The 65,569-nt window shown below is 37.2% G+C and overlaps 2 protein-coding genes across 3 annotated transcripts; one reads left to right on the plus strand and one right to left on the minus strand.

Moving 5' to 3' along the window:
* Positions 1-20,969: 20,969 nt before the first annotated feature.
* LOC149839643 (Galactose oxidase/kelch repeat superfamily protein) lies at positions 20,970-49,521 on the plus strand. Its single transcript, XM_090004905.1, has 3 exons — positions 20,970-21,017; positions 41,514-42,079; positions 48,215-49,521. Exons 1-3 carry the CDS (start codon positions 21,003-21,005, stop codon positions 48,765-48,767), a joined length of 1,134 nt encoding a protein of 377 aa, XP_089861031.1. The 5' UTR covers positions 20,970-21,002; the 3' UTR covers positions 48,768-49,521.
* Positions 49,522-55,596: 6,075 nt separating this feature from the next.
* Positions 55,597-59,069, minus strand: LOC149839644 (WRKY transcription factor WRKY24-like). Of its 2 annotated transcripts, none has more exons than XM_090002705.1 (5): positions 58,686-59,069; positions 58,179-58,376; positions 57,362-58,032; positions 57,064-57,225; positions 55,597-56,347 (listed from the first exon to the last, which is right to left on the minus strand). In XM_090002705.1, the coding sequence occupies exons 1-5, from the start codon at positions 58,983-58,985 to the stop codon at positions 55,882-55,884; spliced, it is 1,797 nt and encodes a 598-aa protein (XP_089858831.1). In that variant the 5' UTR covers positions 58,986-59,069; the 3' UTR covers positions 55,597-55,881. The 2 variants fall into 2 exon arrangements, with proteins under 2 accessions (XP_089858831.1, XP_089858830.1); XM_090002704.1 differs by having other exon boundaries at positions 57,362-58,035.
* Between the last annotated feature and the right edge of the window lie 6,500 nt (positions 59,070-65,569).

Consider the following 65,569-nt stretch of genomic DNA (forward strand, 5'->3'; position numbering starts at 1 on the left):
GGTTTTGGGGACCATTTGGGTCTTGCAACAAGGTTGAGCCTGTGTTTTAAAAAAAAAAACTGGGTTATCGAGATCATGCTTGGTCTCGTCGAACGAGGATAGGCTAGTTTGAAAACCACTAAGTTATGAGGTCCGTTTGGGTCCTGCTGAATGAGGTTGGGCTAGTGTTTTTTAAGAAAAACTAGGTTGTTGAGATCATTTAACAATCTTGTTGAGCAAAGTCAGTGTCAGTGTTTTTGGAGAAAAACTGGGTTATCGAGACCATTTAGCAGTCTTGCAGAGCGAGATCGTTGCCAGTGCAAGGATAACTAGATTGTTGAGACAATTTGGTAGTCCCATCGAAGGAGGTCAGTGCTAGTGTAAAAAAGGAAGAGATCTGGGATGTTAAGACCGTTATGGGTCTCGTCGAACGAGGTAAAGCCAATTTAAAAATCACTTTATTTATAATAGAGTTAGAGAATGTTGGGCTTCAGGTAAAGGTAGCTAAAGAGGAATGCATCTCTCTTTCATGCCTTCTAGGCCCATTTTTTTATTTATTATGTCTTTGTAATGGTTTTCTTTTTGAGAATTTTGTAGAAATCTCGTGGGGACAAATACTGGGAGTCCTACGCCTTTTGTGGGTTCATGGATAGGGTAGAGTTGCCCTAGTAAGACCTCAAGGCATAAGTGTCCTTCCTAGGATGATCAATTTGGACATGAGACTTCATGTCCTTAGTGAGGGGAGTCAGGCGTACTTTGGTCAAGTGGCACCGAAGAAAAGGATAGAGCTTTTTGTGTACTCCTCAGACTCATGATCCCTATGGCTAGACTCTTTGATGCATGCAATAAACTTTTATGATATGTTATGGAACTCATGCATTTGTAACAGTGCTAGTAGCCTATGACAATTTTGAATGATTGATCATATAAGGTCAAAAGATTTTTGCTCTTTTGTCTTTTTTTCAAAGGTTAGAACCTTCCTAACAAATTGATTCTTGCACTTGAGATTCCTATACTTTAGACTTTCCTCCTCTTAGGTTGGCTTAAGATAGCGACACTCGAGTTCACTCAAAATTTTCTCCCCTAATTTTGTCTCAGTTTCAAGTGACTAGTTATAGGTACATGAGATTAGGTCTCAAGGCATTCTTGTTTTTTATAATTGTCCCCACTATGGCTTAGATTATAAAGGACTAGGGCTTGATGATAACGTATTCAAGTACAGTTCTTGCCTCTAGGTAAGTTTTCTGCAATCTTTTTTTTAGCTCAAAGGGGCTTATTCTTCACTTTTGCCATCCTTTAACCTGAGGTCTGGCAACCATGGGTCTCATGGCTTTCCGGTTCAGGAGGGATGCCCCTAGTTATCCAACCTCTGCCTCTAAAAGCCATATGACTAGAGTTTGTCACCTTACCATAGGTCTAGAGTTAAGTACTCTCTTTCTCCTAGCACACGCCTTTCTATTCTAACCTCTACTCCTAAGGTAGTCTTATGATCGGATTCTGTCACCTTGCCACAGACTCAGAGTAGGTGTTAGCCTAAATGCATAAATGATTATTGTGCCTTTTTTTTATACTTTTCTTTTTTTTTCTCATGCTTTTCAATATTTTTCCTTATCAAGATAAAAGAAAAAGACTCCTCAGGAGTTTTACACTGCAGACATCAACTCAGATAAAAAATGTGTATTTTTTCTAATGGGTTAATAGAGTTTTTTGTAAGAAACATGTTAGAAATATGCACAAGAATGCACAGAAATGCATGGGAATGTAGGAAAATATATTTAAATGCACACTAAAGAGATCCCACCAAGGAGTCAAGCTTGCTCAGAAAATAAGCGCTAACAAAAATTCTAATGTGACGTTAAGAAAACGCTAACAAAAATTCAATCCATTGTTAACAACATATCATGGTTCCCAATTAGCAGTAACAACATTTCTTGACTTTGACTCCCAGAAGGACTATGCCTTTTGTTGTTAACGACAATCAAACTTCTGATAACAATTGATATGGGCTCGGTATGCACCGATCCATGATCCAAGATCCAAATGGATCTCAATACGCATGAAAGCTTTTCACTAAAATGAGTCCAAACAGAACTATGGAAAATAAGGTTTTTGGGACCCGTGCACTCTGTTTCGACAAAGGCGGTCCAAAGGAAAGTTGTGGGTGACTCACATGCCTTTCTAACAAATCTAAAATCACTGGATTCAGATCAGAGGTGTCCATTCCACAGACTCAACATTGAGACTGATAATCAAGCCTATGACAGGCTCTTCGAGTTTGGAAGATAGCCTATTTAAAGAGGTTTTTGACTTCTCAGACGACAGAGTTTGTAAAAACTCCCAACAGATGAACTGAAGGTCATATAGAAAGCTATGGCTCAGAATTTTTGAGCAAACCTACACGCCTCTACTAAATTTTAAACATCCCTGATGAGCTAGTTGTTAACTAGCCTAACCTAATAAATGGGTTCTAGTTGGCCGCGTGAATCACCCCAGATTCGGGCACTCAGATGAAGGTTTTAGAAGAAACCCCAAACTTCACTATTGTGCAGTCAGATGTTAGCTAATCAGACTAACTTTCAAATTTTGATTTCACACCACAAATATCCAGATAATCAGAAATCAAGAAACCATACAAAGAATGCTATAACAGTGAATATTATATTCAGACCTAAGATAAATACACAAAGATAGATTTTTTGGACTACTTTCGGAATGAATGGGTTAAAATAGAAAACATTAAAATTATAGATCTTTGTCGTAGCTTTCTATAGAATCAAACAGATTAGATTTTTATGGAGGGGATCATGAGAAATCTTCAAAATACAGAATATTGTTCATAGCATTCTGGACAGGGCAAGAACTGACAGTCTCTGTCCGACCGACGGTTTGATAGGGAATTTACAAGACCCTTTCGGCCGAATCAGGCTGTGACCTCAACAGTAAAGTTGAAGGTCTGTGTCTTAGATTTCCAGGAAGCCCAAGAACATTGGAATCAAACTTGTATCTTAGCAGATACAGTTGATTCTTTGGAGTTGTCTCTGACAACTCTAGAATCAAAATTCTGATTTGTGACAGAAAAACAAAATGGGTACAACACAAGGCTAAAAAACAAGTTATGACTAAAAATCACATTCAATATCATAAAAGACTTATAAACATTCAGTGCATTAATAGTAAGCAATTTTTTTGGCAGTTTGCAATAGATAAGCAATGATCTTAACAAAGCAACAACTAAAAAAAATGTATAATGAGGAAAAGCCAAACACAATATTCGGTTCGATCAAGAGGTATTGTTGCTGGACAACAGCCATCGTCTCATGCCCTTGTACAGCAGCCCGTTGTTGACCTTCCAACCTCCAGCACCCTTAAGCTAGTGCTGCCACAACCAGCCACTAGCTGAACCATACACTAACAATGGCACTCAACCAAACTTGAGTTTCTTCCCTGAAGAAACTTGCACTTCATTTTTCTTTGCTAAATTTTTTTTCTCAAAAACAAGAAGACCCCCTCCATGGTCGACCACCATGGGCTCTTAAGCTCTGTTGGAGGGTAGAATGGTGATGCCATCCCCCAGCCCCAATCATTCCAAAAGGGGGGTGGGCTTCTCCAAGGTGTCGCCCACTTGCCCAATGCATGGGCTCTTTTTTGAAAAAGTGCATCATTACCCTCCAACAACCCATTTGACCTTCTATGGTCAAACTAGCTTTCAAATGATGGTTATAGAGGTCCAACCAAGGTGGCTCCATCTATGATTTGGGCTAAATTGGATCTTGGATAAGATCCAAATGATGCTTTTGCTCTAAAAAATCCTTTACGATATTGGGTTTCTAAATCGAGAAAAAAAGAAAACTACCTTGAGTACCCCCATACACCCTCTAGTGCCACAAAACAATCCTACAGAGCACTAGAACTATCTGGATTCATAGAATCTGACACTAAAAAAATTAAAAATAAAAGTAAAATAAAATTACATAAAATAAAGGTTGATGGCAAAATATCCAAAAATATGATTTCTTTAAGAACGTAATGGAATCAAGCGAAGGATCAAAGTGAGCATCGACTAAATTGTGGATCCACTAAGACAAGGGATGTCTTGAAATTGAGTGGATCACCTCGGGTAGCGATGCTCGGATTAGGTCTGAAGAGTTGGATTGGGATCCAACTCCGCTTTTGAACTCTAAACCTCTGGATGCTCTGCATCAACAACACTCCATCCACTGCTAATAACAGTCTTAATGTCATTAGCATTTTTCTCAAGACTTTAAATTCTAAGGTCTTTTGTTGTGTTCATAATATAAAAATCTTTGGTTTTGGGCCTTCCTCTATTTTGTGCACGTCTGCAGCTTCCAACCATGGTGATGATAAAGAAAATTGACATTTTTCCTCAATTTGACACTTTAAGCTTGGTGCATGAATACCACAAGCTTCAACAAGGAGATATGGTAAGACTATCTTCCCTTATTTTTATGCTTTCCTTATTTTCCCTAGAAATTTTCCTTGGTATCCTTTTTCATGTTGGAATTCACCTTGTTGATAGAACACAAGGCACTTTGTTCCTTCGGTGTTGTTAATGGGCTACAAAATTTGGTCCTATTCACTGGGCATACTTGATGAAATTTCATCTTAATAGGGCAGCATGACTTTGTGATTTTCATGTGAATGGGAAACTTATGACTGCCATGGCTAAAAGGTGGAATCCTCGTGCCAACATTTTCTAGCTACCAATGGAAGAACTGACAATTACTTTGGATGAGTGCATTTAGATTTTGAGCCTCTATTCTCCTTCAAGAGGTGATTTGGTTCAAAATCAATTCTTCCTTTATTTCAAACCCTATAATAAACATGATTGGTGGGGCTTAGTGGCCATAGGTAACTCATCACAAAATTCCTTGTTTATCCCTAAAGTCTTTGTGGAAAGAGTATCGGGATACCACAAGTGATCCAAATTTGTCAGATCAATACCGGACACGGCTTCGGGGATGTTTCACTGTTTGTGCAGTTGTCTTCATTGTGTTCGGGTATTGATAAGAAATTTTATCAACAAGGTTTGATAATGGTTTTAGAAAGTTTTTTATGTAAACTTGTCTCTGGTTTCAAGTGGTGATGGGATTCACTTGCTTGGTATGAGGCTTAATCATTACTTCCCAAATAGCAAGGGATAACTAAACTAAGGTTGAGATCTTTTACCTAGGAAAGTCCATTATTGAGCGTTCTTGATCCTTCTTAAGTGCACCTGCGATGTAAGCTTGGATGGTGGACCCACCCAAGCAAAACCCTATCCAAGAAAGTATGTTTTCCAATTAGAATGTGTATAAACAACTAAATGTTTCAAGAAAATTATAGAAAATAAGGAAAAAAAAAGGTACAAGAGAGGGAGAGACAAACTTACTCGGGTTTCTTAGAAACCCTAACCCCTTCCTCACAATGATCCAGCATGATGCCAGTGTCTTGAGCTTGTTGGTGATGAAATCCTAGCGGGAAAAGGGGCTTTCCCACATAGGAGTAGGGTTCTTGGAATGAAAATTTAAGAAAAAGAGGTTTCTTGGAAAAAAGAAACCCAAGAAAACCAAAAATCTTGTGAAAAAGAACCCAAGAAAGCAAAGAAATATGATAAAGATTGGAATTTTAATGAGAAGGACAATGAAGGTTGTGTAAGTTGATCTTCAGTTGGCGGCAACTTCTAGGGGAGAGAGAGAGAGAGAGAGAGAGAGAGAGAGAGAGAGAGAGAGAGAGATTTGGGAACCCAGATGATTTTTCCCACCCAAAATCTCAAAGTCCACAATTCCGATGGGATGGCGGCAATACTGTGTATTACAGTCACAGGTTGGTGGCAATACCCATATTGCCGTCAGCCTTGGCTAGCTTGGCCTCTTTCGTGTAGGTATGGTGCTTTAATTGTTTCAGGGAGAGGCGCGCGCTATTTACATATTTTTTTTTCTATTTGCCGGTGCCAAATTAGCACCAGTAAAGGCGTAGCGCGTGCTATTTTACTTTTGCTGGAGCACTAAAGAACTATGCCAGTAACCGTTTTTCACCGGCTTGGCCCTCATTTTGCACCAGTAAAGCCGTGATTTCTTGTAGACCACGGTTGACACACTCCAAATAGTGATGACATTAAGGCTCAAAGAAACTTATCCAATGTTCACATCAAGGCTATCAAGCAGAATTGTTCGAACTATAGTCACAAATATCTACGATATCTTGAAAATGTCAGCAATATTTTTAGAAGCCATTTACTTTTGAAAAATATATAAAATTTTAAAAAGTATGCCCATGTTTAGAATATTGCAAACAATTTCAATAGCGTTATATCTTATTTACTGTTTATATAATTTTACATTTTTAAAATTTCTGTTTGCTGATATTTTCCAAAAAAAAAAATCCTAAAAACAATTTTATTTATTCAAAGATTTTTGCTCGTAGAGCAATTTGAATTGCCAATTTCAACTTTCTAGCCATATCTGCGTCGGGAATCTCCATTCCACACACAACAACCTCTTCTTCTCACAGCTTCTTCTACCATTCAGGATAAATGATCAATAGGAACATGGCCCAAGTGAGTAGACTGGCAGTAGTATCGTGCACTGTGAAGGTCATGCACTCGTTCATGATCTCATCCAGACTCATGCTTAAATCCATTCAATGACCTTGCTTCCTGTCTTGACCTAGTTTTGATGATTCCATCATCATCCCAAGCAAATCATCCTCATAGTCTCCACTCTCCTCTCTCTGGAGATGATTATAGATTTGAGTGTGTTCTTGGTCTTCTTTTCCAGTTCCCACATCTGACGATTGGTCTTTGTGGGCAAATATCTTTGCAACAAAGAAAATTAAGTAGTACAAGAGATGCTTTAAAGTTTATACTCACAAGGGGCATATATAACATTGCAAACACGACAAATCAATGGTTTGCAACTTTTCTTAGTGAAATGGTAGCTTGAAAATCATTTTCTCATTAAGGTTTGGGGAGAACTTGTTGGACTATGGATCCGATCCAACCTAATGTGACCCATATTGACACAGGCACATCAAGGAAGACGTAAGGTTTTTCAATTTTGGAGGTTATCGGACAGTTAGGAGAATATGAAGATGTCACATAACTGTCCATGAATGTAACCATAACCTATATGATCTCCCACTATATAAATCACTACAGTAGTGTGATGAGTGTTACGTGATATAGATTTCTCTCAATCTCTGGGACCCAATTCAAGACTCGAACCCAATACAGGAGTTTCGGATGGACTGGGTCTGAGGTTGAACCGGTGAACCCAGTCGAGGAACCATACCCAGTATGGGGTTTCCAGGTGGACTGGGTCTAAGCCCGAACCAGTGGGACTTAGTCCTGGAGTCAAACCCAATACTTGGGTTCCATATCTGACCCTGACCCGATCCAACACCCAAACCCAATATTGGGGTTCTGGGTGGACCGGGTTTGAGCCCCACCCGAACCCAGTACTAGGGTTCTAGGTGGACCATGTCTATGTCTGACATGCCCGAGCCCCAGACCCGGGACAAGGTAGCAGGTTGGACCGGGTCTTGGTCTGATCCTAGTTTCTAGGTGGACCGGGTCTGGGGTCCATTTTGGCAGACCAGGTCTGGATCCATGGAAGGGTCGGATCGGTATGAAATCAGACCGTGTTAACACTTTAAAAGTGCAGAACCTGTTCAGGGCCTCCAGGACCGAATTATGGCCTCTAGGATCAATTCAAGACCAGTTTAGGGTCTTTTAGGACCCGTTCAAGGTTGTTTTCATGCCAATTCTAGTTATTACCCATAATAGCATGCTTTTGTCATTTCTCTCATACTCTTATATGGTATTTTCATCATTGATGTGTGTAATTAGCATGATATTATGTGCATTTTTTGATTATTTTGAATTGTCCATGATATATATATATATATATATATATAAGCATGAGATTATGACTGAACTCAAAGTATATGTGTTGTGGCATGCTTTGCAATATAAATGTATTTATGGTAATAATTCTTTGTCAACTCACTCTTGCAATCACTAAAGTGATCTGAGTTGTGTTGATTGAAGCTTCTTTAAACTGTGTTGAGATTGAAATTTGGTATTGCGATTGTGTGTGACTTTATGAAGCAATGATTCTACCCAAAGGTAGATTATTGTATTTTAAATTCATACATGGTGTAATAGTAGATGTGTACGCCAGCCCATGAAGCATGTCTGTACAGTGCTTAATTGTCTTTAGTTACATGATCTACTAGTTTAACCAATTGAGTAACAATTTCTTAAGAATTGAAAGGCAAAGCATCTCTGAGTATTATCGTTTTCACCAAAGTGAAACCATAATGACCCTATTATACTTATCTTAGAAAAGGTGAATAATAAAGGGTCTCATGTGTACCTTTTCAATATGAATCTTATATGAGTATTTACTTGGTCTTTTCTTTCGTTCTTGCAATATTAGGTTTCTTGATCGTTGACGGTTCTAGTAATATCCCTATTTTAGAGGGATCAATTTTTTTCAATTGTAAAAAAATTGTGTTGTTCACTTTGGGATACATGGACCTAGATTTAGTTTTAAGGACTGAAGAACCTTACACCCTTATAGAGTAAAGCATAGCCAATCATAATATTGAATATGAGAAGTGAGAGCGCTCAAATAGGCTTAGCCTATTGATTTTTCAATCATGAGTGGCTAAAAATATTTGAGGCATCATCCCTCACTGCAGAACAATGAAGGAATTTCTGAGACATTGAGGCTCAATTCGTCAGTTCTAATAAGGCTAGGGTCAGTACTCTCATGTCCAAGTTGGTATCTATGAAAATTTTTGGAGACAGTTACATTCAATAACATATTTTAGAAATGAAGAATATTGCATCTCAACTGAATAACATGAAGCTTGCCATTTCTGACTCCTTTCTAGTGCATTTGATTCTGACCTTATTGTCTATAAAATATGAATCCTTCAAAATCTCTTATAATATATAATGATGAGTGGTCCTTTAATGACCTTTTAACTAAGTGTATTGAAGAGAAAGAAATATTAAAGGGTGAGAAGGTGCAAAGTACACATATGGCTTCTCATCATACAAAGTATAAGCCTGGGGCAAAGAAAAAGAAGAATAGACATAAGAAGGTGGATTACATAAAACATAAGAAATAGCTCGAGAAGAAAAGTAACAAGTCATTTATTTTTCATGAGTGCAATTTAATCCATGTCCCATTGAATAGTTTATGAATTGATTCTGGTGTCACCGTACACATTGCCAACTCTTTGCAAGCATTTTTGAGTAAAAAAAACCCAACAAAGCATAAAAGAATCATCTTCTCAGGAAACAAGATGCATTCACATGTGAAGACCGTTGGGACATGCAGAGTTGTTTGGGAGTATGGATTCATTTTGGATTTGGTTGAAACGTTTTACATTTCATCTTACAATTGAAACCATATTTCAATTTCAAGACATAATAAGTTTGGTTTTGCTTTTAATTTTGAAAACTCCAAACTTATTATTATTATTAAAAAATCAATTCCTATAGGTTCTTCATATATGTGTAATGGTTTGTATCGTTTGAGAACCAAACTCTATATCTAGGAATCTTACTTCGGTGAGAATATATTGATTGACAATAAATATGGTTTAAATGATGAACAATCCTATTTGCTTTGGCATCGAAGGTTGGGACATATTTCGAAAGAGAGAGTCCAAGGACTTGTGAAAGAAGCGATTTTGGGATCCCTTGATTTCACAGATACAAAACCATGTCTTGAATGTATAAAGGCTAAATAGACCAACACATATAAGAAATGTGTTAAACGCAGTAATGCTAAATTAGAGATTATGCATATGAATGTTTGCAGATCGTTTACCCCGTGTTATACAGGTGAAAAGTATTTTGTCACCTTTATAGATAACTAATCTTAGTACATGTATCTCTACTTGCTATTTGAAAAATTTGAAGTCTTTCGAGTTTTTAAGAACTTTAACAGAGAGGTAGAAATATTGATCGATGATGTTATAAAGTGGTCAGATCTGATAGATGTGGAGAATACTATGGTCGTTTCATTGAGATATGACAAAAGAGAGGGCCATTTATAATACTTGAGAATTTTTTATTAAATAGTTAAAAAAGATATAGTAGAAATTTTGAAGCATATTTTATGATTTTGAGTATATGGTTACGTTCGTATCAAAATTTCTAAAAAAACAGCCCTCATTTTGTTAAAATCAGAGTTAAAATGAGTTCGAAGCACCCCACCAACAAGTTCTAGGGGACATTTCACTAAAAAGGGTTAACCCTCCAAAAGGGAGTAGACCCCTTGCTTGAAAATGACCCCCGAGGGTCGACCCTCTGTAAAAAGAGTTGACCCCTTTGGTGTTTTGGTGTTTTAGGGCATAAGGGACCATGAGGGTCAACTCCCTGCCCAAAAGAGTCGACCCATGCGATGTTGTGTGGGTCGGTTGGACTATGTGGGTTGGAGTAGATTTGATCCATCTCAACCCATTTGAGTCACCTCACCTTCCCATCAACCATACCCTCCTTTTCCCTTAGCTCCTACCTATTACACCACCCTACCCCTGCCACACTCAAACTTGATTTGCATTCACACCACCGTCGCCCCTTTTCTAGTTTAGTTTTTGCCTATAAAAAGGGGCAGTCGCCCCTCTCTTTCTAGACCCACCTCCTCTTTGCAAAACTCTCTCTCTCTCTATTTGCTCTCTTCTCTGTTAGGAATAGGTAGCCAGAGGTTCGCCCTCCCACTTCCTGTTTCTCTCTGTTTAGAGAACGGTCGAAGATCTCGCAACCACCACTTTCATTTCCTAGTAAAGCTCCATCAAACTTGGAGTTGAAAAATGCATATAATCAAGGTAGGTTTACTTTGACTGAACTTGTATGCATGGGTATAGACTGCATGAACCATAGGCTTTTTCATGTTAGAAAGGTTTTTACAAAGTTTGCATACGATGAACTTTTAAAAAAGAATCGGTTTTTACATTATTAATATTCATGTTTTTAAGAAAATTGATATATGTTTGTTATAAACAAATTGTTTTACATTTCCATTAAAATAAACTGGTATTCATTGCTTAATAAGGTTTTAGAACATTTACGCTAACCGTACATCCGATTACATGGAGTTTCGATGCATACAACTTGGCAAAAATCAAGGTTTTGGAAGTTTGTAACATGCAGGAGCCAACCCCTGCAAACCAAGAAGTCGACCCCTACTGTTTATAGTTTTTGAGGCCCGAGAATCGACCCTCAAAACTGAAGAGTCGACCCTTAGCCCTGGCTTTTCCAAAGTGTTCACTCAGCAGAGTCGACACTTTATTTTCAGATTGTCAACCCCCTATAGAGATAGTCAACCATGTGACTCAAAAAAGTCGACCCTTGAAACCAAGAGTCGACCCTTCTAAGAAGTGTTGACTTAGAAGAGTTGACACACGGGAATTGAGAGTCCACCCTTTCGAGATATATTAAACCCTTAACTCAGCAGAGTCGACCCTATGCTTCAAATAGTCGACCTTGCAGGATGGTGAGTCGACCCTATGATATGTATAACCCCTGTGTTAAAGGTCTGAGAGTTGACCCTCTATTTTAGCAAAGTCAACCCTCGTGTTGGAATGGGTACAAGCCTCTGACAACAAAAGAGTCGACCCTTTAAAGGGATAAATCAACTCTTGTTGTGCCAGAAGGCAGAATCCTTTGTTGTTCAGCAGAGTTGACTTTTACAAAATAAGGAGTTAACTCTTATAGAGAGAAGAGTCAACTCTTACAAAATAAGAGTCGACCCTTGGAGATTTTGAGTCGACCCTTGTTAAAAGAGAGTCGACTCCTAGGCACATGAGTTAGGATTTTTGATATTCTGAACCCGGTTAAAGCTATTACGCTTGGGATTAAAATGAATCACCTCAAAAACAAGTTGAGAGACCTCTTTTGGCTGCAACCTCACATGAAATGCATAGGTAAGTGCCTAATGGTCCAATGAGATACTATTGTTACGTTAAAATGAACATGATAATGTTATATATGTTGGTAGAACTGAAAATGTGATGTTTTGTTGCATGATATTGATATATACAATGCATAAGAGTGGTTATATGCTTTGATCAATATCATGTGAATAAATGATATGTAAATACATCATGTGAAATCATGCTTAAGAATGTTGTTGCTTATATTTAAGCCTGATATTATGGTATGTGTGTCATGCACATGGACTCTGCACCGAAAGGAGGCATGGTTCGAGCTCAGGTAGGCACTCTTGACCGTATATATGGTCAACCAGACTACGATTGTGTTAGTACCCCAAAGTAGTGCTTGATACCTTATAACAGTTTGAAATCATAAGTGCTTAAGCCCGATAGAGGTTATTGTATCTATATAAGATCAATTACTATTTAAAGCATGTATGACAAGAGAGTTAACTAAAGAATATGAACAATTAATTCTCTTATAGCTTACAATGAGAGAGTAAGCGGGTACACGAGGCTTCGTAGGGTTTTTAAGCACGAAAGCTTGCTTCCTCAACCACGAAAATAGGGGATATATACCACTTGTGCTGCAAGGTGGCAGTGAGAAAGTTTCAACTAAAAGTGAATTTTGATATATCAGGTTGCAAGTTTTAGGGTTTTCTTTTTCGTTAAAGTGTCTCTCACCCAAGAAAGGAAAGAATGTACAAAGCCAGGATAATAAGATACAAAGTGATTGAATATACTATCCTGGGTCGAGCCTCTAATCTAGTTTGTAATGTACCAGCATAGTATAAAGAAAGAGAAATAAAAGTATGTTAATCATGTACGAAATTTTGACATGCATCATCTAAGAAAGAAATGTAAATGAAAGAATTGTAAGCTACCCATGTCATGATAGATGCTTTAAGTACTCTGGTAAGGTATGCATATATTATAGAATTGTGTATAATTATCTGATAATATGTTATGCACTCTTGATGAAATATTTTTTGAATACATGTACTATGTTGCATATTTTGTCATTGTATTCCTATGGGGGCCTATTGATATTGACCCCCTACAAACTACTGGAAATAGATAGAATACTAAAGCAGTTGCGGGATGTTGGGGTGGTGTCAAAGAGCCAGTTATTTTTTTATCATGGGAACTAGATTTTATAGTTATCATTTTGAAAAACCGCATTGTAATGCTTTTGGATTTGCAGCATCCAGTTTGGGTCTGCAACATTTTGAATGAAATTGATTTCCATGTTACATTCAGTATAATATTGTTTTGAGTGGAATATAACCCACTTGAGGTTTCAAACCCAAGTCAAAAAGGTTTTCACTGGTTGATCTTTAAAGTAAAAAAAAAAAAGTTTTAAAATTTTACGTATTTTCTCAAGGGTTGGATTTCTTAGGGCATTACACCATTGGCATGGTTTCTAAAGGAAGAAGGTATTGTGTCTCAATACACCATGCTTGGTAGTACCTACCAGAATGGTGTAGCGGAAAGGAGAAATCGTGTGCTTAAGGATATGGTTTGAGCATTGTTAAATCACTCAACCCTTCCTTTGACCTTGTAGGGTGAAGCTCTTAGGATAACAATGCACATATTAAGCAAGGTTTCTACAAAGGTTGTCCAAAATACTCTTTATGAGTTATGGATAGATAAAAAATCTTCTTTGTCATATATTCACACATTGGGATGTCCGACTGAAGCTAAATTATATAACCTACATATAAGAAGCTTTGATCCTAAGACAACGAGTAGATTTTTCATTAGTTATCTAGAAAGATCAAAGTGCTTTAGGTTTTCTTGTCTATCTAATACACCACAAATAATGAAAATAGATAAAATGAGATTTTTTTAACAAAATTCTATTAGGGTAAATGCATCTCAAAGTCTTATATTTGAGGGATTACATGATTTTATTTCTTTACCTGCAAAGGAAAAGGTTGCAATTTTCTTGATCATTGTCCTTTTGATTGATGTTAGAAAAAATCCAGTCAATGACAATCAATCCTAAGTAGAACAAGTTGTTGATGAGGATATACAACAATAACAGGATATAGAGGTTCAAATTGAACCATCAATAGCCACTTGTATGAAGGTCCATGAGGACCAAGAAATCTGTTATTCACCCTGATCACGTGGTGTATTTGTAAGAGCCCAATGATTTAATAGATATTGATAATGGTTCCTTAACTTTTGCAAAAGCCATTGAAAGTAATAAATCGATACATTGGATGAATGCCATGAAAGAAGAGTTTGACTCTATAGCAAAAACCAAGTATGCAATTTTGTACTTCAACCTAATGAAGTCAAACCTATTGGTTCTATGTAGGTCTTTAAGACCAAAATAGACTCTAAAGGGCGAGTAAATAGGTACAAGGCTAGGCTCATTGAAAAATGATTACTCAAATAAAGGACATTGATTATAATGAAACATTTTCTCTCGTCTCAACTAAAGAATCGTTGAGAATAATCATGACCCTTTTAGCCTATTTTGATTTAGAGCTGCATCAAATGGATATGAAAATAACCCTCTTAAATGGGGATATGAAAGAGAAAGTATATATGCAACAACCTTCTGGTTTTAGTGTAGATGAATCAAATAATTTAGTTTGCAAATTAAAATAATTAATTTATAGACTTAAACAAGTCTCTCGCCGGTGGTATAAAAAGTTTTACAAGGTGATTTTAATTTTTGAATTCACTGAAAATATTGTTGGTCAGTGCATATACCTTAAGGCTAGTAAGAGTAAGTTCATATTTTTTATTGTGTATATTGATGATATTCTTCTTGCAACTAATTATATGAGTCTACTACATAAGACAAAAGAATTTCTTTAAACTCATTTTGATACGAAGGATATGGGTGAGGCCGCTTATGTCTTTGATATTGATATCTGTCATTATAGAACTAAGGTTGTACTCAACCTCTCTTAGAGATCCTATATTCTTAAAATTCTTAAAAGATATGGGATGAAGAATTGCTCTTCAGGTTCTACACTCATAGTAAAAAGGGATAAATTAAGCTTAAAGAACTGCCATCATGATGATAATGAAAAGGTTCAGATGGCAAGCGTCCTGTATGCTTTGACGGTTGGGAGTTTGCAATATACGCAAACCTGCACATGACCTGACATCACATTTGCTATTGGGATGTTTGGTAGATATAAGTCTAATATCGGCATTGCACACTTGAAGGTTGCGAATAAGGTTATATGCTATTTGCAAGGAATGAAGGACTATATGTTGACCTATAGAAAGGTAGACCACCTAGAGGCCGTTGGATACTCAGATGCAGATTTAGGAAGATGTCTCGACAGTAAGAAGTCTACTATGAGATACACCTTTCTATTAGCATATGGTGTCGTCTTATGAAAAAGTGAAAAACAGTCTACAACTACAACTCACACCATGAAAGCAAAATTTATTGCTCTATAGGAGAGTTTGTCTCGGGCTATATGGATTAAAAACTTTATTTCGGGTATTGGCATTGTGGACTCTATTCAGAGACTACTAAATATCTTTTGTAATGATGAAGTTGTTGTGCCTTTCTCTAATAACAGCAAGAGCTCCACTTCATGTAGACACATGGAGTTAAAGTACTTTGTTGTTAAAGAAAGAATCGAGAATCATTTAGTATGTATTGATACAATCGACATAAAGAAAATGACGGTAGATTCTTTTATTAAAGGGCTAGCACCGAGATTATATTCCAAACATGTAACGAGGATGAGTTTATTTGATTCCCTGTGACGTATGACAGTACATTATAGTTTTATGTGATCACATTTCTGAAACTAAATTGATTTTATATGTTTTATGCATTGTTTAATTCCGTGTAAAGTGTCTCTCATTTGTAGAGAGGGAATAACAAAATAACAATATTAAAATGACCAAAATGAATGAGTTAGAGACCAACCTGATCACAAAAGTACTCTTAACATGTTAAACACCTAAAATGAATGATATTGCAAGACATAAAAATATGACATCTCATATAGAGATGTTCATCTCCATGACTCGTATAATTCATTCTTGTGATTCAGTATAACATGTGACACAATTGATTCTAGCAAACATTAACCCTTTCTAGGCAATGACCAAGAGGATGGCAGCATGCACGGTTTCCATGCTCAATGTTTGGCAACATTAACTCAAAGATTTGGAAGTTCATGGACAGTTAAAAACCCTAACAGTATGGAAGAGTTTGATCCTCAATCCACATTAACAAAGTAGAGACGTGAGGCACAACAAAACTATAAAAGCAACAGACATTTGAAACTTCTTATGCAATATAGAATAGCAACAGGGATACCACCAACAACATATAAATACAGTTTAGAAGTACTTGTGGAGTTTTACACTGCAGTCATCAACTCAGATGCATGTTCAACGTGATGCCTCTCTGCCCACAAGGGAGGCATCTAAGCCATTGCAGTGGTTTCTCCAAACTAAATAAAAAAATTAAGATGGCAGTGAACTTGAGGAACAGCAGCAAGATGGCATTTTAGATGCATTACCATCCAAGGCCATAGGGTTCCCAAAACAAGGAAAGAGTATCAAGTTGGTAAACTCTTGCCATTCTTAGAGCCCATTTGCTTCATAGAGGGTTCATATCAAACGGGTCTGCACTCTGAACTGCATCTTCTAGGTAGGATTCCTTGTGTATAGAATTTTAATGAAACATAACGTTGTAGGGCATTGATAATTTGACAGTCAAATGTCAAAAAAATCAAGCTGCTGTATTCAGTGAATGAGTCGGACACCTGGGATCCTAACGTTATATAGCCAGACACCAGTGTCCGTCTTTATATATAACTGAACATATTAGGCCCACTTTTTCTGGTTCTGCCCTATAGTTTGAAGTGTTTTATGATAGATCTGAACCGTTAGATGTGTTTAGCATGCTCGATTTAGTAGAAATCGAATCTTGGATCATATTTTTTTGACAAAAAAATGTATTTTTATGAGCCAAGAAAAATTGAATCTTTTTATAGCCTTTGATTTTGGATCACCAGAAAAACCTGTATACAGGTCGGATTCTGGTGATCCAAAAGCCCATTCCTACTAAACAAAACCTATAGATCACACCATGGTGTTAGATGTGAGAAAAAAAAACTACGATTTTGAGGGGGTAGAACGGGAAAGAATGAGAAATATGTTGTTCTAGAAGTATTGAAACTAAGTATGGCACCTGCTTTCTCCATAATAAAAACCAGTTTTGTCTTAAATTGAAACTCAGTTTCACAATTACCAGAAACTGAGTTTTGATTATCAAATTTGGCATGCGGCGGCCATGCCAAATTCTGAGTTTTTACAAACACAATTCAAAATGCCCAAGTTTTCTTCGATCATATCAAGCCTTCTTCGATCGTATCGAGCCTGGTCCAAACCGTCCTACTGCACCCACCATGTTTTCAAGTCAAACCGAAGGCAACTCGAACCCACCTTGGTGTCTTAGGATGATCAGGTCAATAGGTCATGAATGAAGTCTAATTTGGTGATTTCACTCAAATATAGCAATTATCGGTGAATTCCTGCTTGTTAGGACTACACGAGCAAGTGGGATGAGGGTTTTGTATGGGCATGGGGATGAGATGCAGGTGGGTGCAGTCATGCATGTGTGTAGAGTAGCTCTCTTGTATATGCATTTTGTTGGTTCCCTGGCAATAACAAGTTAAAAGCAAAAAAAAAAATTACCTCACAACCTTGGGAATCAATGGCAAAGGATTCTGATGATGCAATAGGATGGATCTGGATCTTATCAAAGTGGATCCATATCCCAGTCCAATCAGTATGATGCATGAGCCACATTATATTGGAGCGAGTCTATGTATTAAACATGAATCGAGGAACAAGGATCTGATTCCAAGTGGCTGAGTTATTAACTAAACTCGGCTTGACAAATTTGTATCTGTACCCATTAAATCAATATGGCCTTGATTCTATATATAGAATAATCCATTAGGCACTTTGAAGCCCTTGATTATTGTCGTTTTGGGTAATTTAGGATTAGGTTTGGGAGACGAGATCAACCTGTCGTGGCTCAGCTTGTGAACTCGTGAGATAGGCTTGGCAAGCCGAACATGAACTACCGGTGTTTGGCTCGGGTCAGCCTGTATAAGCGCGTTAATTAATTTAAATATATTATACATATATTTTATATCATAGAGTTTAGATGGTTGAAGAGCTTCACTTGCAAGCAATGAGTTTAGAGTTCAAATCCTATTGCTTTGAAACAATTATTTATTTTCTAAATGAGCCTGTTTGAGCTTGGTTCAGTAAGTTCAGAGTCTAAATTCTGTTATTTTCAACTAAAAAAAAAGACGTAAGTTTTTAACCGAGCTATGTAGAGAGAGAGAGAGAGAGAGAGAGAGAGAGAGAGAGAGAGAGAGAGAGAGAGAGATTTTACTCTTTTAGACCCATCTTTGAATTCAAACATTACAAGGAATATCTGTCCAAACTTTCAAAGTTTGCAATTAGTCTACATTGTTCCTATGAAAATTAATCTTGTACCAACCCTCTGAACTATGGGTAATTGTGTACAGTAATTAGGGATGGCAGTGGACCGGGGGAAAGCGGGGCCCCGCCCCGCCTCACCCCGTTTGGACCGGGGATGAAGGGTATGAAACGGGGATGGAGGCAGGGACGAAGGTTAAAATCCATCCCCGTCCGGGGATGGAGGCGGGGATGGACGTGCACTTTTCCCCGCCCCGCCTCATCCCCGCCCCAACCACTTTTCCCCGCAATATCCCCGACCCGCCCCGCCTCATCCCCATTTGAACCGGGGATGGAGGACATGAAACAGGGATGAAGGCGGGGGTGGAGGATAAAATCCATCCCGGCCGGGGATGGAGGCGGGGGTGGAGGATAAAATCTTGAGGCGGGGCAGGGGTGGAGACCTTGTCCCCCGCCCCGCCCCACTCCACTGCCATCCCTAACAGTAATGATAGTGTTTCTTCGCAATCATAGTCACAAGTCTCTTGGGAAAAGCTCGGGAGGGAAAATCTTGCGATATTTAAAAAAAAAATGAGCTTTTGAAAAAAGATGGCGCGACAAAATGCCTTTTATGAAACGAGTTTTTGAACAAATGGTGCACCACTATGCCTTTTATGACCTTAAGATATAGCCATATGCTCGCTAGGGCCACCATATTTGGGCTCTTTTATGAAGGCCCAAGTTTGTTCGAATTTGAAATGAGAATTCCACATGGTATTCAACTAAATGTTCAGGCTTTTCTTCAAGCACTGAAATCAACTTGCTTAGCCAACTGTTTAGGGGTGCCAAAGCTAGTGGAGATGGAACTAAGGCTCTGTTTAGAAACTGGTAGTCCAAGGGAGTTTATGCATTTGTAAAAGTGGTAGCTGCCAAATCCACACTTTTAGTGTAAATATGAATGGGAGGCAGACCCACTTCCTCTCCCAAATGCATAAATTCACATCCCAACTACCATTTTCCAAACATCCACCACCAAAGTAGTTTGACCATGTATCTACAAGATGCATAAACTCCCATTCTCAGCTGCCAATGTCAGTTTGATTGGGCCTCTACCTTGCTGGAGACCACAACCTCATTTGAACAGCACATAGCTTGGCCTCCCAAACCCTAATCCATGGGACTAAGCCACTAGCCATTATCTTGAGGCAGATTTGGTGGTTTCTACCAAAGCAACAATAAAAATGGGGTGAGATGTGGCCACACACTGTGGAAACCCACTAAAGTTGACTGATTATTAGTCCGGTTACTCAATTGCCCTAAAGAGCCAACACACAAGCAGTAATTTTATGCACTCTGTGTAGAAGGATGCCAATACACTAACAACTTTACAATTTCTGGAGACATTGATGGTAGAAATTAGGCACCAATTTGAAGGGTGACACTCTCGACCAATAAGGTACTGTTTGAAAGCCGGTGGTGGTGGTGGTGGTGGTGGTGGGGGATATAAGAAGGGTGATGTGTAGGAATCTGCATTCATCTCCCTCTCCCATTTTAAATCTGAATGGTGGAAGGACCGTATTGTTGGGCTCACTTTTGACACGCAGGCATCACTCTGGAGCCTATGTCGTGTGTGAAATCATCCATGGGCTTTCCTCTCGCTTCTTGATTCATGCTCTTGATCTCTCTCAGGGAACCGTGTAGAAAGTTGTACGGTGGACCCTTGCTTTGCAAAACGCTTCTGTATTGCCAAGAGAATCTCCAAGCTATGGTGATCCCTATAACAGATGGACCTAGCAGAACGCTTTGCGTGGAGAATGTGAACATTTCTTTGCACAAGAAGAACAGTGTGTCTGGGATGGTTATGTCTAGGAGTGTCAACGGGTCGGGTTTGGTTCTAACCCAGGTGGAACCAGACTTGGATCAGATTTTCGAGAATGGTAGAACCTGAGTTTAATCAGGTCTACTATAAGAAAACCATACTTGGACCCGAAAAAACCTAGATGAACCAAACCCGAATCATACCCAGTAAATTCATATTTTTTATCATTTTACATTGAAAATTTGTGAGTTTTAATCAAAACTCGAGTCAGGTCCGTGTCTGGTATAAAATTTCACAAATTATACCTGGGTCCATGTATTAATCGAACTTTGGAGTCCGAACCCGGGTCTTGCTATTTATCACCATACCTGGACCCTACAGGGTTTGGTTCTGGTAGGGTCCGAGTAAACCAAGCCCGTTGACAATCCCTGCATATCGATGAGAAAGGCTTGGCTGGGGCGACATGCTTACATACGTGCCATGGCCCCACACCAGTTAAAGTGGGAGCCGGCTTTGCTATAAGCAAATACATAACAGGCTTAGGACCAGGTTGAATTTGGTGAACAAGCTTTATGAAGGTGATAGGGATGCAAAAAAGCTCCAATTTGGGTTGGACTAGACCAGGGGCGGAGCCACGTTACGTTACAACACATGGGGGCCGACGTTCCCCAGTTCTCCCCTCACCCGGAGTATGTCCTAATCTCTCTCTCTCTCTCTCTCTCTCTCTGACCCTCCGCCCTCCCTGCGAGGCTGCACTGCGACCCCACCTGTGGTCCCCTCTGCCCTCCCTGCGAGATCGAGACTCCATTCCCTCTGACCAATGCTCTTCACACAGGTCCTCTCTCTCTCTCTCCCCCCTAAAACAATAGCGCTCGTCCACATCACTCCTCTGGGCCTCCGGCCACTCGCCGTCTGGCGACAGCCTCCGGTGAACGCCGTGAAGCATGCACCCTTCCCCCTCTCTGTTTAGGAGGGGTCAGGCCATCAGGCGCGCCACCTACGCCCTGCGTCAGGCCGCCTCTATAACATTGCGGCACACCACTGCATTTCTCTTCTTCTTCTTTCCAAATTTCTTTTTCAAATTATTCCTTGAATAGGGTTCTGATTTTAAGGGTTTTATTTTATTCAATTAGCAGATTATGATGTTTGTTATGATTTAGTTTTTTTATTTAGTCTATTATCTAAATAACATGAATGTTTAATTAGTTTTTTTGTGTATTTTTTTGAATTTGCATTAGGCATGTAATGAATGCCTGATTTTGATTAGAATATTAAGGTTTTTTTTTTTCAATTAGTATAATCTATGAATCTTTTAAGATTTAGGGTATTGATGTAGATTTTTCAAATGACATAAATGTTTAATTAGGGTTTTATTTTTTTTATATTTTTTGTTATCATAATGTATGCTAATAGCATGAACGTTTTGATTCTATAGGTTTTATTTATTTTTCTTCAATTAGTATAATGCATGATGTTTGTTAGGGTTTAGGTTTTTTATTTAGTTTATTTTTTAAATAAAATGAATGTTTAATTAGGGTTTTATGGTTTTTGTGTATTTTTTAAATTAGCATGAGGCAAGTAATGGATGCTTGATTTTGGTTAGACAATTAGTTTTTTTTTTTAATTTGCATAAATTTATGAATGTTTTTAGGAATTAAGGTATTGATTTGGACTTTTCCAAATGACATAAATGTTTAATTAAGGGTTTAACTTTTTTATTGTGTTATTTTTTAGGAATTATCTGATAATAGAATGAATGTTTTGATTTTAGGGGTTTTATTTGCGTTTTTTAGCATAATGTATGATGCTTGTTAGGGTTTTTGTTTTTTTATTTAGTTTATTTTTTTACATAGCATAAATGTTTAATTAGGGTTTTGAAGGTTATATATATATTTTAATTAGCATTAGGCATGTAATAAATGCTTGATTTTAGTTAGAATATTAGTTTTTTTTAATGAACATAAATCCATGAATTTTTTAGATATTAGGGTATTGATTTGCATTTTTCCAAATGATGCCAATGTTTCATTACATTTTTTGAGTTTTTTGTGATATTTTTTATATATCATTAAGCATGATTCCATCAATGAATGCTTGATTTTGGTGATTACTTATCTAACCCCTAAATCTTTGATTTTTGTTAGAATTTAAGTTTTTTATTTGATTTTTAAATGCCATAAATATTTAATTAGGCAATTTTGTCCTTTTTTTTTCAGTCAACATTAAACATGATTCCATGAATGCATTCTTGGATTTGGTTAGAATTTTAGAGGTGTTATGCTTCTTTTTCAATTAACATATCTATGAATCATGCTGTTAGAATTTAGGGTTTTGATTTGTATTTTTCCTATGGATTTGTACCCACACTAGTTTAGATTCTTGGCTCTTCCCTTGCTAGCAGCCTTACATTGACGACATTTGTTATAAATATTTTGACCAATGTTGTGAATAGCGTTGAGGCATAGCGAGATGTAAGACCCGCTCATGAAGCGAGGCATAAGGCATAAGCTTCTCAAAAATATTAAAAAATTGGTTAATTAATTAATTAATTGGTCAAATTTTTAATAAAAAAAATATTACATTAATTAATTGGGCAGACGAAGAAGAAGAAGACAAAAGGAGGAGGAGAGAGAACTAAAGAAGGAGAAGAAGAATAACAAAAGAAGAAGAAAAAGAAGGAGAAGGAGAAGAAGATTGACAGAAGAAGAAGGATAAGGAGAAGGAGAAGAACAAAAGAAGAATATCGGCAGAGAAAGAAGAAGAAGAAGAAGAAGAGGAAAGAGGAGAAGGAGAAAAACAGAAGAAGAGACAAAGGAGGGAGAGAGAGAGAGTGGAGGAGGAGAACAAAAGAAGGAGAAGAAGAAGCAAAGGAAGAAAAAGGAGGAAGAGGAGTTGAATAAGAACACACACACACACACACACACACACAGAGAGAGAGAGAGAGAGAGAGAGAGAGAGAGAGAGAGAGAGAGAGAGAGAGAGAGAGAGAGAGAGAGAGAGAGAGAGAGAGAGAGAGATTCTTCTTCTTGCTCTGCCGAGAGAGAGAGGGAGTCCCTTATCGGGCCTCCTCTTTTTCTTTTAAAGAGGAAAAAATGAGGCGTACGCCTCATGGCCCATGAGGCCCACACCTTATAGTGCCTTGCGCTTTATTAGTGCGCCTTGAGGCACGCTTTTCACTACACTGGTTTTGACTATATAGGTCCTTGTCATTCATCAAAATGCATTCAAGCACATGTTTGCATCGAATGAGTGGAACCCTTTTCAGCTTGCATATAATAGGATTGGGGTTGAGATAGTGGAGACAATCTTCTCTTCAAAATTTTGGCAAGGGACTTTGCCACTTGTAAAAGTGGACCATGATGAGAGACCAGCTATGCTCTATTTGTGTGATGATATAGATGAGGTAAATGAATAAATTAGAGACAACTTTGATGTCAAACACAATATTATGAGCCAATTTGGCTCATTTAAAAGAGATGGACTGACCAACTTCATCAAGATGTTCATGCTATTGCCTATTATTTGAACCCTGCTATCAAATTTTCCCCTACATATATAGAGAATAGAAAAGTGAAAGGCATCCTGAATACCATTGAAGCCCTAAATTCAAATGAAGAGGTACATCAAACTATTCATTTATAGTTAGATGTTTATACTCAAAACCATGGGGATTTATAAAAAATGCAATCCATTTGCATAGCTTGTTATAGCTAAGTATGCATTTGCATCCATTATTATTATATTAAGTTGCACTTTTTGTATTGTAGGCCTCACTCTTATAAATTATAAGCTGGTGTTTTTTTTTTCTTTTTTCTTTTTTGGTTTATATCAATGGTGGAGTAGGTTTAGTAGAAATGATCCCATGTTGTTTACGTTTGCTCAACATATATTATGGTGAATGTATAGACTGATGTGAGAGAAATTATTCTTTTTTTTTAATCACATATACACAAAGAAAAGAAACAGATTGGATGATTGAATGATCTTGCCTTTATCGCCTATAACATGAGATTGAAGCAAAGGTAGCATTAAGGTATATGTTATTAAATTTATAGTTTTTGTATTGATCTATATCACATTATAATTGTATTATTTGAATTTTATAAAAAAATACAAAAAAATTGAGTAGATGCCATAAGAGCTGCTATAACTCGATTAACATTATTAACATTTAATATTGGATAGGTGAAACAAGAGCTAGGTCCTTAACAATGATCCAGATTAGGGGTATCTGGAGGTTGAACATGAGGAGGAAGGAAATGATTCTGCTGGGATTGGACTAAATGAGGAGGAAAGAAATGACTCAGAAGAAGTTTTTTCTTTTGTTGTCATTTTCATCATGATCGACAAATTTACGCAGATTAAAATTTTTCTTCTCTTTTTTAATTTGATTGACTAGTGTAATGTTGAATTATTGATGTATTTAGAGTTTTGACTCTAAATTTTAGACTTGACGATGATTTGATGTGTCTCTCAATAGTAAATAATTTATTTTCTTAGTTGTTACATGTTTAACCTGTTCTAATAGTGCATATCTATGTTTATTTGGTGTTAAACTGTTAATGATTGAATTGTTATCAGATTCCATTATTTTTTCTCAAATTTCCTATTTTTGAAATTTTTTGAATAATTTGTTTTTTTTTTGTTTTTTTTAAATAGAGGTTTAAGTTTTAACCAAATCTCATGATACAATATGATTTGGTATGATACACCCATATCATTGGTCCTTGTAGGTTCCGATGTGCTTTTTACAATATGGGTAAAACTTCATCTTTTATTGCTATGAACAGTTTAATTAGTTGTGTCTTCATATCTTAGCTGAATTAAGGAGGAATGATAGTGAAATTGTAAGGTTAGGAAAGGTAAACATGGAGCACAAATTATTAATGGAATTGAAGAAAAGGCCAATCACCATGTTTGAAAGTTATGTTGTCGCATTTCTCATTTACTATATTGGTGGCAACATAATAAATTAGTTTTCAAGGGGAGGCTTATGCCTTGTTCACATATATAGAGGCTGATGCTTCTTTAGGCTGAAGCCTTCTCAAAGCTTTTCTTTAAGAGTTGTATACTACTAAAAAAAAATATTTGCTTACTTGATGATTAAGGCCTTTGAAAAACTTTGGACACTTATTACATGTTTTCATATTTTTAGACAATGCAATATCTGTGTCACATGGATATTGGTATGGGTGCATTGGCAGAACACCATACGGCTAGTATGCCATGCTTTTCCAATAAAAGGGTGCAAGAATATATATATATATATATATATATATATATATATATATATATATATATATATATATATATATATATATATATATATATATATATATATATATAGAGAGAGAGAGAGAGAGAGAGAGAGAGAGAGAGACTTTTGTGGTTCTAAACCATGATACCACATGATGGCACCCACTCTTGTTCACATATATCTAGCCACCAAATGTTGAATCTATCTGTACAGATATGTTCAACATGATCTGTCCATGTTAGTCAGTTTAATCATCTTCAATACATCATAGGATTCAATTTTCAAGATGATAGAAAATCAATGGCTCACAATTCATGAAAATGAGGATGGTTTATAAATGGCCCAAAACATCATTGTGGAATCAATTTTAACACATGAAAATAGTACATTGATCATGCGGACAAGACCATAAGTTAGAATTTTATTTTAGAGATCAGATCTATGTAAATCAAGAGCATACGACCATAAGTTATGGTGGTTAAATACTACAATGCAAGCACTAATATATATATATATATATAAATATATATAAATATATATATATATATATATAAATATATATATATACACACAAGCCTCATTTCATTTACAACTTTAGTGAGGATGTCTACAAATGGGAGTTGTGAACACACATAATGAACTTTAAATTGTTTGGTCTCAATCTTTTCCCAGATAAAGTGACAGCCCATTTCTGTATGTTTGGTTCTTTCATGATGAGTTGGACCTGATGCTATTTGTATTTCAACTTTGTTATCGTAGAATAGAGGAATAGACACCTTATCCTGTGTATTGGCTTTGAAACTAATGATTTCAGCCACGTGCTAGAACTCTATACTCTGCCTTTGCACTGGATCTAGCTGCTATAGTATGCTTTTTGCTCTTTCATGACACTAGATTCCCTCCAATCAATGCATAATACCCAGAAGTTGACCACCTCTTCTCAATTGCTCCAGCTAGTCTGCATCTACATACAATTTGCATATAAAAGAACCTTTCTTGGACTATGCTTCAAGTATCTCAAAATCGGTACCTAACATTCATATGGGTCAGACTAGGAGCATGCATAAATCTATTTAATACACTCTCAACATATTCTATGTTTGGTAATGGTAAGATATATCAGCTTCCCAACCAATCTTTGATATCTTTCGTTATTCTCCAATTCTTTGTTCTTATTGTGGCCCAATCTATGGTTCACCTCAATGGGAGTGTGTGGATCTTTGTACCCAAATATTCCTGTTTCGTTTAATAGTCCAACACATTCTTTCGGAGAAAAGGATATGTTCTCTTGATCTTAGAACTTCAATACCCAAGAAGTAATTGAAGGACCCAAGGTCTTTGATGTCAAAGACTTCTTAAATATGACTTCATGTCTCTAATTCCTTCATCATCATCCCTTGTAACCACTATATTATCCACATAAACAATCAAGACAGATATTTTATCACCTCCCTTCATGAAGGGTGTATGATCGCTTGTACTTCTATATCTAAATTGAGTGATGCTTGTGCTAAACCTCTCTAACAATGCCCTTGGATACTGTTTGAGCACATATATCTTTTCTTTCACAAACAAATTAAAGCCATGTGGAAAACCATGTATATATCCTCATTTAAATTGCCTTGCAAGAATGCATTCTTTACATTTAATTGGTGCAAATTCAGTTCCTTGTAAAGTACTAATAAGCACTCTTATAGAGGTCAACTTGGCATTTGAATAAAAAGTCTCTGGATAATTGATTCCACAAGATTGGCTATGTCCCTTTGCAACCAATTTAACTTTATAGCTTTTGATAGTCTACCCTAAACTTAAGAGCGTAAACCCACTTGTACCCTGAAGGTTTTTTACCTTTTGGTAAGCTAGTCACCTCCAAGTTTGACTCTTCTCTAATGCAGCCAACTGTTGTGTCATAGCCTCTTTCCACACTAGGTGTGCCAAGGCTTCCTCTGTACTTAGATAGAATTTGACTCAGAGTTGGCTATGAAGGCTTGAAAGGCTTGAGAGGTGGAGATGTAGATGTATTGGATCTATTACCTTTCTTAAGGGCAATCAGCAAGTCGATGTTTACTTGAGTATCCAACGCATTCTCAATGATTTTTTTTATCAGTGGAGCTTGAACCGGATTATGAAGAAGTTCCTCCGGTTGTGGTTGTGAGAAGATCGAGCATTATAACATTTTGTTCGATTCTAATGCAAGTGTTGTCTTCCACAACTTCTTTAACTTCTGGACATTCTTGGTCACTCTCACTATGGATCATAGGATCTAGTTTCAATGCCTACTTCTTGAGTCTCCTCCAAAATCAAATAATAGGGTCTACTCTCAAGTCTCAAAAAATGTCATATCCATTGATATGTATATGTTTTCGTTGACTGAATTATAACATTTATACCCTTTTGAGTAAGAGAATATCCTAGGAAAATACACTTGAAAACCTTGGCGTACAGCTTGGAATTTCTTAATTATACACACCCAAAGATTCTAGAGCAACATGGAATTTCTTAAATATAGGATCTACAATTTCTAGAATTTCTAGAATTTCTAGAAGAGCTTTACCCCCTAGGGCATCACTAGACATCCTATTGATCAAATAAGCAACTGTTAGAGGTGCATCTCCCCAATATTTTTTAGGGATATTTCACCCTAACAGTAAGGTATATGCCACTTCTAATAGATATCCATTCTTTGTTCCTACCACTCCATTCTGTTGAGAGATGTTAGGATGTGTTGTTTGAGGTTCAATACATTATTTCCTTAATTTGTAGGAGGCAAATTCTTCACCATCATCTGAATCTGTGTTGTCAAAAGCACCGAGTAGGCACCTTGTTGACCTAGATGTGGGAAAAACGCATAGGCCTAAGATTTCCTAGGTGGTACCTTAAAAGGTACCAATTTTTCCGACTAGGGATGCCAACCCTGTGACTAAGTTGCTCTCCCCTAGGCACGAGGATAGTTTAGTCCGCCATTTTGTATATATATATTTTAATTTGTACGAAATTCAGTGGAGTGGGTTAAAAGCCCCAGCCCCCTTCTTTTTACCTTTTTACTCTCTCTCTCTCTCCCCTCTTCTTCTCCCTCTTCACTTGCTTCTACTTCTTCTCTCCTCTTCTTCTTCCCCTTTGCGCCCCTCCTCCCTCTTCTTCTTGTTAGTGAGAGAGAGAATATATATGTATATACGTTGCTTTCATTCTATGATTTGTATTTGTAGATATAATTATATAGATTTTTCTTGTGAAAGGCTAAAATCATGCTTAGTTGTATATTTCTGTAAATTCATGAATATATATATATATATATATATATATGCGTGTGTGTGTGTGTGTAAATGTTACTGTGTTTCTGTCACGGCTGAAAGTGTGATCTTTATATATATATATATATATATATAAAATCATTTCACCGATATATTGAAAAGATCACTATATTATCGGCTATTTTAAGGTAGCCGATAATATCGGGAATATATCGTGATATTTTCAATATATTGGCAAATTATATTTCTTGCGGTAATGTTGCAATAAATATCACTATAGAAAGTTAAGGAAGGAGGGAAGGAATGAAATGAAAGAAGGAAAGGAAAAGAAGAAAGGGAAGAAAGGAAGGAAATGAAAGAAGGAAAGGAAAGGAAGGAAGGAAAGGAAAAGAAGGAAGAGAAGAAATGAAGAAGGGAAGGAAAGAAGGAAAGGAATTGAAGAAAGGGAAGAAAGGAAGAGAAGAAAGGTAAGGAAGGGAGGGGAAGAAGGAAAGGAAAGGGAAGGGAAGGAACGAAGGAAGGAAAGGAAAAGAAGAAAGGGAAGGAAAGGAAAGAAGAAAGAGAAGAAAGGAAGGAAGGGAGGGAAGAAAGAAAGGAAAGGAAAAGAAGGAAGGAAGGAAAGGAGAAAAAGAAAGGAAAGGAAGGGAAGAATGACTGTTTCTTTCATTTTTCTATTTTCTATATTTTCACTTATTTTTTGAATTTTTATTCAATTTTTTATATATTGCCGAGATATTCCCGAGATTTATCAACTTTTGAAAATCTCTCCGAAATATTACCTTTAACGATATTGGTTACTACGATATATATATATATATAATTATAATTATATGAATATTCTGGTTATGTATTGCGTGGAAGCATGTGTAATTGTGTACTTACGTAATGAAAACATTTTATTTCTAAAAGAATTAAACATACATATATGTGTGTTAAGACTTTAATTTGTGTTCAAATTATTTAACTTTTATTCATATTGACAGTTGTGTGGTTTGTTTATTCAATTGTTAATTTTTTGGAGTAGGTTATGCAACAATTCATTTTCTTAGTAAGAGAGCTAACAAAAAGAAAAATTATAAGGAAAGAGGGAACTTGAAGAGTTGAGGACAAAGTAAACAAAGAAGTCTTCACACTACTCCTTCCCAATAGAAGGGTAATGGAGTTTTGGGAGAATCGGAAATATAATTAACAAACATAGCTCTTCTTCCCACCATGTGGTCTATGGCTCCTGAGTCAAATCCTTAAGTGAAGAGTTAGGAGATAATGAATTTTGGAAATCTAACTTTGAACCTGCTGATTACTGTATTGGAGTGGGTAGAAGTTCTTCGATTTTGCTTTGCGTGTCTGAATCAAGCAGTGAGTCGTGGCACAAAAAAAAAAGGGAATTCAGATTTTTGTACTCTGGTTTATAATCAGACTTTGTGTGTTTTGTCAAATTCGAAAATCATTCATTTCTTCTATGGTTCTGTCTACGTTTATTTTGGTACGGTAGGCATGTCCATTTAAAATCTGAAATGATCAGTGGGAATTATAATCTGGTTTGGTAAAAAAAAATTTGCCTATATAATCAAGGTGTGTTTGTTTCTGGCCCTGCGTTGATACTCATTGCCATGATCCAAGTTGCTTTGTTTTTTTTTGAATGATGATTAAATTCGTGTTTTGGTTTGTAGTATGATTGATCTATGTGATCTGTTGTGGATATTTTTTGGAACCCTTACGTTTTCTGAACAGATGTAATTTGCTTGGAGACATACGATTTGCATGAATGCTTTGAAAATGATATGTAGAGGGGAATTTGGGATAGGTAACAGTAGGGTTCTTGTTCACTGTTTTCAATTGATATGCATTTGACTAGATTCCTGGCTCTGTTGGTATTTCTCGCCGAAGTTAAAAAAAAAAATTGGTATAATTAATTGTGGTGGACAGTTCGATCTCTGACAAGTAACGAAATAGTTTTGATAGTGCCTGTTATAACTTCAGTCCTGATGAGTAGCTCCGTCTCACTTTGGCCTAAAGTCTAGGAGAAATTATCAGCAAAGCTCACCAAAAATCCAAGAGATGCACACCACGTAGAGAATCCAGTTTTTTTTTTCAGTACAACTTTCAGTAACTGGAAAACTGAGATTTTAAAATCTATGGAAGTACAAAATCTGCAGTTGTAAATTCTGGTTCTGCATCTAATCAACCCTTATTGAACTACTAGTTCCAAGTTCTGCTATACATTCATTAATGATTAACCTGGCATAGTAAGGGAAATATAATTGTTCTGACTAAAAGATCCCATCTAATTGCCTGCAGTTGATTCATGTATGATGTAAAGAGAGACTGTTTACTGAAACTGTTTATTTGCATGAACTCAGATTATAAAAATTTCTTTTCAAGTTGTCATGAATTGGTCCATTGTAGATTCAAGATGAACAATAAAGCGTGATAGTTGTAGGAATCAGTTATTGCACAAGAAGAAATTGTCTGTTTTGACTACTCATTATAGAAAAAAAAACATCTTTATCATGCAACTGGGCTCTTCATTTGTGAAACATATTCAGAGATGAACATGTTTATCTTAGCCATGTTCCGGGCTTAGTCAAGACCATATGCAAGCCAATTCTCCTGTTGTTTTATGTATCATTTTTATTTTCATAGTATAGTGTAAAGTGCTTTGGGAAGGTATCCCGAATATAGGTTTATTATGAAAATCCTTGAATTTGCATATTTGATCTATGCACTAGTTTCTGAAAATTATTCAATTGGGTATAAACTTTTTAACACAAAGGACCGACTCTATGTGCCCTGCTCATATAAGGTATTAGGTCCAGGATTGGTAATAATAAAATGGTGCCTGATAAAAGGGATATCGGTATGAAACCTTATACTCAATCCTTTGTGATTTACTTGGAAAGGTAACTTACCCAAAATTTTCAATTGGAGAACACATAACCGAACTTGCGGGTTGGTTGATGCTGGCACCTAAGTTGCCCAGCTAGGAAATTTGGGGGTTCAACATTGGCACCTTGAGTTTATAAGGTTAATATACAAGTCAATATAAATTTTATATTTTTGTCTGGTTTAAAGGTACCGGGGCATTCGTGCTTGACGGTTTAAAGGTACCGAAGCACTCTGGGTGGGTTTGCATAATTAAATGGATAAAGTTTGGTTAATCTACCTTTTGAAGGTATGAATGGTTTGGGGGCCTACTACTCTGATAGTAAGAATCAAATTTTGAGGAACCCAAGTGTCTTTGAGCGATTGGGTTCGGTTCAGGGAAAACCTGGACACATCGGAAAATATAAATTAATAAGAGGAGCAACCCACTCAGATTCGGGCTTACTTTGGAGAAGGTAGGTGGTACACAACTCCGAGGACATGTGTTTCTTGCTTCGAGTGACAATGGCTTGTTGGTCCCCAGTTCTCTGAGTTAGGGGACCCAGACTACCAATTTTGTCCTAGGTGGTAGCTTCAAGTTAGGGATGCATCCTATTGTCTTGGGCTTTTGGGAGGTTCTCTCGGTCATTCAACCGCTCCCTTAGGATTTCAGTTTCAGTTAGAACATTCAGGTTAATAAAACATCAATGCATAATAAACCCTCGAGTGTTATCTTCTGTTACGGTTGCCTTGACCCGCGTGTACCTGCGGGATAATTCAAGAGAAACATTAAATTGAGTATCTTGTGTATATCAGTTAGACAAAGGATTGTAAGCCTTGCACTTTCACATGTTATTAGTTTTTAGTTAAAAAAGCATGAGTTGAATTATTTAAGCCTGTTATTAGTTATTTGCAACATGTGATTAGTTAATAGAGCATGAATTGAAATTGTTAACTTGTAATTAGATAATTGAGCAGGTAATTAAGTATTTAAACTAATGTTTACCTATCTCATTAGATGTTAATTCATGTTATGTTTTTGTGAGTTAGAATAGTGATATGCAATACATTATTTTCATATTACTTGTTCTTTTTTATGCCATGTTTATTATCATGCTTCACTGTCTATAATTAATCAAACACATTGCATACTTGTTACATAGTACATCTGTAAGATCATAGTATTCTCCTACGCAGACTGGTTGTAGTTTGACACAAATTATTTTATTATTTTTCAACAGAAGAGTAAAAGATCAAGAGCGGTTGCGGGATGGTGTACGGACCTAGATATATGATCTATTGTGTTTTCGAGTTGTTAAAAGTTAATTTGGCTATTTTTAATTATGTCATTCAGCAACTCTGACCTTATGTTTAAACTTTTTATTAGAAATGAATTGAATGGTAATTGCTTTGAGGATTTCTATGATGCGCCTGAAATACTTAGCTTGTTTAAATTTTGAATATTTCTGCTGCCTTAAAAAAAAATTCGGTTGAATTTCGGGGCGTGACTAGACCTTTGCACCAGTGACTCACATGACTACTAAATTTTGAATATTTCTGCAGTCATGGGATGGGACTTGTGGCATATGGATGTCAAAAATGCTTTTTTGAACGGGGACTTGGAGGATGAAGTATATATGGAGTTACCTCAAGGGGTGGTTGATGAAGAGGGTAGAGTATGTAGATTGAAGATGGTTTTGTATGGGCTAAAACATGCCCCAAGGGATTGGTTTGAAAAATTCAATGCAACAGTGGTGAGCTTGAGATTTAGACAAAGTTATCATGAACATGCTTTGTTTGTGACATCTTTTGATAGGGGTCAGTGTCTTATTTTGCTTTATGTAGATGATACGTTTATTGTTGGAGAGGACAGTGCAATGATTGCCAAAGTGAAGGCACAACTAGCCCAAATTTTTGAAATGAAAGACTTGGGAAAGTTGAAATATTTCCTAGGTCTTGAAGTTGCATGCTCCAAGCGAGGATATCTATTGACTCATCATAAATATGCATCAGATTTGATTAGTAAAACAATACTTGCAGATGATTAGAAAAAAGTGGACACTCCTATTGAGGCCAACAACAAATTAAAGCACATTGATGGTGATCTTATGGTTTATAGGCAACTGATTGGGAGTTTGATTTATTTGACTCTCTCTCGACCAGACATTACCTTTGCAGTTCACATGGTAAGTCAGTTCATGAGTGCCCCTAGGCCATGCCACTTGGCAGCAATCCTGAGGATTATCAGATACATTAGGGATACTATGCATTATGTCTTGTTCTTTTCTGCTACATCATCATTGGAGTTGAAAACTTAGTGTGGTGCAGTTTTTTTGTGGAGCTTCTCAGAATAGGCATTTCACCTATGGATTTTGTGTTTTCCTAAGTGAATGTTTGATATCATGGAAAAGCAAGAAACAACAAAGGATTGCCCTATCCACTACTGAAGCATAATACCGTGCTAGGGCTCAAATGATTGCAGATGTTATTTGGTAGAGGTGGCTGTTGCACGATATGGGAGTGAACATAGCAACTGCAACTACCTTGCATGGTGGCAATCAAACTGCTATTCATATTGCCAAAAATCCAGAATTTCATGAGGACTAAGCATAGTGAGATAGATTATCACTTTACGCTTTTGGCATATCAAGATGGGATCATTTCTCTGGCTTATGTTGGGACTCAGAGTCAGATTGCTGATTGTTTTACAAAAACTTGCCTTTTGAATTTTTTCCAACCATTCCTTTTCAAGCTTGGGTTGATTGTGTTTTGGTCACCTCAAGATTGAGGGGGAGTGTTGAGGAAATGCCATAGTTTAGTTATGTGTAATACCCTCCTTTATGTATCACTTTGTACATACAATGCATGTATAAGGGTATTACCGTAAACTGGATTATACCCCACTACACATTTTTAGTTTGTCCAGTAGTGGGCTTTAGGGGGTTGACACTCCCTTTTATTTTTTTGTAGTAACCCTAATAGAATAATATGGCATGCTATCTTCATCTTCCTATTTTCATCTCTTCTTCTTGCAATCTTCCATGAAGTTTTGATCTTTTATATAAAATACAATACATACATTATGTGTTGATTGTTACTTTTAAAATTGTTGTGAGATATATGTTTTATCTTTTATTTAGATTTAACAAGCCTAAACCAAAATGCTCTTCTACAATTCTTGTTAATTTAATAAAATTCAAAATCATGGTGGTGACAACAAAAGCATGCCACTATCAAGATATTTACTATAAAAGGAAAGGTTTAACATGGAAAAGCACACTTACATTGATGCAATGTAGACTATTATCTTTTTGAGAAACATTGCATTGTCAAAATAATACCTTCTCTCTCTCTATATATCTATCTATATATATCGAGAGGGAGAGATGTCATGATAAATGTTTTGAGAAAGTCTTTATTTAGGTACACCTTTTAACCTTTTAAAATGTATGTTTACTACTTGATAACTCGCATGACAAAAAACCAGATAACTCGTGAAACACGCCATAAGAATTAACTGAAAGTAGGTTGTAGAAGGTGTTCTGTTCTGATTGTTCTTTGACTTTTAGTGGGTGTTTGGGTGCACCCACTTACCCAGATAAACGGGATAAGATGGGAAATCACATTGATATCTATAATGGAAGTTCCCACCTTCTCCCATTTATCTGGGTAAGTGGGTGCACCCAAACACCCCCTTATCCCGTGAAACACGCCATAAGAATTAACTGAAAGTAGGTTTTAGAAGGTGTTCTGTTCTGATTGTTCTTTGACTTTTAGTGGGTGTTTGGGTGCACCCACTTACCCAGATAAATGGGATAAGATGGGAAATCACATTGATATCTATAATGGAAGTTCCCACCTTCTCCCATTTATCTGGGTAAGTGGGTGCACCCAAACACCCCCTTAGCTTTTCATGGTATTTTTGTTACAGGAAATCTTTTTAAACCATTTTTACCCTTTATTTTAAATGCTTTGATTTCAATGTATGATGTGTCGTCTGGTGAATATTAGAAGCTTTTGGTAGTTAAAGGCTGACCAATGACATGGAAATCCAAGATATATAGCAAGTTAAATGAGAGATGAGAGTGTAATGAAGTATGCAGAAGAATTCAAGAATGCCAAAGCATTCACAATGTCCAACACGGACAAATGAAACAAGCATAAGAGAGAAAATCCACCAAGAGATATACGAAGGGCCTTATAATAAGGCTACACACATAAAAGAATATTTCTTTTATTGAAGAGGAGCTCTCTAAGAGCCATGCCACATACAAGGGGGGTTCCCCCTATTTATAAGAAAAGGAGACCAAAGGGGCTCCCAATAGAGTCGTTGGGGGCCCCAACGATTCCATTGTGGGGCCCCTTTTGGTATCCCAAAAAGTATTTTAAAAATAACAAAACAAAAATTAAAAAACAGGAAAATAAAAGAAATAAAACAAGTACCCCTATTGGGTACTTGTGAAAAGACCATAATACCCCTATCGGGTATTATGGTAAATACATCTATATTTATATATATATAGATGTATTATTACATATGTCTTAACACCCCCCCTCAAACTTTACGGGGAAATGACCGAAAGTTTGCCAAGAAGGAACAAGAAGCGAGGAGCAGACAGGGCTTTGGTAAAAAAATCTGCAAGTTGATATTCTGAAGTGACATATGGCAGTGTAACTGTCCCACGAAGATATTCATCACGTACATAGTGACAGTCCATTTCAATATGCTTAGTCCTCTCATGAAAGGTGTGGTTGCTGGCAATGTAGATGGCACTTTTGTTGTCGCAACAAAGCTTCGAAGCACCGGTAATTTCGACTCCCATATCTTGAAGAAGACTTTGAAGCCACACAAGCTCCATTGTAGTAGTTGCCATAGCCCTGTATTCTGCTTCAGTAGAAGACAATGAGACTTTCTGCTGTTTCTTGCACCTCAAAGCAATTAGCGAATCTCCTAGGAAAACACAAAAGCCAGTAGTTGAGATTCGATCATTTGGGTTTCCTCCCCAGTCAGCATCAGTATAAGCCAGTAAGTCTAAGGAAGAGAGTGAGGATACGAATAGCCCTTTAGTCAAAGTATTTTTGATGTATCGAATGATCCGGAGCACAACACTCATATGCACAGATGTAGGAGCATGCTGAAATTGGCTTGAAGAGTGCACAACATGAGCAATATCCGGCCTGGTGATAGTCAGATAGGTGAGGGAGCCAATGAGTTGCCTGTAGGGCGTAGGATCATCCAGCAGAACTCCATCCTCCAGTCAAAGTTTAGCATTGATAACCTCGGGAGTCTCCACCTTTTTGTCATCTGAAATCCCAGATTTGGAACATATGTCTGCAGCAAGCTTCATCTGTGACAATATATACCCTCGAGGAGAGTCTGCTACTTCTATACCAAGAAAGTACCTGAGAAAACCCAGATCAGACATATCAAAATTATGTTTTAACATATTTTTAACATTAAGAATACCACTTTCATCATTGCCAGTGATGATCATATCATCAACATAAAACAGAAGGATGATGATACTATTACCTGCACGTTTAACAAAAAGAGCAGTGTCAGTATAACATGAACGAAATCCCAATTTTAACATGATAGCACTAAATCTATCATACCAAGCCTTAGGGGCTTGTTTAAGACCATATAAAGCTTTTAATAACCGAAGAGTTTGACCTTGGTTAACATTAATTCCCGGCGGAGGGTCCATATATACTTCTTCATTCAACTGACCATTAAGAAAGGCATTCTTAACATCTAATTGAAATATAGGCCATTTCTTAGATGATGCTACCGCTATTAGAGTTCTAACGCTTGTCATGCGAGCCACGAGGGCAAAAGTCTCCTCATAATCGATGCCATATTCTTGTGAATATCCCTTAGCAACTAATCTAGCTTTATAACATTCTAGGGAACCATCACTTTTTGTTTTGACTTTGTAGACCCATCGACATCCTATAGCTTTTTTATTTGGAGGAAGGTGAACTATTTCCCAAGTTTTAGCCTTATTTAAAGCATCTAGTTCAACTTTCATTGCTTCAACCCAATGAGGAATATTTTTTGCTTGATTATAGTGGGAAGGTTCATAGTAAGAATGCAAGGCAATTAGACAAGCTCTATATTTAGGTGAGAGAGTTTCATATGAGACAAACCTATTAGGTGGAATTGATTCTCTAGAAGAACGCCTAAGGGAGGTTTCTTCTAGGGGTTCATTAAGCCGCAAGAATTTTTCTAAAGCACTAATAGGTTGTGCTTCCTCACGCCGAGTGTATACTTGGAGATTGTCACCATTAGTTGGTGATACACCATTATCATGAGAATCATGAGTATTTTCTAAAACTTCCGGATGACTCAAAAGGTCATCATTTGAGTCTTCTAAAAGATCATTGATAAACATATAATCAATTTCATTTGGTTTTTCCAAAATTTCAAATCCATTTTCATCTTCTAAAAAGGTCACATCTTTGGAGACAAATAATTTATTGTTCTTATAGTCAAAGCATCTATAGCCCTTTTGATTTTCATCATATCCTAAAAATACGCATTCTATTGCTTCAGGTGACAATTTATCTCTTTTATGTAAAAGAACAAAGCATTTACACCCAAAAATACGAAGACGATTGTAGTCGGGTGTCATATTGAAATTTTTTTCATAAGGAGAGATATTGTTCAATTTTGAAGATGACATCCTATTGATTAAATAGGTGGAGGTTAACACGGCTTCGGCCCAAAAACTTTTAGGAATATTTTTAGAAATGAGTAAGGATCTAGTGGTTTCTAAAATATGTCTATGTTTTCTTTTCGCTAGACCGTTTTGTTGAGGAGTTCTTGGGCAAGATTTTTGATGACAAATGCCATGTTGTTTTAGATATGATTGAAAATCATTTGATAAGTACTCTCCACCCGAATCAGATCTAAGAATGGATATTTGACTTTGAAATTGATTTTGAACTTTTGCATGAAATTCTTTGAAGAAGTTAAAAACTTCCGATTTAAAGTTAAGAAAATAAATCCATACATATCTAGTATAATCATCAATAAAAGTAACATAATACGAATAACCACCTTTGGATAGAACCGGAGATGGTCCCCATACATCGGAATGCACCAATTCAAAAGGTCTTGTTGTCACAAAGGTTCTAATAGGAAAAGGAGTAGACTTCATTTTTCCAAAAATGCAATCTTTGCAATTGATATCTTTTTCTTTACAAAACTTGTTTCCAAAAGGAAAAAGATACATTTTAGAGTAACTTGGATGTCCAAGCCTTTTATGCCAAGTTTCAATATTTTTGTCTTGGACATAAGTACAAAATGAGGTATTTGGAAGTATTAAGTTATCCATAAAATAAAGGTCTCCCTTCCTATGGCCTTGCCCAATCCGCTTCCCGGACCGGAGATCCTGCACAAAGCACCCTTGGGATGAGAAAGATATTTCACATCCATGGTCGGCTATTTGAGAAACGGAAAAGAGGTTGAGATTTAATTTAGGAACTATTCTAACTTTTGGAATAAGAAAATTTTGAACATTTTTAGAATCAAGAGTTCCAATACCATTTATTTTGAGAAAAGTTCCATCGGCCGTAGAGACACAAGATGTTTTTGAATTGGTGTGCACATTGGTTAATGCATTTTCATGAGGAGTCATGTGAAAAGAGGCTCTGGAATCTAAAATCCAAGAGTACGTACCGGGAGGTGATGATGAGGCAATGGCGGCACTGGAGGTGGAAGAAGTGACCTTTAAAATTTGTTGAAGAGCCAAGGAGATTTGCCCAAGAGTATCTTTGAGATCCCCGTTCTTGCCGTCATCTTCTTTGGTGGTGGATTCTTCAACGGAAGCCACCTTTGGCTTGAATGCCCCATTTAGCTTTGGGCAAACGGGTTTAATATGTCCTGGCTCATAACAATGATGACATATAATCATTTTTCTTCCACCACTCCCTTGCTTACCAAAATGAGGTGTTTCGTATGTTTTAACATGATTGCCGGGTTTAGATACGGCAAGAACTTCTATGCTTTTACCCATGCTATGCCTAGTCTCTTCTTGAGTAATCTCGGCAATAGCCTCTTCTAAGGGAGGAAACGTAGATCTATGGAGAAGTGAGGATCTAACTTGTTCAAATTCGGGACGAAGCCCAAATAAAAATTGAAACAATCTATCTTGTTCCATTTGTTTTTGTCTTAGTACCACATCCTCCATAGCCACCCATTTAGGCTCTAAAAGAGCCAATTCATCCCACAAAGGATTTAGAGCACTATAATAATCTTGTATGCTCATGTCACCTTGTTTTGTGGTTCTTACTTTTTCTTGCAAAAAATAAGCTCTTGCAAGATCCTTTTGGGTAAACATACCCTTCATAAAAAACCAAGCTTCATTTGCCCGGCGGAATTTTGCAATATTTGCACATACCTTGAGTTCGACATTATTCATAAACCATGCTAGGATTTTTGCATGGTTGCTCTCCCAATCTTCCATTTGGTGATTATAATCTTCAATGGCCTTGAGACGAGCATCGCCTTCAAGTGCTTTCTCTTGATCTCCTTCCATCTTTGTGAGCTTAAGTTGGGGTTCCGGAACGGTTCCCATTACATAACCCCAAAGCTTCTTGCCTTTGAGATTATTCTCCATTGCGGATGCCCACATCATGTAATTTTTCCATTGAGTTTGAATGATAGATCGATCTTGACTTCCATTGCTAAAAAATGAAGATGTGAGAAAGAAAGGAAGTATAGAGAGACACGATTTTACCTTAGAAGATCGTATGGCTCTGATACCATGTAATGAAGTATGCGGAAGAATTCAAGAATGCCAAAGCATTCACAATGTCCAACACGGACAAATGAAACAAGCATAAGAGAGAAAATCCACCAAGGGATATACGAAGGGCCTTATAATAAGGCTACACGCATAAAAGAATATTTCTTTTATTGAAGAGGAGCTCTCTAAGAGCCATGCCACATACAAGGGGGGTTCCCCCTATTTATAAGAAAAGGAGACCAAAGGGGCTCCCAATAGAGTCGTTGGGAGCCCCCAACGGTCACAATTGTGACCGTTGGGGGCCCCAACGATTCCATTGTGGGGCCCCTTTTGGTATCCCAAAAAGTATTTTAAAAATAAAAAAACAAAAATTAAAAAACAGGAAAATAAAAGAAATAAAACAAATACCCCTATTGGGTACTTGTGAAAAGACCATAATACCCCTATCGGGTATTATGGTAAATACATCTATATTTATATATATATATAGATGTATTATTACATATGTCTTAACAGAGAGTTGTGCTTGGCATTTCATTGTTACAAAAGAAGCGACTGCCTCAAAGTGAGGCATAGACTCGCCCCAAGGCATGCCCTTGTGACTTTGAAGCACATGCCTTTCGGAGGTTTACGCCTCACCCTCGCACCTTGAGGCATGAAGGTTACACCTCGCCTTGAGGTGCACGCTTCACGCCTCAAGGCACACACTTCAACAACATTGGGTTGCATCCTAAGGCTGATGATGGTAAAGATATGATCCTCTCTCTCTACACAAATTTTTTTCTTGTCAATTTAGATCTAAATAATAGGGTGAGCAAGTGTTTACTTTAAACTCTAATGCATGTAGAACATCTTCTGTTTGACAGCAAATGAAACGTAATGCTAGAAATTGTTTCAACATACTTTTTCTATCCGTGAAACTCATAAGTCATAACCTTGCTAGGTTTAGTAACACATGCCCATGTACACATAAGGGTCCCACTTCCTCTCCAGGCTACCATCTACTAAATATTGATTTTGTATTTGAGTGATAAGCCCTACAAGTTTGGTTTGAGTTGATACTACTGCTTTTATCTGCTGTCTTGGTGGTTACTGTAAAAACAAATTGAATGCCAATAATTATTTAAAGGCAATAAATTGAATTAGCCATCATGGCATTTTGTGAGTTTCATGTTTGGTACTTGACTTCCTAAGCCTTTTCTCTGCAGGGTTTTATAGCTATAATTCCTGGATTGCCAGATGATGTTGCTTTGCTATGTCTTGCAATGATACCACATGGGTATCATGGACTGTTGGAAAGTGTCTGCAAGAGATGGAGAGAAGTTGTGGGAAGCTTGGACTATTCTTCCTTGAAAGCTAAAAATGGTTGGTGTGGTGATTGGTTGTTTGTTTTGACTGAAGAACAGACTGCTATCCAATGGAATGCATACGATCCAGAAGCCAATCGATGGCATCCTCTACCTAGGATCCCTACGAATAATCCAGACCTTAACCATTATGGTTTTCAATGCGTTAGCGTGTGCAAGAGATTTCTTGTTATTGGTGGGTATTATGCTTCAAGAGATCCTTCCCACTCAATGAAGTTTTCAGCAACAAAAGATGTTTTACAGTTTGATCCATTTAAGAAGCAATGGAGTAGAGTTGCCAGCATGCAAAAGGCAAGGTCCAATTTTTCATGTGCCGTTATTGATAATAAAGTGTATGTTGCTGGAGGACGCAGTGGGAGCTCTAGTAGCCTTCAACATGCTGAAGTCTATGATCCTTTGGTGGATAGGTTGGTTTTAATTAGTTAATTCTATCATTTCAGTTTTCTCATTTTCGTAGTATGAATAAATGGTCTGGTCAGTGTGAACATACTCAATTCAAAACATGCATAGGATATGGTTATGAGGTAAACCTAAATATTTTACTGCCTACTGTTCTGTTAATAATATAACCTGTTTCTGTATATTTCTTCTTGTGAGAAAAGGAAGTGTCTGAACACTGTTATTTCATGGATTGGACACCCAAAAATGGCTCAATCTATCTTCTTTTAATTTCTTTCTGACACCTTCTCATGCTTGTACTTTTGGATTTCTATCTTAAGAGAACTTTTTGTAAAAAGAAAAACCTGTTTCTACTGCAGTCTATGCTGGAAGCTTCTGTTTGATTTTCTAGCTAACTTTGTTTTCATCATTAGATTACCTGAAATATCCCAAACTGTGATGACAAGTAAGGTGTTCATTTGGTGTCTGGAAGTTGTACCTATGCTAGTATGCTTGAGGGTTCTCTGAGCTGTTCCACTTTAACTTTTCACCATAATACTCACACTCCTATTCAATTTGGGGTTTCATCATAATGCTTCCTGTTCGAAGTTTTCTTTCCCTGCTGGTTGTTTCGTTTGTTGAACATCACTATTGCCAGCAAAAGTGCTCCATTTTGTAGCTATACATTTTAGCATATGTGCAGATTATAGATAGATATATCATAGCAGCTAATGTATTATATGGATGTTGTTTCTGTAAAGTTTACCTCTGCCAAACCATGCCTTGCATTAATAGACAGGAGAGAGGAAGTCTAGGGAATAAGGGAGAAAATAGGTGCAGCAAAGAGATCGTCCTCTATTGAGATTGTGAGGGCACAACCATTATGTATTAGCATAAAAAGAAGTATTTTGACTTGGTCAAAGACTCCTGACCAGTGTTGTTAAAAACGCGCCTCAAGGCGCAAAAAGCGCACCTCGCCTCGAGGCGAGGCCCTTTTCGCCTTGAGGCGCACTTAAAAAGCGCAACAGCCTCAAGGCGTACACCTCATGCGCCTTGAGGCGTACGCCTTGAGGCGAGGCGCGCCTCAAAGTGAGGCGCGCATTAAAAGTCGGATGGCCCGGACCCGAGTTCGACCCGGATCTGGGCCCATATTCTCGAAAGATCGAGAACCTGTGTCTTTAAAAAAGACACAGGCGCTTCGGGGCGAGGAAAAGCCCTCGCCCCTTCTCTCTCCACTCCATCCCCTCTCGTCCACCGCCACTGCTATCGCCGGCCACCACTCGCCGCCGGCCACCACCCGTCGCCGATCATCGCATCTTCCACCTTCTTCTTTCCTCTGATGAGATACCAGATGTCAAGTTCCAGGAGCTGGTCGACGCCATCGCGCCCGAGCTAGGCAGGCAGGACGAGTTGCTCCGACTCTTCAGGGCCTTCGACCAGGACGGCAACGGCTACATCATCGCTGCCGAGCTGGCTCGGTCGATGGCCAAGATGGGCCACGCGCTCACCCTGCGGGAGCTCACCGAGATGATTCGGGAGGCCGACTCCGACGGCGACGGTGTCATCAGCTTCCCCGAGTTCGCGTGCGTGATGACCAAGTCCTCCGCCCTCACCGATTCCCAACCCTGAACTCAAACCGAAAAAAAGATGGATTTTTGTGGGGACCGTTTATCTGGACAGTGAAGATCTACCGATCAATTCAATGGGTCTGATGATCATATCATCGCATGATGATCTGATTGCCTAACAAGAAGAGGGCATTTGATGATCTGAGCTCAGTGCATCAGCACTCATGTCGTCAAAATGAAATGGTTTGGGGGAACTTCCTGTTCTTTTTTGGGCAGTTACATTCTCATTATTTTTGAGTGGTGAAACACTATTAAAACTACATGTCATGACCAACTGCTTAAGCCTTTGTTTGGGAGCCAGATTTGAGAGGGGGAGATGGTGATTCACTGAACCTCCTACTCCCACTGCTCTTTGGGAGCCTGGATTTAGGATGGTCTCCCATCTCTCTGTTTCAATTACATTCTCACGAAGATGTAGTTGTCAACTCAACTTGTATCCCGCGTCTTCATTTCCACTCCAACATGGGCTCCCAAACAAGTTTTGCCTCAGCCATGGCCCCATGGGGTGGGGCTTAATTCCAAGAATATTAGTAATAGAAGAAATTCATGAATCCATATATATGCAGGTGATTGATTATATCGTGCTTATGACCTTGTGCTGTACACTACATTTTCAACTGTCATATTTTCAACTCACTTTTCTTATCATCGTGCATGTGCTGGTCGGTGGCAATTTAAATAAGTTTGAACAATGCATCAATTTTAGAAAATTGCTTCTTAATTACAAAAATCCGACGAAAGATTGATGTTTAAATTATTCCTTGACATCAATAAAGCATTTCTTATTTATTTATAATTTTAGATCATTTTTATAGTTTTTTTTAAGTTAAAAAAAAATTTTTTTTGAGGCTTACGCTTTGCGCCTCGAGGCTTACGCCTCGCCTCAGATTTTGGTGGAGCGCCTCGCTACGCCTCAACGCTTTTCACAACACTGCTCCTGACAATCTAAAAATGATGGCTTTTGAAAGTTCTTTCACTTTGATTTTTATGAAGTGAATCAATCTAATTGGATAAGTCTTTTTGATATTTCATTGGAGAGTTGTGAGACAAACTTTGCATAAGACCTATTTTATCGACAGGTTTTAATTTATCACTACTTGAACTACTTCAATGGCTTGGTTAGTTATCTGGAATTTGCGGTTGTTATATTTCTTGACGGTAGCTATGTGTAATGGTCAAACACGATCATTTTCTTCTCAAGACTTCTGCCCTCTCCTCTTGTAAAGTTAAAAAAAAAAGTATGGGTCTATTCTTAATCAATTGACCATGCTAAGCACATCTATGGTGTCTGATTGATCAATTAGATTGTGTGTGCACACAGTTGTAGCAAATGTATAGGTAAGATTTATGTTAATATAAAAACAAATAAAATTAATAAATATATGAAAATAAATATACATCTAAAATAAAACAATTCTCCTTAAAATAAGGTATATGGAAAATGTTAAAGATAACAACCAACCTTTTATCACTTGTGGTTGAGGAAGAAAGGTCTAAAAGATTAACCAAGCATCTTGTGAACATTTGAAAGGAAGAAAAAGAAAAAGAAAAATTAGGTCAATTTTAGAGCATTTTTATGGCAAAAAATGTAAAAAAAACTGCATACCGTTGATTGTATTAGATATGAGTGAGTTGAGAGGCATATGAGTTGAGCAGAAGATGATATAGATGTTGGTATGGGACTGCAGAATCAATAGTTTTGAGGGGATGAATAGCTTTTCATACCCTCTATTTATGGATTGACCCTGCAAGACCAGCCAACTGCCCTCTAATAATAGCCACTTTATGTCATGCATGAAACGGTTTGGGTTACCAAGAAATGAAATAGTTTTTTTTTTTGAAAAATATACCAAGAAATGAACAGGTAAGCTCTTACGTTTTTCAACATAGTGGCTATGCAAGATTTGGCAATTGATGAGAATATTAGAGAGAGAGAGAGAGATTTTGTGTGTTTTGGGTATTGAAAAGTTATGCTCCCACATTGATGAGAACATTAAGGAGAGAGAGGACGATGTGGGAGAGTAGGGTTACAAGGTAATTAAAGAGTTTTTTAGGAAATTACTATATGCCATACAAGTAACTTTTTTGTATTAGCTACATAAAGAATGACCATTTTTTTTTTAATTACACTATTACATGACATGGCAAACATGTCATTTTAAAAGAAGTAATGAAGCATAAAAAAATTTCCACCTATTGCCCTTCTGCTTTTATAAGATTTAGGATATATATATATATATATATATATATATATATATATATATATATATATATATATAGGTACAATAAACATGGTCTTTCATATTTTGTTTCATGTTTTTGATAAATCTAAACCTTCAGATTCCATCCACATGGTCCATTTACTGGGGATTGGCATTTTGATTGTCGAATTCGGGGTTTGGCCCATAATACAAATTGCTCTGTTTTGTGCCCAAAACATATCAGTACCTGTACCCATGTCATACTGTGTTGACAAGGGTACATGAGCCTCTTAAAAGTGCCCATGTTACATAGGAAATAAGCTGCTAATTTAAATAAAGTTGTGAGATGCTAATCTAGTATTGGGATTTTTTTCCTAATTTGTTTTTGAATATGTAATAACTGCAATCTTCTGAATGAAGTAATAAAAGTGTAAAATAAAATTTATTCTATTGTGAATACTGACAATTTTCACAAATACTAGGTTAGTATTGTAAAAAAATTCATTTTCTAATATTTTTACTATCAAAATACTGGTAAAAATAAATAAATTAAAATAAAAAATAAAAAATAAAAAGAAAAACCATATAAAAATAGAAATTGCCTTTTTTCTCTTAAATAGCAGATATAACATAAACATTGTGATGAATTTGCAATATGTTGGTATACATGTTAATATCACGTCATTTTGAAAATATCATGATATTTGGGCCAATGAAAATGGCAACCAAAATATAACCTTTTTTCACGTGTAAAGAGGCCCTATGTAAATGTGTTTGATATATTATTCAAGGTTGTCAGGCTAAGAAGCAAAAGCAGGCAACAATATGGGAAGTGGAAGCGAGAATGATTTTAAAATTATAGAAAGCGAGAAGCAACAAATCGATTTAAAAGCTAAACAGGAGACAAAAAGAAGGTGATCGAATGGAAAGCAAATAAAAATGACTATTCTTAAATTTTATAATATTTTAGTTTAAGAACTAAATATTTATCAAAACCTAAAAGTGATGGTTACTAATTTAGAGAAAGCACATGGAAAGTGAGTAGGAAATGTGAAAGGAAGCACTTGGAAAACATAATAAGAAGCAAAAGAGAACCTTATAGGAAGCCTGTAGGGAAACATAGAGAAAGCGGATGGGAAGCATAGGAGAAGCTTAGGAGAATTGAGAACTCATCAAGTTACGGAAGCAAGGGGTATCGTGCTTGTGAATCGAGTTACTAGGGAACACGCTTCCCACCTATCTAAGAAGCTTTCAGTAACTTCTGGTATTATTAAATACTCTTAAGTGCATGAACTAGACAAATCTGGTTAATAGTATATGCTTGTCAGGTGTACAAGTGTTGTATTTGTATTTTGTACAAACATTGATAAAATTTAGATTCTGAAAGTACCTTTCCATCTCAAAAAAAATAAAGTACTTTTCCAATTGCTCATGGTTGAAGTTTGAACTTTCCCTTGTTGACTAAGAGTAGATGGGTTGGTTGGTAACTGTATTTCTTTCAGCAAAGTTACGTAGTCATCTGAGCCCTGTTGGATATGCATGCGTGTTATTGAATATATTTTTATAGTATGCATAACACTATCCCTTATCTGTGGTATTCTTATACATTATCATGTGCTATGTTTATATTCATATGGTATTATTTTAAACCTGAAAAATCAGTGTACTTGATAATAGCAATAACTTCCTGTCCTTTCCTTTTATATTCACTTCATCTGTATGTGGCTAAACATGATTAATCTGTATATTCATAATAAATGGGGACCGAAAAGCTATTTTTAGTTGTCAGTTCTATCCAGCCAGTGTATGGGTCAAATCTTGTTCTTTCCTGAGCCAGAGTGCATTTCAGGTCGGAGCGACCTCTGACGGATCTTACAGTAATCCATCAGAGGTCACCCTGATGTCATGGCATCACAAACATCATGATTGAACTCTATGTTTTCAGCTGTTCTTTTGCAAACTTTAGATGCTGTTCATCTAGGGCTTCAACAGCTCTGAAAAAAACGTGGGATCCATCTAAGAGATGCAGAGTTCAATCACGGTATTTTGGATGCCATTCATCACATGGATGGATGGCATGTTAGTGTCCTCTGACAGATTACTGTCTGAGGTCTCTCTGACCTGATATGCACATGCACTCCGAGTCACATTGAACTTGCTTTATGTTTGCTCCTCCTACAGTGTTCTATTTGTTATCTTGTTGTAAATAGAATTGACTAGTGTTAACTATTTTTATTCTTTTTTCAGAAAATGAAAACTCCTCATGTTTGTATCATCCGAGCCTCTAATTTATTTATTATGATCTTATATTGTTTAAAATAAATCTGCAAGACAGGTGGGAGGATTTACCACCATTGTTGACCCCCTATGCAGAGTGTTCTGGCGTATCATTTAATGGCAAGCTTTATGTTGTAGGCCGGACAGAGAATGACCCTGTGCTTGCAACAGAAATTTTTGATCCTATAGACCAGAGCTGGCAGTCCATTGGAAACTTTTGGGTCTGCTCAAAGTTGAATCCATTTCCCATGACTATACTAGAGGGTCACTTGTACTCCTTTGACTACTGGAACAGGAATACCATTAATGTCAGAGATGCCATTCTTGAGCAATGGTCCAGCATAGGCTCTATTCCTCATGTCTCCCTTCCTCATCATTCTCGATCACTTGAGCCATTTGACTTTGGTTTCATTGGGTACCGGAAGGAAATGTATATTGTGGGAGGAAAGGTCCTCAAGTGGCAACCATTGGGTTGCAGGAGATATGATGTAGTGAAGCTAGGGCAAGTCAAAGTGTGTAATCTCACTGTCTTGCCATTGACATGGAGGGAAGTGAGGACAATGAGAGGAACTTGTGGCTCTGTGATTGGATGTGCAGTAATGGAAGAATGAAACTTTGTGGAGATTAATGGCAACTAATTGCATTTCTGTTCAGCAAATGCCAAAGCTATGGATGACCATATGGTGGATTTTTTTTTTATCATTTCCAATGAGTAGGAGTTTCTGCACTACAAAAAAGGAGTTTCTGCATTACAAAAAGCAGGAAATTTCTTGGTTCAATCTGTGTGGGTCTTCCATGTTACTACTGCTGGAAAACAGTTGAAAGTGAAAGTAGTTCATTAGTTATGGATGAAAAGCAAATAAACCGTATCTGGAGAAATGCCTTAAATGGAGAGAAGGTTTTAACAGGTGCTCGTGTACATAGTTGAATCTTCAATGTTTACTTTCTCTAATTGATGCATGCCATAGCTAACAAAATATTGAGTGTAAGTTGCTGTTGATTCAGATGCAGACGGTGAAGGTGAAAATCTAAGTGCATATAACAGATGCATTTTTAAAGAAAGCAGTACAACAACTGGATCTAATTCTCAGGTTTGAGCCAATCCATCTTGCTAGCTGCAAGTTCACCTGCAGCACGATAGTTTACCCATGTAATACTTAGCTTGATGAGTTCCAAAACTTTTGACCAACTGGGGCTCCGCATGTCGGGCAGAAGCAGTTAGTGCACGTCACCTTGTGTTGGGACGTTGCAAGTCCGAACCCCAAATGGTATGGTTTTATAACTGGTAGGGGTCTGCCTAACTCCAGCTTTCTCTGTTGAAAAAAAAGAGTTCCAAAACTTTTGAAGCTCTTTATGCTCTATTTTAATGGTAAATTCTGTTTGTAATGTGACTATTGTCTCAACGTAAGGCCTAAAAGCTTTACTTTTGGTTGGCGTGTTTAGATCTGTATGATACCGATCTTATTGTATGTGTGCTGAATCATTTATAGACTTGAGACTTGGGAATGGTGTTCTATGCGAGGGACCCTTTGTGCTTTTTAGACCGTAATAGACATGCCTAGTACTAGTCCAACGAAAGACATCTGAGAAACTCAGGTCAAGATCGTTTGGTAGTTCAGTCTCGAGGGCTTAAATTCATGCATCCATTTACAAAATATGTCCAGATTTTATTGCCCCTCTCTCTCTCTTTCTCTCCAAGACGTATGAGGATGTCATTGGCACTTATTTTTTCCTTATGGTTAATAATTTGTTAATAATGATGGGAGAAGCATGGGATGAGGTTCTTTTCTTTGAGAATAATAGTGAACGCTAGGAAAAGAATTGTGTGAGGGTGATCGTTCTCTTTTCCATTCTAATTTACCACTTTGTTTGCATTATAAGTTTGATTGTTACATATGAAATAACCGTACTGTCCCTTAAAAAACTTGAAAAAACAGAGGCTATCATAAGAAACACAGCCACTCAAGTCCCAGACAAGATTAACCCTCTCTCTCTGTCTCACACATTGGAAAATGGTCTAACTGTCCTTGCAAAATGGCACACCTTAAATACCTAACAATTTGGCAAAATACCTTGCATATTCAAAATTTTGATTCTCAACTGTTTTAAGATATTTTTACCCTTTCACAAATATAACACAACTTTCACAACTCTTGTGAATGTTCCCAAAATGTGTGAACTTTCTTGAAAACAACTTTAAAAAAATGACTCAAACAAGAGGACATTTACAAATGCAGTATGACCTTCGCAACTCATGACTGTGAATATCCATAAAATGTGGGGACCTCCATTTACTAAATATTCTCACATTTTCATTTATTAAATATTCTCACATTTACAAATATCCTCTTGCATGTGCTCTTTTCATCGCATGAGAAAGTCAAGACATTTGCAAATGTGAGAGCATTTAGTTAAAAGAGGCCGACACATTTTGGGGACTTTCGCAACTCATGGTTATGAATGTCCTCCAAATGTGCAAACTTTCTTTTACTAAAATCACATAAGGGACACAAGCAGGAGGAGAACATTCATAGCGAGGACATTCATGTGTAAATGTCAGGATATTCGCAAATATGAGTGTGTTTAATAAAAGGAGGTTCCTATATTTTAGAGACATTTGCAACCATGAGTTGTAAAGGTCGTACTGTATTTTCAAATATCCTCCTACTTGTGTCATTTTTTTTTTACCAAAGGTTTGTACATTTTGGGGACATTCGCAAGAGTTGCAAAAGTCATGCTATATTTGTGGAGGGGTAAAAATATTCTAAAAAAATCAAAATTTAAGATATGCGAGAGATTTTGTCAAATTGCTAGGTATTTTGAGAAGTGATCCATTTTGTAAGGATAATATGGTTATTTTTTACACACACACACACACACATATATATATATATATATATATATATATATATATATATATATATATATATATATATATATATATATATATATACACAAAAAAAAAAAGACCTAATGTCCTTTTAAAAAATGCTTACCAATTTGTCGAAATTCTTCCCATGCCCAAAATTGTCGATTTTCAACCTTTTTTAGGATAATTTTACCCTTTTCACAAGCAAGTTTGCTGATATTTATGCAATAGATATGTTTGCCATCCAAAGTTCGCAGAATCTTAATAACAAGGAGTCACATAAAAATTTCTTAGACATGATAAAATTCACATAAAAATTTGTGAATAAGGCTAACTTGAATCCCAACACACCTAAAATACGCAGATCTTTTGAGATTCTCAAGTTGAATGTGAACCTTTTAGAATTTAAAAGTTTGAATTCGACAGTTGCAGATGTCTTGACTTTTGCATAAATGACATACAAACTTTTTTTAACTAAAAATCGCTTATAATCAGGATGACCGCAAATGTATGGTGTAACCTTTGTAAATGTATGTTATGAATGTCCTTACCTTGCATATTTTCTTATTCAAGCTCAGCATGTTCACGTCATACATTAGCGGACGTCCTGACCTTCATGTACATACCATGTTAATCTCTTTTAACTAAAAATCACATAAAGTCAAGATGTTCAAAAATGTATGTCGTGACTTTCACAAATATTGTATATGATCCTTTTGTTAATACAATGCCAATCTATTTTAACATGCAAATATTATTTTGCGAATGTTCTTACCTTTAGATGTTTTTTATTCATATAAAGTCATTTTGTTTTGTTTTTTTTTTTGTTTTTTTATTTTTCTTTAAAACCCTAACCATTTTTCCTCTCTCCTTGCAACTATTCATAAGCATTTCATTTTTTAGCATTCCAACAAGGTTGCGGCAACTTTTTGTCCAACCTTTCCTGTCTTTCAGCACACATAACTTAGGAGAAAAAGTGAACCCTGAAAATAGCCGATAGCAATTCAAAGGGGTTGATGACAATTCAAAATGTGATAATGACAAATATTGGGAGAAGAAGTGTTGTTAACACCTAAAAACTCATTTTTGGTCATAACTTCTGACTTTGTATCCGTTTGACCTTATTTTTGGCTTGTTGAAAAGCTAAGAACATTCATTTTAACTTTTATTTTATTCAAAAACCTTAAAGAGGTGGTTTTGAACGTCAAAAATTAGATTGAAGTAACTTTTAGTAAATTTTTTTGAAGATTTTGACATGAAAAATACCTCGGTCCAAAATGGGTTGTTTGCACTCTTATGAGCATGGATCTCAACCCTATGATCAAACATAATGTTTAAGTTCTTGAAGTCCCACATAACACTATCAAATGATTGCAACTATTGCATTCCTAGCACCATATTTGTGCCCTTAAGAGAGAGCACCTACATGTTAAGCTTAAATTTGTTGCCTTGGATTTCGACTTTAACATTTGGTCATTAGCCCAAGCACCTCAATTTTGATCCATACCAACAACCACTTCAAAGGTGTGTTGTGGTAGGATCTCATAGCTCACCTTCTTAGACATTTTGGTACATAGAAAGTTCTGGGTAGATCCGGTATCTACCAAAATAGAAATGAGGGCATTCTTGAGCCTTGGTGTCACCCACATACATTGGGGTTTGACTACCCAAAAAGTGCATGGTAATAGATCTTTGAGGTGCCCTCTTCTTCATTTTCCTCCTCACTCTCTTCCATCTATTCTTCTTCTCTTTGATCTTTACTGTCACTTGTTAGTTGTTACAGTGTACATGTTTAGGGATTTACATTTGTGGCCCACACGTTACTTTTCATCGCAATAGTAGCATAGCCCCAACTTTCTTCGCTCCTCCATCTTCTCATTTGAAAGTCTCTTGATCTTCACGTCTTTTGGGAACTTGTATTGGGTCTTGTAGCCTTCTTTTGGGTGCTCTTTGAGTGTCAAAAGTGCCCCCTCATCAGACTTAGCGACTGCCTTATGGTCATGTGGCAAAATTTGGGATCGGTTGGCCGGTTTCACTTAGAACTTATGAGTGCTCGGTTCTATTCGGTGAGTTGGGCAATCTCATAACATTGGATCAGACTTATGATCTTTGAAGTTTTCACTTCAATCATAATTTCTTTCTTAAGTCTGGATATGAAAGTAGCAACCGAGGAGTCATGATACCATCCTTTGACTAGGTTGCTTAATCTCTCAAACTCTGCTTGGTATTCTTGTACACATTGGGTTTGCCTAATTTGGGACAAGTTGACATTGTGATTCTCATATGCCAATGAACGAAACCTTAATGCTACAGCTACAGCCTTGGTGAAGGATTCACAGTTGGAAGTTCGAAAATAGGACTCATACATCTGGTACCATCGAATTGTATCATCCTCCATATGTAAAGTAGCTAAGTTCACCCTTTCGTGCTCTTCGGTTTGTGCAATCTTAAAGTATTTCTCCACCTTAAACAACCAGCAGTTTGGGTCTTGACCATTGAGCTTCGTGAAGTCCATCCTAGGCTTTCTTGCTTGCACTTACTGTGATTGCTGCTAGAGGCTTCATTTTGTGGATATCTCAACTCTTGTAGGCTTCTTAGGATTGCTTCAAGTTTGGTGTCCATGGTTACCATTTTCTCTTCTATTGGGCTCATCCTTCCTTTGAGATCATTCAACTCAGTATTCAAGGTCTCAAGTCTTTCATTTTGGTCTGCTCTCAAACCATCCACAAGGTCTTGAGCTCTTGTGGTCATGGTCCAGTCTTGATTATCACTAGGTTCGATTTTGGTTTTTTGAGGGATGTGTTGGGTTCAATTCGGGTGGTGTTTAGTCTATGGGTCTTTTTTTTTTTTTCTTGTTATAGGCTGTCTTTAGGGTGTGTGGTCAAAAATTAAAATGAGCATATCAAAATCATTTATTTAATGTTAAAACTATAATTATGAAAAGATGATATGACCAGCTGCCATGATTACATTTTTTGACTTTGTAAACAGAAAGCCAACGATAAAAGTATTTGCAATTACACAATGACCTTACCGATATTCTAATGCCAGTAGATAAAAGGGGTATAATAAAAATATTTTCTTAAGGTTAAAATCATAATAATAAAAAATATTTATTTTCTCAAGAGCAAGATAGTTTTTTCTAGTATTTCAAGTGTGTGTGTGTATATATATATATATATACTATTAAATTTCAAAATTAAAATATTACAAAACTGCCATCTTTCTTCACCTTTTAATACCAAAATATTACGAAAATACCAAAACATCAAAGTGAACTGTAAACGAGCCACATGAAATTATCAAAAACAACCAATGGGGGCTCCGCTTATCTGGTAGGAGCAGCTAGTGCACGTCACATTGTGTTGGGAATAGTGTAACTGGTACGGGTCTGCCGAACTCTGGCTTGCCTTTCAAAAAACAAAAAAATTATTAAAAATAGTCTTTCACAAGTCTCAATGTGTTTGCCAGCTCAAAACGAACTATACAAGCAGTCCGGATCACATGGTACAAATTGTGTGCATTAAGCACCTGATTGCACTCCATCAAGCCTTGCCCCCCCCCCCCCCCCACCACAACTGACAGGTATGTTTGCGAGTTCAAAACAAGCAGAGCATCTCGTTTAAGGGTCATACAGTAAACTAGCCTATACGAGCTGAGCTGAGCTGAGATGAACGCCTCCTGTGCTTGATTATGCATACCAATAGGTTCGTGTTCGTCTCGTTTAATTAACGATCCGAACGCAAACGAGCTTTTGATGAGCCGAACTGAGCTAAGTAATGAGTGGCTTGGTTCGTTTCCCAGCCCTAGGCAGTATATAATCCCCATCCTTTCACATACTTATGCTTGAATGTAAAAAAAACAAAAGGAAAATTAGCATCGAAGACACGTGGTCGTTTCTCCATGGTCTTTTGGTAAACAAACAGTAAGATGATACCTTGACGTAGAGGTGAGTTCTTAAATTAAGTCTGAATGCTCTCTGCTTTCATGTCAACTACATTAATGTGATAATATATAAAACCCTGATTTGACCTTTTTTTTATTTTTACTTTATGGCATTTGAGAAAGGTGAAGCTGATTTGATTATATTATCTCTTCCACAAACCAAGGGTCTCTCTTTTCAAATTAATTTCTGCAGCTAACAACGCGTAGACAGGCTCCTTTCAATTAATTTCAAGCGTGATGTTGGGCATCATGAAGGTGGTCTCGGTCAAAAAGGCATGCAAAATCCTGTGATACCTATTGAATTCCCCGTGGCCAGTACTCTCCTTGGTTGAAGCTTCCTACTCAGGTAACAATCAACCTTATACACGTATAAGAGAAAGCCCCAGCTCCAAGTTTTTGACCAAGTCATCAGTCAAATAAGGCAAAAAGAACATCTAGAACAACTGTTCCTACCACTCATATAGACCACTAAGCACTAGATCTTGGGGTTATATAATCAGACTCTGTAAATCCATACGTGGATGTTCCATATGCTTCTTCCTGATGGGGACCCACTTGACATCTAGATATTTTTATGGTTCAGTGGTTATCATCATTGTCATCAATAAGAAGGGGTTATTAACAAATTTTATTTATTGAACAATTATCAACTACCTTTGTTTTAATTTCAATTCCTGAATTCCTGTTTCCTGTGCTTGAGATACATGAGTAAGAGGGACCTGGCAGAGGCTGATCAGGTACCAGAACAAATGAAAAAATGATTGCCAACAATTCGTATCATTCAACAACACAATCTCGGTAACAATCTAACCCCAATCGATCAGCCATCACTCAGCTTCAAATGGATTGAGTTGGTCTACACCAAGTCTCTGTCTTTTTGGGATCACACTGAGGAATGATTAACCTACTTATCAACACAAGAGTGAGTCTTCAATCAGAAAGTCATCCCTTGGTTCTTCCTTGGCCTTTAAGAATCCATCACCCATCTGGTGGTGGTGTTGGTGGCGCATTTCGCCCATGAAAGTAGCCATCGGATTTCCGAAGCTCGACGTCGCAAAGCAGCCATCGTCCTGCAACATGTCAAGCATGAATGAAGCTTGAGGTTCAGGCTCCAGTTTCCCTCCCAAGATGTGGTTGTTTGTCATGTGATTTGCAGGCTTAAAGATGGCTGAAGGCCTAAATATGGAACTCCCCATGCCCGTCTCATCCGCCACCGGCGGACGACTGACTCCTCCATGGGCACCACTGCCTCGTGCAGGAGGGACATCATGGTTGTGCTTTCCCTCATATGTTGTGATTACTGACCTCGGATCATGTGAAGCTCTCTCCACATGCTTTCTTACTGGACACCCCAGGCTTGTGCATTTGTAGTAGCTCCTGCAATTAGTCAAGAAAACCAAAAGTCAGAGATGCACACATTGCCAACATGGCCCTTTGAGAAACTAATAAGCAATCATGAATCATAGGCAATAACTATATATCGTAATGGGGAGTGACGCAAACATGCTAAATGAAATATGGTAAATAAAACATGTTAAATGGGTTTATCAGGCTTTTTTGTTTTGTTTTTAAATTCTAACCGTGCACATGTGATCTACATACTGAGTCTCATAGGGATCAGCACGTTCTATTCTCATACATGAGTGAGTTTTTATAAGGTTATAAAAATCATCAGTCCAAAATCTTTGTAAAATTTTAAGACACCAAATATCATTTTCTTCATCGAAAACATATGATTCATAGTAAATTGACCATGCCAAACACATCTATGAAGTCAGAATAGCAAAAAACACCAAAAAAAAATGAACCTATTTAGCATATTTCATTTAGCATGTTTGGATCACCCGATCCTAAAAGGGTATGTAGATTGGGCATCATGAAACACTCACTCGCATTATAGGCTAGACATATATACGTGCTAGAATACAGTTTGTTTTTTGTTTGAATCATGCACAAGGACAGCAAAAAGCATAGGGAACAAGCATAAGCTTCTTGGTTTGTGGGCGTGTGGAGCATGCCATGGAACAAGATAGCCAAAATTACCAACCAAGATTTCGGACACTTAAATAGATGAAAAAAGGAAGAATAATCACCTCGGATTGGGGTTCCCCTTCACTACTTTTTGTCCGTACTTTCTCCACCGATAACCATCATCAAGGATATCGATATCGCTGGTCGTCTGCACCACAACCCTTGGCTCCCTAACGGTCTTACCAGCAGAGGCTGAAACACCCTCATTGTCATTCTCTGTTTTCCTGGAAAAGAAGGCACAGTCAATTTCTACTTCACTTTCATAATCGGTCTAGATATGAATTTGTATGCTTTACTATAGTTTCTGTGCTCATCATGAATGGAGAGAGAGAGAGAGAGAGAGAGAGAGAGAGATCTTACCAACGCTTCGCATTGGGCTCATCATCGTCGAAATCGTCCCTGGCCGATCTGCTCTGGTCGACTTCTTCGTCTCCGTCTCCGAACGACAGTGACGAATTGTCAGGGGTTCCAGAGGGATCGGCTTGGACTAGATGGCTCATGAAGGAATGATCAAATGCTTCCACTAACGAATTTTCAGGAGTGTCGACCTTAGCAGCCTCCATGTTAGCCTGCGACGAATTGCCGGCCAACGATCTTCGGCTCGATTGGGGCTTTGGATGATTATGCGTGCCTTTGTAAACAATCTGAGTAACATGACCATCCAAGGATCTTTCAACCTTCTTCTTTGTTGGGCAATTTGGGTGTGTGCATTTATAGTAACTGCGCGGGTTTTCGCTGCATTTCACTTGTTTCTGCCCGTATTTCCTCCAATTATATCCATCCTCAGACCTTTTCTGATCTTTCAGTGTCTGAATTGGTTGAGAACTCTGGTTTGAGTTCTGCTGGAATCCAGGATTTGACTGGAAGCTGTTTGAATTTGTCTGCAAAGTTGGAATTTCAGGCGGAACTCTCTGAACAGGAGGGTTGAATTTTGCATCTACTGTGCTGTTTCCCAATGATCCTGTGTAGGCCGCTACTGATAATTCTGAGAATCTGCTTTGTTGTTGTTGCTGCCTCTGTAATGGCTCCTTCTGCTGAAGACACCAATTACCAAATAGTTCTCTAAATCGGAATTCTTAAACTTATGAGAATGAAAAGAAAACGTCCCTGGAAAACAGAATTAAGGGGAAGACAGAATCTGTTCCAAAAAAGATGATCGATCGATTGGTTGAATTACCGTGGAGATCGTTGATTGTAAAACGGATTCGCTCGACTGTGCGGTGTTTGGTACGAAAGAAAAATCCGAGAGGCTCTTCTCTTCCACCTTGACACCTTGCTGCTGGTAATTACCAACTTCAGCCGTAGAACCAGAAAAATTATTGCTCCATTTGAACCACTGAGAAGGGAAAGTTCCAGTAGTCGGTGACGACAAAATCTGAACAACCAAGAAAAAAAAAAGGTAAACTTAACGAATCAGTTCCTCACAAAACCTGCAAATGACGTCAACCCCATAATTGTGAACATCCCTCACCAAATCAAAATAAACAAATTAACTAATTATCAATCATATGCATCTTGCCGTGCCATAGAAACACATGTACAGAGAAATTAATTCACATAGACTGATAATAGATGCCATTTCATAGTTGCATGAGAGAGAGAGAGATGTTGTTATAGCATCATAGAGAAAATTTTTGAAACACACGAGGGTAGGAACATAAAAAAGAAGATGAGAATTACTTACGTTAGAACAAGAAAGAAGAACGGGTGAGTCGAGGAGCTCAGCAGGGCTGAGGCCTGGAGGTATGGAGAGATAAGAGGAAGGAGAGAGAGCGGGAGGGGAGATTGGAATCGAGGGGGGTGGGATGGACTTGAATCTTGGAATTCCGACTCCCGAATTTCTATCTGAAGGAGGCCTCGTCGTCGTCGTGGAAAACGCGAAACGGCTCTCCGGGAAGCCGGCCATGCGTTCTGGCGGGTCGGTTCCGGCGAGCAGGCCGGTGAAGGTGGTGGCGGTGCTGCTGCCGCTGCCGCTGCTGGTCATGTGGAGTTCAACACAACGAGAGAGAGAGAGTAGAAGAATTGTTCAAAGAGAACAAAGAGAGGAACTTGAAAAGGGAGAGGAAGATGATGGGAAATGGTGAGAGACGCAGATGAAGGCCTAAGCATCTTCGTGGAAACACGCAATTCGAGCAATCCAGTCAAACCTCGAACTTTGACTGTCTTGAGGCGGCTGGTGTGTCTCTCTCTCTCTCTTCCCTCCTGTTTTTGTCTTTTTTCAAGAAGAAAGACCGGCGTTCCAATCCGGCGTATCTTTGGATGTCAAATCAGAATTTGCCTTGTGGCTCACCGTCCGTATCGGTTACGACAGAGTCGACGCTGTGGGGATTCGACCGTGATTCAGGTTGAGTCGAGGCTAACCATAGCAACAAATTAGTTACGTGTACGCCTTGGTTAGGTGGGTCGGTTTAAGCCTTTCAAATTGGAAGAGGTCGAGAGCTTAATACCTCAATTACGTGAAGCGTGCGTCCTTTGTCGATAAGCAGATTAAAAAAGGTCCACGGTCAATGTGAATGAAAAGATGAGGTGCAATATGATTGTACAAATATTTGTGCATTTAAGCAACTGATCACCCTCCATCTTGGAGACGGGGCCTGTCGGTTGTGGGGGCTAAGGCCAGATGGAGGGCTATCAGGTTCTTAATGCACAAATATTTGTGCAATCATATTGCATCCGATCGAGACTCTTGATTGGAAACGTTTGTAGTCATGACTTTATAAAGGTAAATTTTAGAACAATTTACAGAAACATGCTCAATATTCTGGTGTATTTACAAACACACTTAACGTTTGAAAAACTACATTTAAGCGCCTGAGTTATGAAACTCTCTTTGAAATAACCGCTCTTCTCATGGTAGGAGTCATGTGCCTCATGAAATTCATATTTTACCCTTTTGAATGAATGGGTAGAGGTGTTGGAGAAGATGTTAGAAAAAGTTTTAGGCAAAGATCTAAGAAGCTAAGATGTTCTTCCTGTTAGATTGTGGAAAAGGGTGAACCTGAATCAAAGCGCAGAAAATCGCCAATGGCACTATCTTTGAATCACAACATCTAGTCTTTTACTATAAGATTTTTTGTTTTTAGAAATTTATAATTTTTTTATATTTTTCATGGATTTCATCATCTATAGAAGTAACCCTTAGGGTCCTTTCTTGTAATCCTTAAAAGGGGCTGGATTGGGGTGTGCCCCCAAAAAAAGGCCCTTTCTACTTGAGGATTGCATTCCTTGGATTTATAGTTATTTCTCGAAAAACATGTAATTATTGGAGGTGACCCTTCTCGATGGTTACTTTATTACCATATATTCTCAACATCTCTCATTTGATCATAAAGGGCAATTTTGTATCACCAAGCTTACTCTTATTTTTGGATTTTGCATTACTACACTTATGTTACATGTATGCTAGTGTAATTTTTTTATAGATACCTCACATGACTTTTATTACTTGCATGTTTGTTACACATTGTGTAGGTTTTTCACTCATAAAATTTTATTGGAATCTTCTCTGACTCACATGCCTTAAAGGTCATTTGCTTTTAACCTTTCTTAATCAACTTTTATATATTATGGAGGTAAATAATTTACTATCATTTGTTTTCTATTTTTATATCATGCACCAAAAAAATGATTAATTATCTATTTATAGAACAAAATTCACATGCCATGAGATTATCTATAATATTAGTTGTTATACTAATAATCATCAATGTACCTCTCATTGACATGCAGAATTTTATACTCATTCCAAACTTGTCATATTATACATAAAATACATTTTTCATAATACCTTGAGAATAATTATCTTCAAGATATATGAATTATTATGTTAACATGTATATTAAAGATTGAGACTTATTCATATATACTATAAAATTTTCATGACATTATGACGTCTTTTTGCTAGCATTTCACCATCATGATCTAAGTCATGTCTATTTCACATATATGAAAATTTCCAATCATTCTTTTATCATAACACATAGTGCAAATAATGCATCAAACTTATGCATTAAAAATCTTAATAGAGTAAATAAGCATATACTCGTATCTAGAGTACCATCATGGAAAATTTTCAGCATGGTTTTGCTCATACATCACATATTGATAACATTATTTTATCTCATATAAGCCCATATGCATAAATTGGTCAACTGGGGTCTCTTATGACTTTTCCATGACCTTCAAACATCTTGTATCAACATTGCATATAATATGTACTAAGTCAGTATAACATACCCTCACTTACAGATAACAATTATATGCATATTAGCGAGAAATATTTATTACTTTCATGGATCCATTACAAATGCAATATCATTCTTACTGGTAAACCAAACTCTCACTATCCATGTGCACCATTCAAAACATCAAAGAAAATCAACATTGTGTGCATGCACCTTTTATTTATCACAAATTTACAAAATATGTTCTGATCAGGCCCATCACTTCTTGATAATTTTAAATTGATAAATATATAAATCCAAATAATCATGAATTAGATTATTTAATCCATGTTGCACACCATGCATTAGCCTTATGATATTCAATTAGCTTTTGTATAAGAAATTATTTAAGGAGTATAATTCATGATGGTTATTTATCATTATTTCTAAACAAATATTCACATGAAAAAATAAAACTTAATTATACTCCCATTTTTTCATGCATATCAATTTATCAATGCAAAACATTATATGTCAAACACATGTATTATTTAGGACAAAACACAAGTCTTCTTAAACAAAATTAATTTAATATAAATTAGATCCAAACCCGATGAAAAGTTTTTTTTCTATTGCAACAACTCATTATGTTAAAGTATGTAAAATCATTTTTAAGATTATTGACATATCAAATGAACACATGAACCTTTAGATACATATATAGATCTAAGAGCAAGTTTAGTGAATTCAATTCATATCCAAATACGACTTAAGATATTCTCACGAAGCCACACAAGATAAACATTAAATTTATTTAAAAAACAATCATATATCATACAAAATTTGACTATCATCTAAATTTATATGATTATCATCTAAGTCAAATGAATATATTACTATATCCAAATATAGAACATATTTATTTGGTTATGTATTCAATTATGGGTCATGCATGATTTGACTATAGTCTAAATCTGTATTATTAGCATACACATTCCAATGAATTCTTATGAGTCATAAAATTTACTTGAGATGTTATCATCAAGTTAAAATTTGACCTCTATACAAGGATAGATGACTCAAACTACAACCAAAATCTATTATATACATAGATCTGAAACTATCCAACACCCAACTATTCAGACCCATTACATAATTTTGTAACAAATGATAGACCATTCACAAAGCATAACCCTCAAGATATTTTTGAATGTATTGAGAAGGGGTGTGAGGCCTTTTTTGCCAGTATTTTCGAAAAGGATGGTGATAATAGAGATGATGGATGAGATGTAAATCTGATGGGCATGATTATCAATACTGGGAATGGTGCACCAATCCCAAGAAAACCACTAAGAGAGGTTCGATTATGAGAAAAACATTAAAAAAGAAGAAAGGGACGAGAAAAATGAAGAAGGAAATGGAAAGGAAGGTGGAGATGTCACCAATGGCATCAACAGAGGGTTGTGGGTGGCACAAATTATCCCAACACATCCAACATGAATCCCAATGCAAGGGGTCGGCTAGGGTTGAAGAGAGATGAGAGATAGGTTTCTCTCAAAACGGATAAAAATGGGGGTGTCAAATATAGGATTTGAGAAAGAAGGAAAATGGAGGGGGTCGGGTGCCCTAGTGGGCCCCACCCAACCTCTCATTAAGTCTCTTACTCCTTACGAGAAGGTGACTATTCGTTCTTTCTTTCTTTCTTTTTGCATGGTTCACACCTGAATGACATTTGAAAAACCAATTTTTCTAGACAGTTCTTAGTGAGCAACTTTCCTTCTATAACAAATTGTAAGGTAATTGCTGCTCTTGGAGGAACTTTGTTATTTTAGACTTTCGACAACATGTAACATTTTCTCGGGTTATAACATTGTGTTTTTTCATAAAAAAAAAAAACCAATTATTCAAAAAGCTGGTTTTCTGCTATTTGAAGCATGCTCTATGACCGTGCAATTTGGATCAAAACAACCCACGCCTATGACTTTTTTAAATGCTATATGATGTCATGGCACCATTACCAAATGTTATCCTATTTAAGTTCAAAATAAAAAAATATTAGAAAAAACGAATTAAATATCTTGAATATATATTAAGAGAAAATTGCAACTTCTTGATTTCACGAAGATATTATCAAAAAGTGTTTAGTCCGATTTGATGAGTCTGGACGAAGGTTAAGATTGGATTCGTGTTAAGTCCTATTTTTTGTTAGGTAAATTGATAACGATGACAGGCGATGACAATTCAGTAATTTGGCTGAGGGGACAAAAGATCAGGTGGATACTATTTAACGAAAGAAAAACCATGTGTCTGTTTGTATGACACCTGTTCCGATTCAGTTGTACTCCATAGATTAATCTAACAGGTGTCATTTCATATACAATCACACTCCACCTGATCCGTCCGCCCTGGGCCGAGGTCCTCATTTGTCTACATCCCACCCAAGCAGCAGCCCCCGCTTATTGTAAGGGAGGGCCGTTCCCTATCTGTCCCCAGACTCGCCGCCCATCCTTGGCGACCCCTCACACGCTCGTCTTATCGCCCTATAGAGGGGAGAATGGGCTTGGGGTACAAAACAAGCCCGTTTGACAATGACAAAGCAAGAACGGTGCAAAATGGGATCATGCCACCCACTCGTTTGAAGAAATGCGGGGGACATGATCTCTCTCCCTCACACTTTTCCAGCCACAGTGCAGTTGCAAAATCATTGAAAGAAGGTAACAAATCGTACCAGATAGCGTGGCAGTCTTACCAGCATGAATCACATATCAAATCTACAACTGCATATTTTGATCAGTGCAATGAGATCCCAATATGTAAAATTTAGGGTCACGTTGACTGAGCCAGGATTTTTTTTTTAGGGCTAGGGGTGTAGAGCGCATGCGCACGCACACACACACATGCGCACCCGGGTTAAGTTTAAACCAGTCACAAATAATGGCATATTTTTGCTTACAAGGGCTCCGCTCTCGGAAGCAGATCAGGTCATGCTGAACATGAGCGTTTTTGCTCATGCCGACATCGTGGCCGTCTGTTTACATTTTGGATGAATGCCACGTGGTTTTGTTGACTTTTGAGCTTTTTAAAATGCAAATCGGATGGCTACGATGTCGGCATGAGAAAAAACGCTCATGTTCAGCATGACCTGATCTGCTTCCTCCGCTCTCCCGTATAGGCAATTTGTGAATATCACCAAGTTGACAGGACGCCACAAGTTTTAAACATAAGGATGACATCCCTTGCTGCAAGGTCGAAGCTGGGTGTACTCCGGTGGGCTGGAGGGATCTCAAGGGTTTTACCATTCGGAGGACAGCCAATTTGTGGTCTGTGATTGGGGGAGGGGTTTCACTTAGATTATCCCCCAAAAAAAAAATTTTATCTGAATTTTTCTTTTTAAATATCATGAATTATTGTGAGAGCTTGAAAGGACAATTTAATGCCGAGAAAAATGCAATATTTTTTAAAAATACCACTTTTTTTGAAATTATTGCATTTAATTATTTCAATATTATCACAATAAAAACTGTTTTTAGGGTTATTTTATCTATGCCGACATTTTTCCAAGATTTTTTCCCAAAAGACTGTAAATTTTAAAATATCATGAGATTTTCCTCTCCAAAATTTTCCTGAGAACAAGATCTGTCACTAGGGTTTAAACCTCTCTCTCTCTAGTCGTGTGTTTGTGTATGTTCTACTAATGCTGCATAATTTACCATTCTCCATTGTTGCCAATCCCATATTGTGATTGTAGGTTTTAATATTATATAGCAGAAAAAATAAAATGTCAAATTGTCAATCTCCTAAATCGATGAAAAAGTAATAATTACATGGGAAAATATAAAAATATCCATCTCAAACCCCTCATGCATGGCGATCAATAGTCATAAATCTCATCGTGTAAACCACTTAGCAAACAAACACAAGATCTCAAATCGTCATTGAAATCCTAAAATCTCAGATCATAGGATCTATAATCAGTGAGGATTTAAAGTCCAAGATATTCAAATGCACTGTAAGAGTCAAATGATCCCAATTGTGGTGGAGGCTTAGAGTAGGTAAGGCTGGTAAATTTAATGAACCAAACTCGCTTTGTGCTGAATGTATTGGAAACGTAAGCCACCTGATCAGATTCCTTATTGTGGATCACTCTCTTGTACTAAATGCAAATCTTACACAGATTATTAAATCATCACAATTCGGACCCAGGTGGAACCAGACTTGGACCAGATTTTTGGGTATGGTATCGGGTCTGAACTCAGATCTAATCGGGTCTACTATTAGAGAAACCATACTCGGACCCAATAAGAATTACATCAACTAGACCCAGACCATACACACGGTAAAATAATATTTTTTATCATTTTTACATTAAAAAATTGTGGGTCTTAATCGGAACTCGGGTTGGTCC

This window comes from Nuphar pumila, chromosome 4 (assembly GCF_984573655.1).
Source record: "Nuphar pumila chromosome 4, dmNupPumi1.hap1.1, whole genome shotgun sequence".
Lineage (NCBI taxonomy): Eukaryota > Viridiplantae > Streptophyta > Magnoliopsida > Nymphaeales > Nymphaeaceae > Nuphar > Nuphar pumila.

Excerpts from the sequence above, each read along its gene's own strand:
- LOC149839643 (XM_090004905.1), top strand. Across the intron at positions 42,080-48,214 it reads TATGATCCTTTGGTGGATAG|GTGGGAGGATTTACCACCAT; the intron begins GTTGGTTTTAAT and ends TCTGCAAGACAG.
- LOC149839644 (XM_090002704.1), bottom strand. The coding sequence starts at position 58,985 with ATGACCAGCAGCGGCAGCGGCAGCAGCACCGCCACCACCTTCACCGGC. Across the intron at positions 57,226-57,361 it reads GAGCCCAATGCGAAGCGTTG|GAAAACAGAGAATGACAATG; the intron begins GTAAGATCTCTC and ends CTTCTTTTCCAG. Across the intron at positions 56,348-57,063 it reads AAGGGGAACCCCAATCCGAG|GAGCTACTACAAATGCACAA; the intron begins GTGATTATTCTT and ends GACTAATTGCAG.